The following is a 72,089-nucleotide window of genomic DNA, read 5'->3' as shown; positions in this document are numbered from 1 at the left end:
ACAAAATACTTGAATTAAACCGTTATTTATCGTACACATTTTGAATTGTATTGAATTTTGGTAATAATATTTTTGTAATATATCATATAGCTAATTTGATAAACCTCTTCAGTTAGGAATAATAGTTTTAAAGTATGAAAACTCCTTTAGACGTCAAAATCGGCTGTTTAAGACGAAATACTTGCAATAAACATAGTTAATTGACATTATTTAAGTTATTTCAATAATTGGTTATAAATTTCTTGTAATATTTTAAAACGGTAATTTAATAAACCTCTTCAGTTAGTAATATTAGTTTTAAAGTGTTAAAACTCCTTTTGATGTCAAAATCAGCTGTTTAAGACGAAATACTTGCAATAAACATTGTTTATTGTACATTATTTGAGTTATTTGATTTTTAGTTTAAATATTATTGTAATATTTTGTAAAGGTATTTTAATAAACGTCTTCGAGTTAAATATCAGTTTTAAAGTATTAAAACTCCTTTTGACGTCAAAATCGGCTGTTTAAGACGAAATACTTGCACTGAACATTATTTATTGTACATTGTTTAAGTTATTATTAATTTGGTAATAATATTATTGTCATATTTTGTAAAGGTATTTTAATAAACATCTTCGGTTAAAATTATTACTTTTAAAATATTAACACTCCTTTTGACGTCAAAATCGGCTGTTTAAGACTAAATACTTGCAATAAACATTGTTTATTGTACATTGTTTGAGTTATTATGATTTTTGGTAATAATATTATTGTCATATTTTGTAAAGGTACTCTAATAAACATCTTTGGTTAAAATATTAGTTTTAATGTATTAAAACTCATTTTTACGTCACAGACGGCTCTTTAAGACGAATTACTTGCAATAAACATTGTTTATCGTATATTTTTGAAGTTATTTCGATTTTTAGGTATAATATTCTTGTGATTTCTCGTAGAGCTAATTTATGAACTTGTTTTATTAGCAATTTAACTTTATACATATTAAAAGTAATATAGACGTTATAAAAGGCTGTTTTAAACAAAAAATTGTATTAAACCCTTATTTATCGTACATTATTTGAATTATTTAGATTATTGGTATTAATATTCTTGTATTATTTCGTTCATCTAATTTAATAAACGCCTTCGGTTAGGAATATTATTTTTAAAATATTCAAACTCCTTTTGACGTCAAAATCAGTGTTTAAGACGAAATACTTGCAATAAACATTGCTTATCGTACATTATTTAAGTTATATTGATTTGTGGTTATAATATACTAGTAATATTTCTTACAGCTAGTTTAATAAACGTGTTTTGTTAGTAATCTAACTTTTACGTACTAAAAATTTTATAGACGTTATTATAGGCTGTTTTAAACAAAATACTTGTATTAAACCCTTTTTTATCGTACACTATTTGAATTATTCTGATTTTTAATTAAAATATTCTTGTAATATTTCGTAATGGTAATTTAATTAACGTCTTCGGTTAAAAATATTAGTTTTAAAGTATTAAAACTCCTTTTGACGTCAAAATCGGCTGTTTAAAACGAAATACTTACAATAAACTATGTTTACCGTACATTATTTGAGTTATTTTATTTTTGGTTGTAATATTCTTGTGATTATACGTACAGCTAATTTAATAAACTTGTTTTGTTACTAATTTAACTTTATCTATATTAAAAGTACTATAGACGTTATAAAAGGCTGTTTTAAACAAAAAACTTGTCTTAAACCCTTATTTATCGTTTACTATTTGAATTATTTAGATTATTGTTAATAATATTATTGTAATATAGCATACAGCTGATTAAATAAACCTTTTCGGTTAGATAACTAGTTTTAAAGTATACAACTCCTTTTTACGTCAAAATTGGCTGATTAAGAGGAAATACCTGCAGTAAACAATGCTTATCGTACATTATTCAGGTTATTACGATTATTGGTTATAATATTCTTGTAATATTTCGTACAGCTAATTTAATAAACTTTTTTTTTTTAGTAATCTAACTTTAAACATACTAAAAGTACTATAGACGTTATTATAGGCTATTTGAAACAAAATAGTTGTATTAAACCTTTTTTTATCGTACACTATTTGAATTATTTAGAATATTAGTATTAATATTCTTGTAATATATTATACCGCTAATTACATAAACCTTTTCGGTTAAGGAAATTAGTTTTAAACTATTAAAACTCCTTTTGACGTTAAAATTGGCTGTTTAAGACAAAATACCTGCAATAAACATTGTTTATTATACATTATTTAAGTTATTTCGATTTTTGATTATAATATTCTTGTTATATTTCGTACATCTAATTTAATAAACGTCTTCGGTTAGGAATATTAGTTTCAAAGTATTCAAACTCCTTTTGATGTCAAAATCGGCTGTTTAAGACAAAATACTTGCAAAAAACATTGTTTATTGAACACTATTAAAGTTGTTCGATATTTTGTTATAATATTCGTGTAAATTTTCGTACAGCTAATTTAATAAACGTCTTTGAATAGTAATCTAACTTTAAACATATTAAAAGTACTATAGACGTTATAAAAGGTTGTTTTAATCAAAATACTTGTACTAAACCCTTTTTTATAGTACACTATTTGAATTATTCGGATTATTGGTAGTAATATACTTCTAATGTTTCGTAAAGGTAATTTGATAAACGTCTTCGGTTAAAAATATTAGTTTTAAAATATTAAATCTCCTTTTGACGTTAAAAATCGGGTGTTTAAGATGAAACACTGGCAATAAACATCATTTGATATTTTCGATTTTGGTTATAATATTCTTTTAATATATCGTAAAGGTATTTTAATAAACGTCTTCGGTTAAAAATATTACTTTAAGGTATTAAGACTCCTTTTTACTTCAAAATCGGCTGTTCAAGAAGAAATATTGCAATAAACATTGTTTATTGTATATTATTTGAGTTATTTCGATTTTTGGTTATAATATTCTTGTAATATTTTGTACAGCTAATTAAATAAACGTCTTCGGTTAGGAATACTAATTTTAAAGTTTTAAAACTACTTTTGACGTCAAAATCGGCTGTTTAAGACGAATACTTGCAATAAACATTGTTTATCATATATTATTTCAGTTATTTAGATTATTACTTATAATATTCTTGTGATATTTCGTACAGCTAATTTATAAACGTCTTCGGTAGGAATACTATATAAAAAATTACAACTCCTTTTGACGTCAAAATCTGCTGTTTGAAACGAAAAACTTGCAATAAACATTGTTTATCGTACAACATTTGAGGTATCTCGATTTTTGGTTATAATATTCTTGTAATATTTTGTACAGCTCATTTAATAAACATCTTCTGTTAGGAATATTAGATTAAAATATTAAAACTCCATTGGACGTCAAAATCTGCTGTTTGGGACGAAATACTTGCAATAAACATTGTTTATCTTACAATATTTGAGTTATTTCGATTTTTGCTTATAATAATCTTGTAATATTTTGTAAAGGTAGTTTAATACACTTCTTTAAGTAGAAATATTAGTTTTAACATATAAAGACTCCTGTTGACGTCGAAATCGGCTGTTTAAAATGAAAAACTTGCTTCAAACATTGTTTATCGTGCATTGATTGAGTTATTTCGATTTTTGTTTTTAATATTCTTGTTATATTTCATAAAGGTAATTTAATAAACTTGTTTTGTTAGTAATATAACTTTAAACATATTTAAAGTACTATAGGCGTTATAATAGGCTGTTTTAAACAAAATATTTTTTTAAAACACTTATTTATCGTACACAATTTGAATTATTTTGATTATTGGTACTAATTTTTATGTAATATATCATTTAGCTAATTGAATAAACCTTTTCGGTTAGGGAAATTAGTTTTAAATTATTACAACTCCCTTTGACGTCAAAATTGGCTGTTTAAGACGAAATACCTGCAATAAACATTGTATATCATACAAAATTTCAGTTATTTCGATTTTTGGTTATAATATTCTTGTAATATTTCGTACAGCTAATTTACAACTTCTTTAAAAAGTAATGTAACTTTAAACATAATAAAAGTACTACAGACGTTATAAAAGGCTGTTTTAAACAAAATACTTGTACTAAACCCTTTTTTATCGTACACTTTTTGAATTATTTGATTATTGGTATTAATATTCTTGTAATATTTTGTAAAGGTAATTTAATAAACATCGACCATTATAAGTATTAGTTTTAAAGTACTAAAACTATTGTTTTTGAGTTTTGGTATTGTTTAAAGTATTAAAACTCCTTTTGACGTTAAAATCGGCTGTTTAAGACGAAATACTTCCAATAAACATTGTTTATTGATATTATTTAAGTTATTTCGATTTTTGGTTAATATATTCTATTAATTTTTTGTAATAGTAATTTAATAAACATCTTCGGTTAGGAAAATTAGATTAGCATATTAAAACTCTTTTTGACGTCAATATCTGCTGTTTAGGACGAAATACTTGCAATAAACATTGTTTAACGTTCAACATTTGAGTTATCTCGATTTTTGGTTATAATATTCTTGTAATATTTCGTTAAGATAATTTATTAAACGTCTTCGGTTAGGAATATTAGTTTTAAAATATTAAAACTCCTTTTGACGTCAAAATCGGCTGTTTAAGACGAAATACTTGCAATAAATATTGATTATCGTACATTATTAAAGTAATTTCGATTTTCAGTTAATAAATTCTTGTAATATTTTGTACAGCTAATTTAATAAACGTCTTCGGTTAGGAATAATTGTTTTAAAATATTAAAACTCTTTTTGACGTCATAATCGATCGTATAAGACTAAATACTTGCAATAAACATTGTTTATCAAACATTATTTGAGTTATTTCGATTTTTGTTATAATATTCTTGTAATATTTCGTTCAGCTAATCTTATAACAGCCTGAATCTAACTTTAAACATATTAAAATTACTATAGACGTTATAAAAGGCTGTTTTAAACATAATACTTGTAATAAACCCCTTTTTATCGTATACTATTTGAATTATTATGATTATTCGTATAAATATTCTAGTAATATATCAAATAGCTAATCAAATAAACGTCTTCTTTAAGGAATATTAGTTTTAAAATATCAAAACTCTTTTTGACATCAAAATTGGCTGTTGAAGACGAAATACTTGTAATAAACATTGTTTATCGTATATTATTAGAGTTATTAAGATTTTTGATTATAATATTTTAGTAATATTTTGTAAAAGTAATTTAATGAACGTCTTCGGTTATAAATATTAGTTTTAATTATTAAAACTACTTTTGACGTTAAAATCAGTTGTTTAAAAGGAAATACTTGCAATAAACATTGTTTATTGTACATTGCTTGAGTTATTTCGATTTTTGACTATAATATTCTTGTAATATTTCGGTAAAGTAATTTAATAAACGTCTGCGGTTAAAAATATTAATTTAAAAGTATTAAAACTTAAAGTTTTAAAGTATTAAAACTTCTTTTGACGTCAAAATCAGCTGTTTAAGACGAAATACTTCCAATAAACATTGTTTATAGTACATTATTTTAGTTATTTCGATTTGTGGTTATAATATTTTTGTAATATTTGGTATAAGTTATTTAATAATTAATTTTGGTTCGTAATCTAACTTTAAATATATTAAAAGTACTAAAAACGTTATAATAGGCTGATATAAACAAAATACTTGAATTATACCCTTATTTATAGTACGCAATTTAAATTATTTTGATTATTAGTATTAATTTCTTGTTATATATCATACAGCTAATTAAATAAACCTTTTCGATTAGAAATATTAGTTTTAAAGTCTAAAAACTCCTTTTCACGTCAAAATCGGCTGTTTAAGATGAAATACTTGCAATAAACATTGTTTATCGTATATTAGTTGAGTTATTACGATTTTAGGTAATATTATTATTGTAATATTTCGTAAAGGTAATTAAATAAAAGTCTTTGGTTAAAAATATTAGTTTTAAAGTATTAAAACTCTTTTTGACGTCAAAATCGGCTGTTTAAGACTAAATACTTGCAAAAATCATAGTTTGTTGTACATAATTTAACTTATTTCGCTTTTTGGTTATAATTTTCTTGTAATATTTTGTACAGCTGATTTAATAAAAGTTTTTGGTTAGTAATCTAACTTTAAACATATTAAAAGTACTTTAGACGTTATAAAAGGCTGCTTTCAGAAAGTACTTGTACTTAACCCTTTTTTATCGTACACTGCATGAATTATTTTGATTATTGGTATAAATACTCTTGTAATATATCATACAGCTAATTAAATAAACGTCTTTGGTTAAAAATATTAGTTTTAAAATATTATAACTCCTTTTGCCGCCAAATTCGGCTGTCTAAGACGAAATACTTGCAATAAACATTGTTTATTGTACATTATTTAAGTTATTTCGATTTTTTGTTATAATATTCTTGTAATATTGAATACAGCTAATTTAATAAACATGTTTTGTTAGTAATCTAACATTAAACAATCAAAAGTACTATAGACGTTATAATAGGCTGATTTAAACAATATACTTTTATTAAACCCTTAATTTCGATACACAATTTAAATTATTTTGATTATTAGTATTAATATTTTATTAATATATCATACAGCTAATTAAACAAACCTTATCGGTTATAATTATTAGTTTTAAAGTATAAAAACTCCTTTTGACGTCAAAATCGGCTGTTTAAGACGAAATACTTGCAAAAAAAATTGTTTATCGTACATTAGTTGTGTTATATTGACTTTTAATATTACTATTCTTGTAATATATCATACAGCTTATTAAAAAAACTTTTTCGGCTATGAATATTAGTTTTAAAGTATTAAAACTCCTTTTGGCGCTAAATTTGGCTGTTTAAGACGAATAACTAGCATTAAACATTGGTTATCGTACATTATTTGAATTCATTATATTTCGTTCTATAATTTTCTTGTAATATTTCGTAAAGGTAATTTAATAAACGTATTTGGTTAGTAATCTAACTTTAAACATATTTAAAGTACTACAGACGTTATAATAGGATGATTTAAACAAAATACTTGTATTTAACCCTTATTTATAGTACACAATTTAAGTTATTTTGATTATTAATATAAATTTTTTTTTAATTTACCATAGAGCTAATTAAATAAACCTTTTCGGTTAGGAAAATTAGTATTAAAAAATTAAAACTCCTTCAGACGTCAAAATCAGCTGTTTAACACGAAAAACTTGCAATAAACATTGTTTATTGTACATTGTTTGAGTTATTTTGGTTTTTAGTTATAATATTCTTGTAATATTTCGTAAATAATAAACGTATTTAGTTAAAAATATTAGCTTTAAAGTATTGAAACTCCTTTTGACGTCAAAATCGGCTGTTTAAGACGAAATACTTGCAGTAAACTTTGTTTATCGTACATTATTTGAGTTATTTTGATTGTTGGTTATAATATTCTTGTAATATTTCGTAGAGGTAATTTAATAAACATCTTCGGTTAGGAATATTACTTTTAAAATTCTAAAACTCCTTTTGACGTCAAAATCGGCTGTTTAAAACGAAGTACTTGCAATAAACATTGTTTATCGTACATTATTTGAGTTCTTCTGATTTTTGGTTATAATATTCTTGTGATATTTCGTACAGCTAATTTAATAAACTTTTTTTGTTAGTAGACTAACTTAATACATATTAAAAGTTTTATAGACATTATAAAAGGCTGTTTTAAACAAAATACTTGTGTTAAACACTTTTTTATCGTACACTGTTTGAATTATCTAGATTATTGGTAATAATATTGTTGTTATATATTAAACAGCTGATTAAATAAACCCTTTCGGTTATAAAATTAGTTTTAAAGTATTACAACTCATTTTGACGTCATAATCGGCTATTTAAGACGAAATACTTGCAATAAACATTGTTTATCGTACATTTTTTGAGTTATTTCGATTCTTGGTTATAATAATCTTGTCATATTTCGTAAAGGTAATTTAATAAACGTCTTCGGTTGAAAACATTAAGTTTTAAAGTATTAAAACTCCTTTCGACGTAAAAATCGGCTGTTTAAGACATATACTTGTAATAATCATCGTTAATCGTACATTATTTAGATTATTTCGATTTTTGGTTATAATATTCTTGTGATATTTCGTACAGGTAATTTAATAAACTTGTTTTGTCAGTAATCTAACTTTTTACATATTAAAAGTACTCTAGACGTTATAAAAGGCTACTTAAACAAAATACTTGTAATTAAACCCTTATTTACCGTACACTATTTGAATTATTTTGATTATTGAGTTATTTCGATTTTTGGCTATAATATTCTTGTAATATTTAGTACATCTAATTTAATAAACGTCTTTGGTTAGGAATATTAGTTTTAAAATGTTCAAACTCCTTTAGACGTCAGAATCGGCTGTTTAAGTCGAAATTTTTCCAATAAACATTGTTTATCGTAGATTGTTTAAGTTATTCGATCTTTGGTTATAATACTCTTGTAATATTTCGTACAGCTAATTTAATAAACGTGTTTTGTTAGTAATCTATTTTTAAACATACTAAAATTACTATAGACGTTATAAAAGACTGTTTTCAACAAAATACTTGTATTAAACCTTATTTATCGTACACTATTTGAATTATTTATATTATTGGTATTAATATTCTTGTAATATTTCGTACATCTAATTTAATAAACGTCTTCGGTTAAGAATATTAGTTTAAAAGTATTAAAACTCCTTTTGACGTCGAAATAGGCTGTTAAAGACGAAAAACTTGCAATAAAAATTAACTATCGTACATTATTTGAGTTATTTTGAATTTTGGTTTAAAAATTCTTTTAATATTTCGTAAAGCTAATTTAATAAACGTCTTTGGTTAGTAATCTAATTTTAAACATATTAAAAGTACTATAAATTCTATAATAGGCTGTTTTAAACAATATACTTGTATTAATCCCTTTTTTATCGTACACTATTTGAGTTATTTCAATTATCGTTTATAACATTCTTGTTGTATTTCGTACATGTAATTTTTAAACGTCTTTAGTAATCTAACATTAAACATTTTAAAAGTATTATAGACATTACAATAAGCTGTTTTAAACAAATACTTATATCAAACCATTTTTTATTGTACACTGTTAAAATTACTTTGATAATTGGTATTAAAATTCTTGAAATATTTCTTACAGGTAATTTAAAAAATACTTTAGTTAAAAATATTAGTTTTAAAGTATTAAAATTCCTTGAGACATCAAAATCGGCTATTTAAGACGAAATACTTCTACTAAACATTGTTTATCGTACATTTTTTGAGTTATATCGGTTTTTGGTTATAATATTCTTGTAATATTTTGTACAGCTCATTTAATAAATTTCTTTGGTTAAAAAGATCAGTTTTAAAATATTAAAATTCCTTTTAACATCAAAATTGGCTGTTTAAGACGAAATACTTGCAATAAACATTGTTTATCGTAGATTGTTTGAGTTATTTCGATTTTTGGTTATAATATTCTTGTAATATTTCGTAAATGTAATTTAATAAACTTATTCGGTTAAAAATATTACTTTAAAGTATTAAAACTGCTTTTGACGTCAAAATTGGCTGTTTAAGACGAAATACTTGCATAAACAATGTTTATCGTACTTTATTTAAGTTATTTCGAATTTCGTATAAATATTCTTGTAATATTTCGTACAGCTAATTTAATAAACGTCTTTGGTTAGTAATCTAAATTTTAACAGGTTAAAAGTACTATAGACGTTATAAAATGCTGTTTTATACAAAATACTTGTATTAATTCTTACTTATCTTACAATGTTTAGATTATTCGATTATTGGTATTTATATTCTCGTTATATACCATACAGCTTATTAAATAAACTTCTTCGGTTAGGAGTATTAGTTTTAAAGTATTAAAAGTTCTTCTGACGTTTAAATCGGCTGTTCAAGACGAAATACTTGCTAAAAGAATTGTTTATCGTACATTATTTGAGTTATTTCGAATTTTGGTTAAAATACTTTTGTAATATTTTGTTCAGTTAATTTAATAAATGTCTTTTGTTAGTAATCTTACTTTAATCATATTTAAAATACTATAGACGTTACAATAAGTTGTTTTATACAAAATACTTGTATTAAACCCTTTTTTATCATACACTAATTGAATTATTTTTATTATTTGTAGTAATATTATTGTAAAATATCAAACAGCTAATTAAATAAACCTTTTCGGTTAGGAAAATTAGTTTTAAAGTATTAAAATTCTTTTTGACGTCAAAATCGGTTGTTTAAGACAAAATACTTGCATTATCATGTTTATCGTAAAGTATTTGAGTTATTTCGATTTTTGATTGTAATATTTTTGTAATATTTCGTAGAGCTAATTTAATAAACGTCTGCGGTTAAAAATATATTTTTAAAAGTATTAAAACTCCTTTTGACCTCAAAATCGGCTGTTTAAGACGAAATACCTGCAAAAATTGATTGTTTATCGTAGATTATTTGAGTTATTTTGATTTTTGGTATTAATATACTTGTAATATTTCGTACATGTAATTTAATATACGTCTTTGGTTAGTAATCTAAATTTAAACATATTAATAGTACTACAGACGTTATTAAAGGCTGTTTTAAACAAAATACTTGTATTAAACCCTTTTTTATCGTACACTAATTGAATTATTTTGATTAGTTGTATAAATATTCTTGAAATATATCATAGAGCTAATTAAATAAACCTCTTCGGTTAGCAATATTAGTTTTAAAGTTTTAAAACTCCTTTTGACGTCAAAATCGGCTGTTTAAGACGAAATACTTGCAATAAACAATGTTTATCGTACATTATTTGAGTTATTTCGATTTTGGGTTAAAATATTCTTCTTATAATTCGTACAGCTAATTTAATAAACGTCTTTGGTTAGTAATCTAACTTTTAACATATTAAAAGTACTATAGACGTTATAATAGGCTGTTTTAAACAAAGTTCTTGTATTAAACCCTTTTTTATCGTAAACTATTTGAATTATTTTGATTATTTATATAATATTCAAAATCGGCTGTTCAGGACAAAATACTTTCAATAAACATTTTTTATAGTACATTATTTGAATTATTTTGACTTTTGGTTAAAATATTCTTGTAATATATCGTACAGCTGATTTAATAGACGTCTTTGGTTAGAGATCTAAATTTAAACATATATAAGAGTTATTGACGTTATAATAGGCTGTTTTAAACAAAATACTTGTATTAAAGCTTTTTTATCGTACTTAATTTAAATTATTTTGATTATTGGTAATGATATTCTTGTAAAATTTCGTACAGATAATTTAATTAACCTCTACGGTTTGGATTATTGGTTTTACAGTATTTAAACAACTTTTTACGTCAAAATCAGCTGCTTAAGACGAAAAACTTGTAATAAAAATTGTTTATCGTACAATATTTGTTTTATTTCGATTTATTGTAAAAGTATTCTTCGAAGCTAACTAATAAACTCTTTCATTTAGAAATATAACTTTATACATATAAAAAAAACTATTGACGTTATAATAGGCTGTTTAAAACAATAAACTTGTATTAAACCGTTCTTTATCGTACACAATTTGAATTTCTTCAATTTTCGGTAATAATATTTTCGTATTATATCGTAAAGCTAATCTAATAAACGTCTTCGTTTACAAATGTTAGTTATAAATTATTTCAACTTCTCTTGACGTTAAAATTGGCTGTTTAAGAAGAAATACTTACAATAAAAATTGTTTATCATACATTATTTGAATTATTTCGATCTTTGGTAATATTATTCTTCTCATATTTTGTATAGCAAATTTAATAAACTATTTCATTTGTGAATATAACTTTAAACAAATAAAGAATACTATTGACGTTATAATAGGCTGTTTAAAACAAAATACTTGTAATAAACATTATTTATCGTACACTGTTTAAATTATATCAATTTTTCGTAATAGTATTCTTCTAACATTTTGTACAGCTAATTTAATAAACCTTTTCATTTAGGAATATAACTTTAAACATATAAAAAATACTTTTAACGTTATAATAGGCTGTTTAAACAAAATACTTGTAATAAATTTTTTTATCGTATAATATATGAATTATAGCGATTTTCGTTAATAATATTCTTGTAATATTTCGTAAAGCTAATTAAATAAACCTCTTCGATTAGGAATATTAGTTTTAACGTATTAAAACTCCTTTTGACGTCAAAATCGGGTGTTTGAGACGAAATACTTGTAATAAACATTGTTTATCGTACACTATTATATTATTCCTATTTTTTGTAATAGTATTCTTCTAATATTTTGTACAGCTAATTAGATATATCTTTTCATTTAGAAATATAACTTTAAAAATATAAAATTACTGTTGAAGATTTAATAGGTTGTTTTAAACAGAATACTTGTAAAAAACCTATTATATCGTACACTATTTCATTTATTTTGATTTTTAGTATTAGTATTCTTGTAATGTTTAGTACGGCTAATTAAATAAATCTCATCAGTTTGAAATTTTAAAGTATTAAAACTCCTTTTGACGTCAAAATCGGCTGTTTAAAAAGAAATACTTGCAATAAACATTGTTTATCGTACATTATTTAAATAATTTAGATTTTTTATAATAGTATTCTTCTAATGTTTTGTACAGCTACTTTAATAAACCTTTTCATTAAAGAATATAACTTTAGACATATAAAAAATACTATTGAAATTTTAATAGGCTGTTTTAAACAAAATATTTGTAATAATCCTTTTTTATCGTACGCTACTAGAATTATTTCTGGTTTTAGTAATATAATTGATTTAATATTTTATATATCTAATTAAATAAACGTCTTCGCTAAAGAATATTAGTTTTAATGTATTAAAACTCCTTTTGACATCAAAATCGGCTGTTTAAGACAAATTACTTATAATAAACATTGTTTATCGTTCACTATTTTAAATAATTTTATTTAAATATTAATATTCTCGTAATATTTCTTATGGCTAGTTAAATAAATTGAATACATATAAGTTTTAAAGTATATAAACTACTATTGACGTCAAAGTTTGCTATTTAAGTTAAAAACATTACAAATTTGTAATGTACAATATTACGTCATAATATTTTTCGTTTTTTTGCATAACTTTTGTATCTTTGTTTAGTACAGTGCTTTTTATTTTGAATTTAACTGGCTGATGATTAAAGCTTTATGAAATATTAAAGCTTTATGAAACATATGTACCAGAATTTCAAAATCGCCATTTCAATAAATTATATATATATATATATATATATAGAATTAAGTTATTTAACTTAATAAATTAAATTTTTCACACTGAGCCCACCTTGAGGGCTTTGTTAATAAAAAGTTTTATTCAAAGATGAAAAAACGAGAAGAACTCAAGTTTCGTGATTACTCACTCATCAGCTTCAAAACAAGTTTAAAATAAAGCACAAAACAAAATCACTAATGAAGGTAAAAAATTTTTTGCATAAATAGATTATGACGTAATTTTGAAACTATCAAAAATCGTGCAAAACGGCTTGTGCAAAAACTAATCTACCAACAGACAATAAACTAGCGAAAATTCATATAACTTCAGTGAGTAATTACATATTAGGACAGATAATTGGAAGAGATAAAGATAAAATTAAGATGCAAATTGAAATTTAGGTTATTTTAAGATGAAATTAAAACTTGTTAAACTTTAAAAGCGACTTTTTTATATGTCTACAAGACGATACAAACTCGCTTCTTTTGTTCAAACATCTTTTGTCTTTCAGTGCATATACAACGGCTGATGCTTCTTTGAGACACAGCCTACATATCGGGCTATTGCCGTCGGCTATAAGCTGCGCTCTTTTTATAACTTCCCAGGATATTTCGTAGTCAATGCCGCTGCGCTTTAAGCCACAAACATACTTCGAAAGTTCAGTGTCATTTTCATATATGCCGCCTTTAAAAGATTTTTTATGATTGGCATACCTGAATCTAAACTGAGTCGAGCACAAGCCGACATAGAACCTCGTCTCAACGCCAGAGTTAACTGTGGCCTTGTAGACGATGTTCTCTGAACGGCAATTACCCCCTTTCAAATTATATTTACATATTTATATATATATATATATATGTATGTATATAATTTATTAGGAAAATGCGATTTCAAATTTTTAGAGCATACCTTTTATAAAGACAAAAAAAGATTGTTTTTAATCTTCAGCTGGTTAAATTTAAAATAAAAAACACTTCGGTAAACATAGATTCAAAAGTTATAGAAAAAACAAAAAAATAATGTGAAGTAAGAATTAAATATTGTACATTACAAATATTCGGTGCAAAAATTGATCTTCAATCTAACTAAACAAACAACTAAAATTCACAAAACCACAGTTAAATGACCATAAAATACTTAAAAATTTATTGTATTTTAACAGGAGTCAATTTTTCATATGTCGACAAGACGATATGAATTTACTCTTCTTGTTTAAACAACCTTCATTTTTCAACGCATACACAACGACTGTTGATTCTTTTAAGTACAGCCTACAAACAGGGTTATTACCATCTGCTATTCGCTGTGCTCTTTTTATGACTTCCCAGGTTAAAACTTTTGATATAAGCTATATAAAAACTTTATTTTAAGTACTCAAGTTAAAATATTTTTATTATACAACAGATTATGACGTATTATTATTACAAGTTACTGTCTTATTAAATACTTATTTATTTAAAAATTTAGCACCTTTCAAACAACTATAGGTAATAGCTAATAGCTAAGCTAATATTTGATTATAATTTTCTGTACTTGCACAAATATAAACTAACTATCATAAAGTTCATACTTAATCAGTTGTTAATAAACGAAAACTCTTATATTGAATTAAAATGTTTTGCTAGTAACTAGGAAAACATTACCAAAGCTATTAATATCTTATATAAAGAAAAGTTTTTTATAAAACAGCTAAAAAATTTTAGATAAATAGCAAAAAAAAAAATAAATTTGAGTCAGGCTGAGCAACAAATTTGTAAAACAAACTACAGGTAATAACACCTAATGACAAAAATATTTCTCTAAAATATGTAACCTTTTTTTTTAACAATTCTAAATACAAGTAAGAAAATAAATGCAGAGTTTAGTCAGACTGTCAGATGTTTAGTCATATTTTAAGACCGTTTAGTCAGACTGTCCTGGACAAGACGTTAAAAGGTATCCGTAGTGTGCGACTTGATAACCGAAAGGTTTTTCGTGCACCAGGTCCTTGAACCGAATATTTTGAGCGCTTTTTTTCTGTCGTTCAATAAACAATATGTGAAATTTTTATTTTATATAAACATTTTTATTTGAAATATACATAAACTTTTTAAACAAAAAAAAAGTAAAATTTAGCCTGATTTAGCTTTCAATACACAAAATAAACAAGAAAAGCAAAGTACATATAATAGTTCACTGTTTGTAAACTTGCAAAACTAATATTCGTCAAACAACCTATAAAAATTAAGAAATTATACTAAAAAAAACACCTAAAAAGGTTTTAATTCCAAAAGAAAAATATTTAAAGATAAAAGAATTTTAAATTTTATAAAAAGAAATTTAAAAAATTTAGTTTTGAGAGACTTTTTTTTATCTTAATACGTACTTTTTTTTAATTTGTTAAACTGTAGATTTGTAGAAATTTGTAGAAAGATAGTTATAAATTAAATAATATTTAACTAAACAAACAATTAATAATAACTTTTAATAGAACAAATTTTATTCTATTTGAAGTTTGAACTGCATTCTTTAGTGATAGAAACATTTGTGTTGGTCTGCTATTTTAAAACTTGATCTTTTTAATCTTCAACAATTAGCAAATCTATACAACATCACTGATATTACTTTTCATATTTGGTTTATCAAAAATCTAAATGACTAATAAATATTTTTTTTATAAACTACAATATACTTTTTTAAAACAAAAAAAATTTAAATGTAAGATATCAAGATTGCCACTCTTTAAGACAAAAAAGTGTCGTAAGGTAATTAAAAATCGTCCTAAGTGACCTTAAACAGTCCTAAGTAATTATGAAGTTTTACTCTTGAAAGGATTTCTATTATCTAAAAACTTAAAAATTGAGTTATTTAACAAAATTCGGCATAAAATAGTAATAATTTCAACTGACTCAACTAAATCCCATTAAAAATCTAATCAATGCTCTGCTGAAATTTTCAAAAATTCTAAAACTATCCTGAGTTTTTTATATAAAACAAAACTATCCTGAGGCAGCCTGAGTTAAAAAAAAAAACATCAAAATATCCTAAGTTATCCTAAGCTGTATTGAGTTATATTAACATTTTCAAAAACTTCAATATATCTTGAATGTCCTGAGAATCTAGAGTGTGTAGCAACCCTGAGATATAACCAGTTTTATAAAAGGTTCTGATATAACACAAGTGTATAAAAACAAATTAACAAAGGTCAAATTTTTCAGAACTTCTTAAAAGGTACAAAAATATAATTTTTCCTTTTTTTTTAAATAGATTTATTTAAAAATCTTAAACAAATACAGTTCTTAGAAAGCAAACTTTTATAAGTAACATTTTGAAAGCTTATGGCCTGAACTAAAATAAATTATTTTTTTTAGTTAAAAACTACTTGATAAAAAATTAAAAATATGTTTCGTACAAGTTGTTTAAAATCTAACTATTACTTAACTTAAATTTACCTTAATTTAAGTATATATTTTAAGCAGAATTCAGAAACCCTTTTTTTGTAACAGTGTACTTTAATAACCAAATACTTGTTTAACTATAAAAAAAATATGTTTTCAATTTTAGTTCAAACTTACTAAAAATTGGTTACATGACAATTCAAGTTCGGACAACTCAAATTCCGAAAATTCAAATTCTTAAAAAACATTTAAAAGACTATATCGCAATAAGTAATATATTTTTTTTAATAAAAAATACTATGTAGATCTTATTAATACCTTCAAGCCACTTTTTTCTATTTCGTAAAATCTAAAAATTTTTTCAAGATATTTTAAAATTACTAAAAACAATAATGTTTTTTACTTTATTTAAGTTATATCTAAAGAAACATTAAATGTTTTGCCAAAAGAAAAAATTGGTGTGTAGATATTAATATGAGCTACATAAGATGTAACGTTAAAAGGCGTTAAATCCTGGAGATTCTGATAAGCTAAGCTTATCGGAATAAATATCACAGATGTTCTTGTGCTAAAACTTTATTTCAACTAACGGCGTTTCACTGCTCTCAAATAAATTTAAGAACAGATCTACGGAGTCTCAAAAAGCTATTCTTAGAGCTTTTTGAGACTCCGTAGATCTGTTCTTAAATTTATTTGAGAGCAGTGAAACGCCGTTAGTTGAAATAAAGTTTTAGCACAAGAACATCTGTGATATGAGCTACATATGTATTTTTTATTTTTAACAAATATACATTACATTTTTATTTGTGGCTGTTCCAATGTTTTTTTAAGAATTTGAATTGTCGGAATTTAAATTGTCCGAATTTGAATAGTCGTGCACCCCTAAAAATTTGGTCCTTTAGCAACCATTTTTTCAGTTATTTATTATTTAAATACATAAAATGAAAACAACTAAATTTTAAAAGTAGAAAGTCTAAGGTAGAGGTGGTCAACGTTTTTAAATTAACGGGCCGGATCCGGAAAAATTTAGTCTTTTGCGGGCCGGAGCGTTTCGAATTAGTGATTTACCGGATCCAGTCGAACAATGACTTTTTAGATCCGAATCCGACTGAATGCTAATTTTAAGTCTAGATCCGGATCCGGTCGGATTCTAATTTAAATAAAAGTTTCGAATCCGGCAGAAGTCTAATTTTATGGATACAGTTAATCACTTTTTTGAACCCTTCAAATTCACAAAACCATCTCATATCTGGCAACTTAAGATGTAGATTGAGACATGTCAGATGTTTAAATAATGTCTAGAAATAGAATTGACATAGGTACGTATGTAAAATATCGTACTTAAAAAAGCACTTTGTTTTGGGTAATTTGACAAAAAGATATTCCAACTAAGTTACAACAACACAAATTATTAGGTCAAAATGGTGTATTTATAAGTACACATTTATTTATAAAGAAGTTTTTTAGCATGTTTAAAGTCAAATTCTTAAAGGTTTGTTTTGTAAAAGTATGATACAAAGTTTTATAATTATTTTGTAATATTGACCCTTTGCGGGCCTGTCACTTCGCGCTTGGGCCGGATCCCATTAAAGTTTAAAACACGGTCGGGGCCGGTCATTTTCAGTCTGTGGACCGTAAGTTTGCCACCCCTAGTCTAAGGTAATATTTCTAAAAAAATAAGTGAAAAAAACTAGCAGACTAATTTTTTACAAAAATTTATGAAGTTTTAAACTGTATTGGATGATAGAATTAGATTTTTTGATTTGTTTAATTTTTAGCCAGTATTTATTTCAGCCATCATCAACAAAGTTGAGATGTTTTATGCCATCGATAATAAACAATGAACTTCACCGCACGACCAACAACAACGGCATTCGAAATAACCTACGACCGGTTTTGTCCATTTTAGGACTCAACAGGCAGGCTTAGTCGCGAGAAACCGCTGTTGTGATCTTAACCAAGCGGGCTTAAGTGCAAATACACTGAAGCGACTGTTTGTGGGTAAAGTCCGAAAAATGACGCAGGCAAATCGTTCACAGCTCAACGTCTAAAACAGTGATTCCCAACCTTTTTGATGCCCCGCACCCCTAAAGTCTCTAAATTTAATCTCGCACCCCTAATATTATATGCTATAATTATTTATTAATAATTTGATTATAAAATCATTGATTTTATTAATTAATAATTTGTATTTTATTTTTAATGATAGTGTACTATATTAACAAAAATAAAATACTTGGAAATTAAAAAAAAAAAAACTATATTCGAACAAGTTTTATCTATTTTTTATAAGATAGAAAACATTAGAACTCACTATTCCCTCTGCAACGATAAACGTCAAGCAAGTGAGTTTGGAGCTCATCACTTGTAATTCTACCTGCTCATTTTCAAACTAACTAAAAAAAATATTTACTTTTCAATTAAACGAAAAAAAAAACAAATCTAGCTTTATAAAAAACATTAAAAAAAATCAATTAACATTAAGAAAAGACTAAACTAATCTTATATATTTAATAAATAAATTCTAATTTACAGGTCGTTATACTCACAAGGTATTTAACAAATTATTAAAATTCTATTCATGCAAAATTATTTTGTAAAGATTAAGAACTTTATTTTAAATCTACTCTAAAGTTAATTACTTTTTTGTTCCTGTTTATTCTACAAAACTTTCTGAAAACGTGGCATTTTGTTGCTGATGGCAATTCGCATGTCTTCCTGTGCATTCAAGCGGTTTCTTTATTTAGTTTTTATTGACAAAAGAGTACTAAATCCAGACTCGCACAAGTAAGTCGTCGCTAATGGAATAAGAGTACTAAGTGCTTTTTCAACAAGTTTTGGAAACATATTCACTGAACACACAGAATCAATAACTTGCATGTCTAAGTCATGTTTCGCAAAAAAAATTTTGACACATTGAAATATGTCTTTTGCTTTTGTGGTTCTCTTCAGGTCTTCACAAAATAAGAAATCTTCTTTTATCGAACCATTATGCACATATCTCACTAGTACAATCAAATGACTGCAATTTTCAACATCGGTTGATTCGTCCAACTGGAGAGAGATTTTTAAAGAACTGGCTTTGATTTCAGCAATGACTTGATCTAAAACATCCGAACTTAAATCTTTAATTCGACTTTGTTTAATATTTTTAGATAGCGGCACTAACTCAAGCTTTTTCCCAGAACATCTTCTGTCATTTGTAGCACACATGGCTTTATCAACTCTTCAGCAATTGTATGAGGCTTTTTGGATTTAGCTACGTTATACGCCACACGGTCAGAAGCCAATAAAAGAGGTTTGCCAGCAGATACAAAACCGAACTTTGGAAGTGTTCCTCGTGATTCATAGCGGATCCTTTTAGATTTCAATGACTCAAAATCATGACCTGAAATATCTGCTCCACCATGTCATTTGTTAATAAGTTTTTGCAACTTAGATGGCTTCAAATTTAAGTTCGAAAATACAATGTTTAATAACATGCATTGCGGTTTTTACAGCCCTTCAACTGTTTCAGTGCAAGTAAAACCAAACTGAACATAACTATCATTCCACTTCCTTATCTTTGACATGATTGAGTACTAATTAAATAAACTGTATTCTAAGAAAAATAAAAAAGTCAATTACTAAGACATTTTTTTTCATAAAATTTATACAAAAACAATACTTCAGCCTATGACTTCGTCATTTAGTTTTTTAAGATTTGAAAAAATATTATAAGTGAGGAAAAAGCACTAGAAAAGTAATAAATATTAGGCTTAAACTTGAAACTAAACTTTTTATACATTTTGTTATGAATATATGTACTTAAAAAATAAAAATCAGCTGTTCTAAGTTAAGCTTATGGAATCAGAGAGTATTTATTAGAGAGTGTTAAATATTTTACAGAGAGTGAAAATCTCCTTATTTATCATACAAAAATGAAAAGCCATCTCGCACACCCTGGAATGCTGCCTCGCACCCCCAAGAGGTGCGAGCACCGCTGGTTGGGAACACCGGGTCTAAGACATTGTCAGCTTCTACTCTCCACGCTCGTTTTATCAGTTTTAGCTAGTATTTATTTTGGCCGTCATCAACAAAGTTCGCTTCAGTGTATTTGCACTTAAGCCCGCTTGGTTAAGATCACAACAGCAGTTTCTCGCGACTAAGCCTGCCTGATGAGTCTTAAAAAAGACGAAATCGGTCGTAGGTTGTCTCGAATGCTGTTCGAATGTGTGCGGTGAAGTTCATTGTTTATTATTTAGTTTTTATCAACACGAAATTACTTTTACTAAATACTTTAAATTTACTAAGTTTTAATTTAGTCTTTTTGTATAGTGAGGTAAACATCATATTTTTTGTTTAATTTTTTTTTTATTAATTTTTTTTTTTTATTACTTATTTTGTATTACTTATTTCCCACTGAATTTTAAAATTAACTTCGTTATTTTTTAGTTTTCAAATGTACTGCGATAAAGTTGTCGTATTTTATGTTTTTCGTGTTTGAAGCTGTACTTGTGCTTTGTGTAGCGATTCTCGAACGATAGTCCCGTCGAGCCAACATAAAACTTGGTCTGGTTTTCAGTTATGACTGCCGCTTTATATATAATATTCTCCATTAAGCAACTTCCATTAATCGGGCATTCTTGTTTTTTGCAGTCACAAATTCGTCTCTCTTTGTCCTGCGTGTCTAACATCTTTCGATTGTGTGCCATTATAAGTTGTTTCATGTTTGGCATGCAGGAGTAGGACACTTTTAGTGTCTTCCTGTTGAAAACTTTACAATATGGATGGTTTTCAGTAAAGTTATTGTCCACAATCTCTAGGAAGCGCTTCCCAACCCGTGTTGCCACACTTTTGCAGAATGGAGCGTTGAAATATAAAATATTTCTTCTCCTTCTTTTCTTGTTCTTACCCTTCTCGCTTTTGTGGCTATAGGCTAACTCGTGATCGTACCCACTTTCTCTTATAGCTTCCTGGTATTGTTGGGATGTTTCCTTAAAAATGCTTTGACTGCTAGAAATCTTCTGGAGGCGGTTATTCACTGCGACCGGTATGTGTTTTAACACATGCTCTGGATGGTTTGACTTGCTATTCTCATAAACCGTATGCGCATTTGGTTTTCTATACGGCTTATGGCTTTCATTTTGAAGATCTAAAGTTACATCTAAGAAGTCTGTTACAAACACATTGGTTTCGATGGTGACATCAAAACCAATGTTTAGATGTTTGACTTTTCTCTTTATATCTGATCCTGGTAGAATGTCCACCACTGCTAAACCATCGTCACGGTATATACCAAAGTTACCATCTCTAAAGATCTTTTCCTTTTTTCAATATATCTAAAATATATAGGCAAACCAGTTCGCAAATTTCTACGCCATGAAAGCTTCCCATTGGTACATCAAAGATGTTCTTGTTATGCTTTTTCGACCATGGTTCACCCTCGTAGAACAGTACTGATTTACAGCAATGTCTGATTAGTTCTTTTTCATTTTCCGTGATTTTAGTTAGGCCTGCAGCAAAATTGAAAGAGTTTTCTAAAATTGTTGCTGAGATGGCTGGATAAAAGCTCACTATATCAAATTTGATAAACCTTGAAGTTGATTTATTGCTTAAGCTATTGAACTAGTTTAATACCTCATAAGTGTTTTTCCATTGTATTAAATTACTTTTTGATCTTATAAAATTGTTGATCTTATCTAAATTTGTTTTTGCAGGTTTGCCAATAAAAGTTTTTGCCGGATTAATTATTCTACAACTTAGTTTATTTGGGAATTTTTGTTTATGATCTTTTAAAGTAATGTAACATTGTTGTTGAGAAAGTTTGGGAATTTTACCTTTTATTTTGTTTTTCAATACTATTTCCTTTGCTTCATTATTATTTTTTTTGATGAGACTGTTTTCCGATTTTTTGTATGTAGGTGTAATGTTTTTTGTAACTAATTTTGTATAGGCTGTGAGATTTATCTGCAAAAACAAAAACTTTTTGGTGGACCTTATATCCTTTGAGTCTTTGTTAAGTTTGCGGGTAAATGAATTTTGGTATTTTCGAAATTTTAAATTATTTATTAACTCGTAAAGGTCGTTTTCAAAATTTGTTAAAAGTTTATCCAAAAGATATATGCATACATATTAAAAAATTTATTAAAAAAATTGGTCAATAGTGTATACTTTAGCTTACTGATGAGTATATGAGGTTATGTATCTCATATACAAAACGGTCGTATAAACCTACTGTTTTTATATAAGCAAGTAAATATATGTGTATATACATGTTGTAAAGTTACAAGTAGCCGCAAATTTAAAGATCGCTTTAGTGACATTATATTAACTTACATTCGTTCTAAACTTTAAACTGCTTCCTTTTTTATAACCTTGTATGTTTTACGTCCTAGTCAATTTTAGTTGTAATTTTCTTCTAAACTGTTTTACATTTTATTAAACTTTTGACAATAATTGATTATAATTCAAAAAGCTTGAAGTGATCTACCGGATCCGAAAATTTCTAATCCGCCCGGATCTCAATCTTATTTTAAATTTTGGATCACTACATATTGGAAACAATTGGTCTTTTGAGTAGCTAAAAGGTACGGTTTAGATTTTATTATTCAAATATATTAGAACTTCCAGAATGTAACTTTTTACTCACATGGTGATCAGATGGTTTTAGTGTTCGCTTAAGACTTATTGTAGGTTGCTTACGTTTAGGAGCACTCAAAAATTTTTGTTTACCTTGAATGAATTTTTTATAAAATACATCCATCAAATGATCTATTTTGGCCAAAATAATCTTTTTAGTGCACGTTTAAGTTTTTTTTCGTTCATCTTTCGAAGATAGTTCTGCTAATTTCTGATTAAGTTTTTTTAGGTCATTTAAATTATTTTTAAACAATGTTTTTGGACTTTTTTACGCTATTTTTAGTGTATTCTAACTTAAAATAATTAGTTTACATAATTATCAAGTAATAACTTACTAAAACCTTATTCAAGTACTTAAGAAGACTTTCTTAACAATTTTTTTTTACTATATAAAACTTATTTTTTGCTTCTATTCCAGTATTATATTAGAATTTTTTTAATGATATATTTCGAACCAAACCATAAAACATGATTTTTTTGAATACTGATTCATAGTCAAACCCATAAAAGGTAAACAGTGTTTATTAAAAAAACATATTTTAAAACTATTATTTAAGTATCTAGAACTTTTCAATTAACATAAAACTTTGTTAAAATTATGCTCACCTTTTATTTTTTAATGAAAAAATGAATAAAACGAATTTAAAAAAACTCAAAGTAAACAAATATTCTGGTTGAAAGCTATTAAAAAAAGTTGTAAAATTAAATTTAAAAATTTTTATTAGTAGTTGTCATGTTGTTGTATTGGGACTTTTTTGCGCTGTTTTAGTGTACTAAAAGCATGGGCGTGTTTGCTGTTTCCTGTGCGACCCTAGAAAAAAAAAACTAGAATAAACAAATAAAATGGGTTTACTATGGTTATATTTAAAATATTTTAATAAAAGATTCTATATGTATGTTAAATTTCGAATCTCAATAAAGTTTAATTCATATTTTTAAAGTATACGTCAAAAAAGACTTATTTTAGAAGTTTCTATGTAGGAAAATATTACAACTTATATAAAATACTATAACTACAAAATTCGCACAATAGGATAAAGGAATTTTTTCATTCAAAATCTGGCAATTAAAAGTGTTTGATAAATATTTTTGAATGCCTTTACAACTCGGAGAATTCTATTTTTAACTTTGGAAAAGTTTGACCAAGTCCATATTGTTTTTATTTTTATAAATTTAAATAAAAACTGTAGATTTACAATTTGTTTTTTTAATTAAGTTGTACTATTGAAATTGACTGCAAAAAAGGTGCTCAACTTACACAATGTAAAGAGCTAAATATAATAAAACAAATGTTTAAGCACTGCTTTGGTCTATTACCTGGTTTCGGTGAGCGTTAGCTGACCTTGTCAAATAAATTCAAAACAGTAAATAACATTTAGACATTGGCAGTAATGTGAAACTGAACTCATTGATGCGTAAAAAAAAAATATAAACATTAACTATTCAAATTTTAATGAAAAATGCGTAATTGGGTGAACTAAATATTGGTATTAATTAATAGATAAAAAAAAAAAAACTAAATGCAATATAAACGAAAACACAACAAATTCTTAACAAAATTCTGAAAAAAACTAACAGATGATTAAAATGCTATTAATATTTAAATTATTAGGTTTTTGATTCATTCCAATAAAATAATAAAAATTTGTTTCTGTGTCTGCAAGAACTCATCACTTCTGATCTTTTATTAATACAATTCTTATCTGCTTGAAGGATCTTTAATGCTTCTTTCAAGCATAACCTGCATGTTTCTACTCTAAGTCTTGATTCATATTCTTTTTCTGGTATTGTCCAATTCAATTCAAAATTTTTATTTTCGTTCTTCAATGTGTGGATGTATTTTGATAGTTCAGTTGCTTTTTCGAAATGAAGATTATCTTAAACGCATCTAAATCAGTACTACATAATAAAGAAGAAGTTTGGGTAAAAAGAAAAAGTAACACAGAAGAGAATGAACTTTTCGACATCACCATGGGAGGAAAGCATGGAGCGGAAATATGTGAATTAGTAGGTCTCTATATACTACATAAACTCAAGAATGCGCTCCCAAATCTAACAACAGGACTGTACCGTGACGATGGCTTAATTGTCATAGAAAAAAAAAAGTAATGTTGATATAGAGAAAGTTAGAAAATCTATGCACAACATATCAAAAGAAATGGGAATAAAGTTAGATATCGAAAATCCTTCACGTAAAATCAACTATCTAGACCTAAGCTTCAATCTATACAACCACACATTCCAACCATATAGAAAAGAAAACAGCAAAATCATATATATTAATTCAAAGTCCAACCACCCTCCAGCAATACTGAAGCAAATTCCAAAAATGATAGAAGAAAGACTTTCCAAAAATTCTAGCAATGAAAATCTATTTAATGAAATAAGTAAAGATTACAATGACGCAATAAAGTTAAGTGGCTACAATTACAAAATAAAGTTCAATGGTGAAGATGATGAAAAGAAACGGCTTAGAAAAAGAAAAAGAAAAATAATATGGTTTAATCCACCATACTGCAAATCCATAAAAACAAACATTGGCAAGAAATTTCTCCAAATAATAAACAAATACTTCGGAGTAGACAGTAAATTCAAAAAATACTTGAATAAGAACAACATCAAATTAAGTTACAGCTGTTTGCCAAACATTGAGACAATCATAAAGAATCACAACAAGAAACTCACAAACTGCAACAAGAATAATGAAGATGAAACATGTAACTGTAGAAACAAAGAGAAATGTCCTTTGAAAGGCGGTAACTGTAGAGCAAATAATGTCATATACCAAGCCACAGTAAAAACTGACAATGCAACCAAATCATATATTGGTCTAAGCGCCAACCAATTCAAAAAAAGAGTGGCAACCCACAGAACAACAATAAATAGCAACCCAGAAGATAGAAATTATATGCAATACAAACAAGCAACTCAACTATCAAAATACATCCACACATTGAAGAACGAAAATAAAAATTTTGAATTGAATTGGACAATACTAGAAAAAGAATATGAATCAAGACCTAGAGTAGAAACATGCAGGTTATGCTTGAAAGAAGCATTAAAGATCCTTCAAGCAGATAAGAATTGTATTAATAAAAGATCAGAAGTGATGAGTTCTTGCAGACACAGAAACAAATTTTTATTATTTTATTGGAATGAATCAAAAACCTAATAATTTAAATATTAATAGCATTTTATCATCTGTTAGTTTTTTTCAGAATTTTGTTAAGAATTTGTTGTGTTTTCGTTTATATTGCATTTAGTTTTTTTTTTTTTATCTATTAATTAATACCAATATTTAGTTCACCCAATTATGCATTTTTCATTAAAATTTGAATAGTTAATGTTTATATTTTTTTTTTACGCATCAATGAGTTCAGTTTCACATTACTGCCAATGTCTAAATGTTATTTACTGTTTTGAATTTATTTGACAAGGTCAGCTAACGCTCACCGAAACCAGGTAATAAACCAAAGCAGTGCTTAAACATTTGTTTTATTTTATTATAATTAAGTTGTAAAATATTTGTTCACATCTTCTATTATTTAGTTTTAAAATATATAATTTATTTTGTTTTAAACTTTATCTTAGCTCAACTAATATAAGTGGAACTATTTGACTAAATAATTTCTTTACAATCATTGGATTTATCTTTTTCTACTACTTAGACAAGTGATTAATAATTTTGATAAGTATTTCTTTTTTATTTTCTTTTGTATAAAATTTTTCGTTTTTCATTTTAGTTTCTCAATGTAAAGTAAAATTTTCACATAGTCAAAAATAACAGAACTTAGGTTTAGATTTAAATTAACTTACTACAAACTAACGAAGTGGATTACTTAATAAGATTTCGAACCTGAATCACTCTTAATTTCTGTGGTTTTAAGATTAAAAGTTATTATGTATCTGAAAAATAATTTTAAGTGTTATATGTTAAGTTTATGAAATTATAATTATATGTTTTTTTTAGGTTTATTATTTAAAGCTTATTTAAGCATTGCACAAAATACTCTAAATTTAAAAAAACATTGAGCAATCCCACTAAAAAAGTCTTGACACGCCCCTGAAATACAGCTATTTAATATGTAGTTAACTGACATTTTTCTGCGTTTTATTTTACTGATAATTATAGGGCATATTTGTCAAACTAAACTTATTTAACTAACGTATTCTAAATCAAAATGAAAATCACTATACTTTGGAACTGCAGACACTTAAAGTTAAGTGTATAAATTTTATACATTTAAAATAATCAATAAATTAAATAGGTTGTTAAATGAATTATATCTATCTCAACAATAAAACTTGTACAGAATATATTCACTGTAATTTTAGAAGTTGATGAAAAATAAAATTTGAATTTTTTGTCGGTTATACCCTTTAAGCTTTTTTTAGTATACGACGTATTTTTAGTTTTTTACTTATTGCAATACAGCGCTTATTCACTCATCCGGACATGTTGGGCAAACCTTTTTTGTAAACATGTCCGGATAAGCAGTTTTCCGGATTTTCCGGAAAAAAATATTTTTTCATAAAATAATATAACTGCTGTATATTATGCAATGCATAAAAAAAGCTCAGCTTCTCTTTTTCTGCTTAGAACATTTCGAAATTTCACCTGCCTATGCTAAACTGCTCCATTACAAAAAAAACTTTTTACATTGTTTTTTATCATTTTACAAACTTCTAGTTTATTTTCAATGGTTATAACAAGTTGATTTTTTTTTGATGCCTTATTCATTTTCGAAACCTGGTAAGTTGAGTGTGTAAAACTTATATAAGTTATTAAAAAAATGTCATGCACCTCATCTTAAACAAAAAGTGTTTGAATTAATAATATCTATAATATATTTTGAATTAAAATCAAACATATAAGAACTTTTATACACTCATTTTCTAAAAACTAAAAAAAATAATAATTAACTATCAAAAATCTTTAAAAGATAAAATATTTGAAACAAAATTCTTTAAAAAAGATTAAAAACTGACTTACTTTACGTACAAAGGATTTCGATAACTAAACTGGTTTAGAAAAAAGTTGGAATGTAAGTTTTAGTCGATTATTATGTCATCATATAGAACTAAATTGCAGATTTTATAAAACCACTTAAATTTTTCTTACAGCTTGATAGCTTATTTATATCACACAAAAATGCTTGTGTTTAATATTGAACTTTTTTTTAAACTTCTCTTGACTGAAACTGTCCAGATAAGTGAATAAGCACTGTATTTAATAGTCATCTTGATTTTGCTGGTTAGTTATATAAACGGCTAAAAATGCTTGTGTTTAAAAGCTATAGATTTAGTAGGTTTTACTGTAAATCTCTTTCTAATTTTGAAAAACCACTAATTCAAGTTATTATAAGAAATTGTTTAGAAAAATACTTTAAAATCTTATTATTTTTCAAATACTATGCTTTTTATTTCCTTTTAACTAGATATGTTTTATTAAGAAACTGTTAACTTTTTCAAGGCAAAACTTAATCAAAACACGAAAGCTTTTTCTTAAACTATTGCAAAACTGTATGCATAGCTACGAATATTATGTATAACGTGTTTCAGCAAATAGTTTTATTACTTATGGTATTTTATTCTAAATTTGGAGCACAATAGTTTATAAATATAATTTGACATTTCTAAATGATTCATTACATATTTAACAAAAACTATTATACATATAAAAATTAAAACACTTCTATAAAACATATACTTAAAAGAAGTAGTGCTAACCAAACTACAGGGCTGCCGATTTTTTAAATATTCTTCACGTTTTTTAGTTCAAATTTAGTGCTAAATACTGTGTTAAATAAAATAAAAATTTTCAAGAGATACTGTAATGCTTCTTTAAATGTGTTTTTATTGTCTTTAAAAAAAATTAAATACTACTGTGTTTGATAGATTTTTTAAATCTCATTTAGATTTCACCACTAAAAATTGTAAAAAGTTACAAATTTTATTAAGATTTTGTACAAAATTTTTCTCAAACTCTAGGTTTTTTGCCTAAATTGTCAATTTCCAGGTTTTTTGGCAACAAATTGTTTATTGAACGACAAAAAAATACGCTCAAAAGGTTTGGTCCAAGGACCTAATGTACAAAAAACCTTTCGGTTATCGAGTCATACACCAGAACAGTTTAACGTCATGCAACACTGAAAATATACCGATACAGAAGTACATAAAGTACGACTTTAGTACTGCTTTATTTCTGAAGTTATAAAAAACAAACAACAAGTTAAGAATGTTATCTCGAATAACTTCAAAATTAGTTTATCCAAACTCGTATCTTATAATCTAATAAAGTATTTAGCACCTCAAAATCTTACAAACTTATGACTTGTCAAATCGCATTTAAGATAACAAACTCTTGATAGATACCCTTTGTAAATCTCCAAAATAATTTAAATAACCAAGGCTAACACTTTTTTTTCAGAATCTTCAAGCGATTTAATCATTCTACTTACAGTAACTACTTTTTAAAATCAACAAATACATCGGCGAAAGTCTGCAGAGCAGAAGCGTGGACACTCGTATGCAATGAGACAAAGCTCAAGTTATATAATACAAGCGTACCAGATGTCTTGCCTAGTGGACAATGTATTGAACGTTGCACGGCAAAAGACAATGCTGACGTCACTGATCATTACCAGCAAATGGTTGCTTCATGTTTGCATAAATAAATCGTTTGTATACTTACATCTTCAGATTCTTTGGTTAAGACTAATTAATAAGTCCTAATCATGGTAGCCACAGATCAAGCTGAGAAAAATTTCCTGACTTTTCTAAATCAAACTCTTAATTTAAACTTATTCTAAAATACATAATCTAACACTTTAAACTATATAAAGCATTGAATCTAATTTTAAAACAGATTAAATGAACAGTTCTTTTGAATTTAATCATCTAACTTCCATTACATCACTTGAACCATCTGTGTATGATTAATGTATTTGCAATAAACAGCTCTATCAGCAAAATACTTGTACTATTACCTTATATAAACACAGCTTGTCTGAAAAAAGACACAATTTTTTAGCATTTCCTATCATAAATGTATCTAACGAAACGACATATAAGGAACTTTTACAATTAAAACCTAAAATTAATAATGAACTTTCACAACTAAAATCTTAAAATAATAACGAACTTTTACAGTTGAAACATTAAAACAATAAAGAACACAATTTTTTAGAATTTCCTAGCATAAATGTATTTAAATAAACGAAACGACATATAAGAAACTTATACAATTAAAACTTTAAATTAATAGCGAACTATACACATCAGTTTGTTACATAAAATAACTGCTTAACTATAAAGAACTCAATTATTTACTTAAACAAAAAAAAACTTTGGTTCTAAAATTATGCTAGATAAACTTTTGTGTACATATATCAGTTTCACTATGGAAGTGTCCTTGCTACAGATCATCAATACTAAAATGCTTACAAAATCTGCTTGTTCAAGTAGGGTACTTGTTCAGTATGTTAATAGAAAAATTTTACAGTTTTATAATTATTATTTTACTAATTTTTACCAGATGAAATCATTGGAAATTAAATAATTATATAAATTTCTAGGAAAATTTGGAATTTTTTTCTGACTTTAAAGGATTTTTGATTAATTTTTACCATTTGAAAGCTTTGGAAAATAAAGTATTTTGTAAATTTGAACTGGCAAAATCTGTTTTTTTTTTTATCAAATTTCCTGAATTTTTATAAAAACCCCCCATTTTTTTCTGACTTTTCCTGGTTTCCTGACTTTTCCTGACCATGTGGTAACCCTGCCTAATCAAGACGAAACCGGTTTCAGTCTACCTAGGGCTTGTGCTCTGACGATCGAATTCGTATGATCAACCTTTTTGTTACACTTTTTTTAACTTATGGTCTGAGAAAACTGGCGTTGCGCAACATATAAATGAGTACTTAAAAGTAGAGTAGATTATTAGTCTTTAGTATTAAAACCCCCGTTTTTGTTTAAGTAACTGACAGAAAAAAGAATTATATCTGATGGAAAACAGACTTTTTTGAGAAATAAATGTAAATTGACAGGAATTTTTTAAACACATGATGAACTGTCCTGAAGTTTTTAAGCAAGAAGTTAATTAATCAAATTGCTAGTATTTGTTTTTAACAGGTTACAACTCAACCATTGTGGAAAGTTGAACGCGGCACTAGAATTAAATTTATGCTACAACTAGATAAATAATTCAAAATATTACTCGCATTTTCAACATACATATAGAACAAAGTAAATAAAATCGTTTTAAATCAAGTAATGTGCATTCCAACTTCCTAATAACTTAAATAATGATACATTGTCGGTTTCTTAGCAAAGCTTTAAAAGTCAACACATTTAATAAAATTGTAATAATAACTAAAATGTTACGCATCATTAAACCATAATTTTTGATTTCTATCTAGCTGTTATTAAGCGCATAAAAAGCAGTGCCATTTGGTAATGTTTTGACAATTAAATATTGTGAAAATCTGCTTTTAGTCGTATCGCAAATACTAATTAAAATCACCTAACTTATTAATTCAAGCTACATTTAATTTGTACACCAATACTATAGTGATTTAAAATCAGGTCATACCAGGAATTCGAATGCAACATTTGTGTTATTTTTGTCAGAACATAAGTTAGTTGATAAACTGTGATGGATATAAGTTAGGAACACAAATAGGGTAAGAAGTATCTTGGTGATGAAAGCAGATTTTTTAAACACTATAAGTGAACAAGTATAAAATAATAAACTATTTCAATTAAAACAATAGAAAAGTACCATAAGGTAAAGGGAAACAACATTATAAAAATTACATTCACCATACATCTTAAAGCAAAAAGTTGGTTTAGACTCGTTTTCGGATAGGGTAAAAAAGTATATTTGTCAAATGAAAGAAGTAATATTTCAACTTTAACAAAACATTCTACAATTATTACACATACGTACATTTTCCCTTCTTTTTACTGCTAGGTACCCAATAAATTACCAGAACTTCAAAAATATTATTATTTAAATATACAAAAAATTCAAACGGTTAAACAGTAAAAAATAGCAAACACAAGAAATATTTTTTTTAATAATTTTTTCTTTTATGATTTTTCCTTTTTAGTTTGCTTGACCATGCAAAAAGTTTCAAGAGTAAAAGAATCTTTTTTGATAACTAAATTTTTTTTAGACTCTCGTGAAATTTTTTCGTCAAACCCAATTAATTTCACGCTCAATAGTCCAGCAAAAAAGTACTAACTTACAGTGTTTCTTCACTTGTTTAAGTGCCTCTTGTTATGCAAGCAACACGTTTTAACCTACAACTAAACTTTTGTAAACCAACTTCACCTCCGTACTTTTTGTAGACAAACTTTTGAGATTAAAAGTGAAATACTCATCCATATTATCATTCTTTTGTTTTGTATCTAGTTTTTATCAAAGTCGAAACATGTTTTAAAAATTTGCAATAATTAGGTACAGTCGTGACTTTTTTCTTAGAACTGAATTTTATTTTTTAGCTATGATAACAGGGTTTCTAATTGATTGCAATTCTTTAAGTAATAAAATATTTGTTTACAGTTTTTGAATTTGATTTATTACTTTCTAAGCACTCATTTATACTTTTAACATTAAATTTTGAATATATTTGAAAGGTGCACAACTCAACAAACTCGGAAAATTCAATTTCGGACAATTCTAATTCTTAATAAAAAAATTAAAAGGGTAACAACTAAAAAAAAGTAATGTATATTTGTCAAATATCAAAAATATATATGTAGATGCTATTAATATCTAAAAGCCGTAATTTTCTTTAGCAAAACAGCAAAATTTTGAGAATTTTGAGAACGACTTTTGGTTCCATACTTTTTAATAAACAATTATTTTGATATAAACATCAGTTAATCAATCATCACCATTATCTATTATTTTTCTGTTATTTTCTAACTTGTTTTTTTTTTCAATTTGAACACGATTAAAACGTTTGTACCAACTAGTTTCTGCTATGACTTCGTTTTTAGAATATAAATTTGTATTTTTATCTGTTAGAGAAGGATTTATAGGAGGTAGCAACTTTTGATTAAGAACAGTTCTCATTGCAGTCTGGAGAACATTTCTTCTAAACACTCATTTATACTTATGAACTTTGAAAAAATTGAGGCTCTGAGGCAAAATTCATGTTAACAGATCTGTTGTTTAGCATCGAATCACATTTTGGCTCAATCTGGTTCGGTGTTACAGGAATTTTATTTGGATGTGTATTTGGCATATATTTTTCATGAATAAGAAGCGATGTATCACATAGTAACGATTAAACAGATTTTCTAGCTGTTTGACGTATAGAAGAGTAGTTTTGTTGTTAGAAATTAACTTTATTAACGATGTAAATACTTTTGTTATCAATACGAGGCCATTCAAAAAAATTTGGTTGTTTTTCGTTATCAAAATCATACTTAGATTCTTGTTTCAAAGATTAAAAAATTGTATTTCTTTTCTTACATCATGTATACCATGTTGTAATTTTAATATAGTTAGATTATCATTAGTTGCTCTGTCTCCTTTATCATCAAGTTAAGTCAAATAAAAAACATCGGCGAAAGTCAGCAGAGCAAAAGCCTGGACTTTCGTTAGCCGTGAGACAAGCTCAAGTTTAACAATAGGGTTGATCACGCCAATTCGATCATCAGACCACAAGTTTCGGTAGACTGAGACCGGTTTCGTCCTTATTAGGACTCATCAGTCAGTCACAACCAAAAAAGTCAAATAAATATACTTTTACAAAACTTTAACTCAATTCTTTTTAATACACAACTTTTGCATAGAACCATTTACGTCATTCTCTAATAGCTTCTCACTAAATTTGGTCGTTGCATAAATTTTATTTGGAGGTAATACTTGTGTAACAGGATTCATTATTTTTAAACTTCCTTTTTTTTTAATTTATTTTTATTAACATTCAGTTTTCTTATCAGTTATTTTATATCTTTTCATTCAGTTATAAACAAAGTTTTTAGGAGAATAGGCCGAAGGTTTTTTTTTACAATTTCAAAAGTTCAGCACCTAAGACCATTGCAACGACGAATTTAAGTCAGAAACTATTAGAGAATGAAGTGAATAATTCTACGCAAAAATGGTGTGCAAAAAAGAACTGAGTTGAAATTGTGTAGAAATATATTGATTTTACTAAAGTTGATGATGAAGGAGGCGGAGCTACTTTTTTTTTACCGGTCAGTTCAAATATGGAACAAACTTCCGAATGAATTTATTTCTTGCAAAAAAGTTGAAGAACTTCGATCGAAGTTAAAAAAATATATTAAGTAAAATGTTTGTTAGTAAACTTAACAATTAATATTTTATCAATCGTTGATTTAATTTTGAGATTTAACTTAGTCCATAGTTCAATTTTAAAGCAGCGCCTTTCCTCTATTAATCATTAATAATGAGTCTTTTTTCAATATGTTAAATGATTATTTATCTGGCCAATCTATTTTTATGTGCTTGGAGCTTTATGTTTTTATTTTTGTTGTTAGTCAATGCATTTAAATCTTTCATAACTGATCGTTTTACATCAAAGCGTAAATAAGTATAAGTTTGTGGTTAAAAAATTTGTTTTTTGTGTTAGTGTATAAATCTGTATATATTATATTATAAATATATCTGTCTAGAAACATATGTTGGTAGAATAAAGGAAGATTACTGTATAATTTGTTTTTATTTATATTATATTGAAATATGTTTTCATTATTATTTTAAACAATGAATTTTTGTGTTATTTTTATATTTGGTTTATTTTGTTATGTGGTTTACTGTTTAAGTGGCTTAGGTTTTGATGCCTAGGTCCATCATATGGACAATTAACTTGCAATAATAATGATAATTCAACTATAATACAATTATAACATAGTATGCATAATGTTGGAAAAAATATACAACTTTTTAAATCTTTAAAACGAGAATCCAAGTATGATTATGATAACCTTGTAATAATAATATAAGTATTTACACCATTGGAAAGTTAAATCTCTAGCAAAATCTACTCTTCTGTACGTCAAACAGCTAGGAAATATGTTTAATCGTTACTATGTGATACATCTCTTATTAATTATGAAAAATATATGCCAAATACACATCCAAATGAAATTCCTGTAACACCGAACCAGATTGAGCCAAAATGTGATTCGATGCTAAACAACAGATCTGTTAGAATGAATTTTGCTGCTGAGCCTCAAATCTATTTAAAATTCATTATCAAAATTTGCTACCTTCTAGAAATCCTTCTCTAACAGATAAAATACAAATTTATATTCTAAAATGCATAGCAGAAACTAGTTGGTACAAACGTTTTAATCTCGTTCAGATAATTGAAAAAAAAAAAACAAGTTAGAAAATAACAGAATGACAAAAATGATAGATAATGGTGATTATTAGTTAACTGATAATTATATCAAAAAAGATGTGTATAAAAAGGTATGGAACTAAAAGCGATTCACAAAAGTTAAACAGTGTGAAAAAACATGTGCTGCTGAAAAGGCAAGTGACAATACTACAAATGTAAAAAAAACTATATAAAAATACGTAATGTGCTAACTATAAAGATATACAAAGTTGAAAAAATGTCTGAATAAAAATGGAGTTTATAAGTTTTAAATAAGTTTTACTCCCTGAAATTTTCACAAAATCAAGCAACCATGAAAGCAAAACTCATAAAAAAAGATAATAAAGCAACCAGAAATTTTTGTTATAAAACCATATGTTGACACAAGTGGTGTTGAAAAGGGAATACAAGGTTTTAAAACTACAAAACAAAAATTAAAGTTTGACTTTGATACTAAAAAGCAGCTAAAAATTGCTAAGGAATCTGATTATGAGAGTAGTTATGATTGTTGAATTCCAAAAGTTTTAAATTATTAAACAAATTTAAACCAAATGAACATCAAAAAGAAATTCTAAATATAATCGTCACAGAGTTGTAAAAACTTTTCAATAGTCACGATGTGATAAATTGCTTCTTGATCATGGAACAGATTTGTTTAAATGCAGAATCAGATAAAAGTTCTATAAGAGAAAATCAGAAAAAGCAAAATTCTTGCCTGATCAAAAAACCTGTTAGATTAAAATTTGCATAAGAGCAATAGAGCCTTAAATATATTCAAAATTCAATGTTAAAAGTGCTTAGAAAGTAATTATACGAATTACTAGACTGAAAAGAAAATGGATGTTACTCAAAAATAATGCAATCAAATAGAAACTCTGTTACACTACCTGAAAATTTAAATTTCAGTTCCAAGAAAAATGTCACTACTGTACCTAATTGATGAAAATTTCTAAAACATGTTTCCAAATTTGATAAACAGGTAAAAAATAAAAGTGACATAAGTTATTGACAAAGTGAATGAGTATTTCACTATTAGTCTCAAAAAAATTTTTATCAATAAGTATGGAAGTGATGTTGGTTTACAAAAGTTAAGCTGTATGTTAAAATGTATTCTTGACAAAACAAAAGGCACTAAAACAAGTGAAGAAATACTTTAATTTAATACGTCTTTTGCTAGACTATTGACCGATAAATAGATTGGCTTAGACGTAACATTGCACAAATCTCTAAAATAATTAAGTTATCTAAAATGATTTACTCCTGAATTTTTTTGCAGAATCAAGCAAACAAAAAAGGGGAAGCATAAAAACGAAACTTATATTTAAAAAAAAATGCGTTTGCTGTTTCTTTACTGTTTAACCGCTTAAGTTTTTTGTATATTTGAATTATAAAGAGTTTTGAAGTTCTGGTAATTTCTTGAATCCCAGCGATCGATAAGAATAGAGGAAATTGACGTGTGTGTAATAATTGTAGAATGGTATGTTCAACTTATAATCTTACTTTTTTCATGTGAGAAACATACTCTTTTACCCTACCCCAAAACAAATATAAAACAAGTTCTTGCTTTAAGATGTATCATGAATGTAATTTTTATAATGGTGTATCCCTTTACCTTATGATACTTTTTTATCGTTTTTATTAATCTATTTTTAATTGAGAACTTTATTTTGTATTTATTCATTTTCAGTGGTTAAAAAATCTGCTTCCATCACCAAGATATTTTTAACCCTACTTTTGTTTCTAACTAATATTCATCGCAGTTTATCAATTGACTGGTGCTCAGATAAGGTTTACGGAAATGTTCGAATATCTGGTATAACTTGATTTTCAATCACTCGTATACAAATGAAATGTAGCTGGAATAAATAAACTAGGTGATTTTAATTACTACCTGCGAATTTACAACTTAAAGCATAGTATTTAATTGTTGAAACATTACCAAATGGCACTGGTTTTAATGCGCTTAATAGTAAGTAGCAAGAACTTAAAAAAGATAGTTTCAATATTGCCTAAAATTTTAATTAATATTACAATTTTTTTAAATAGGTTGACTTTCAAAGTTTTGCACAAAAACCAACAGTGTGCCAATAAATAATTTATTTAACTAAAAGGTTACCACGCATAAATAATAAAACTGATACAGTACATCCTCGATTATCCGGTTTTTCGCTAATCCGTGCAGTTTGAGTTGAGAAGTTAACTTTATTAATTCAGCAAAAATTAAAGTTTCTACTTTGAAAAACTTAATAGCGATAAGTTAAATTGTTAATGGTGTGAGTAGTTTTCCTTAAACAGACTTAGAACATAACAAAATTTTAGTTAATTAATAATTTAAAAAAATCTTTAAAATAAAGTTTGGTGTTTGTTTTTTACATGCATTGTAAAATATAAATGAGGTATATTTTTTACATAATATATATAGCCGTATAAAAACAATATTATGTTTTTATACGGCTATAGTTATAAAAAAGCTTGCCCAACATAGTAAGATTAGCGAGGGAGCACTGTACTGACATGGGATTAATATACAAAGGTTTAAAGCTATTAAATCAATTATACAGATACGTACTTATATTTTTTTAACTACAATTATATCATTTATTTAGAAATTATACTTATGTTCCAAATTTAAATTATACTTAATCTAACAAACAAATAATACATTAAAATTGTTTTCATCTGGTTGTTAGTAGGCCTTAAGTAATTATTAGTAAAACTGTTCTACTATTTTATGTAGAACAAAACTTATCTTAATTTAATGCAATAAGGGGCTTAACTTCTTTTTATTTAACTTATTTTTTATTTTTTTATATCATTAATTCAGCTACCAGATGCTAATTTTAAGGTCCTAAAAATCAAAATTTTATACGTATATATGTAATTGATGCTAATTATTTCAACTTAAGTTGGAAGGTGCAAACTAAAAAAATAAATTTATATTAAAAAATGTTTTAAGTATATATTAGAATATTTAGTGAAGTAAGTCTTTAATTCAAAATTAAAGTTTGATTTATTTTTTATGGGTTTTGAAACTTTAAAAATGCTTACGACAATATAAAAGTGCACTACGTCAATATATATATAAAAGTCTTAACGAAAATGTATATATCTCAAACTTACAAAAGTATGAGTATAAACAAAATTTATATGCTATAATTCCTAGACAAAAAAAAATATTCTAAAACTAAATGTTTTTATTCAACTTTAATAAGTACAATGTTAACTTTTTGTTTTTGCTTTATTGCACGCAGTTAAAGAACAAATGCGCAACAAAAAATCATCAATTAGTAAAACAAAATCCTAGAGAAAGAGCACCGAAATAAATTGTAACGATGGCTAAAGAAAAATAATTTTATACATTTCCTATTGGTTAATAAAACTTCACTTAAGAACCTTGTGCGTTGCTACAATAATCGGCGCTCTGTATTTGTAAGGGCTGTTAAACGGAGTTTTCGTGATCGTGATTCTCATTTTGCTGAGTTGACTTGACATTAGGTCGATGGTTGGTCTCTAGAAAACTATCAAACTTCGTTTTTGGGTTTACATGATGACTACGGGAACGGCTTTAAAAATTTTATTATTTATTTAACTTGTATTTAATAAAGTGCTTAAAATGTATTTTAAAAAGAACTAAGTATAAAAACAAATTAATTTAGAGCTTATTTTTTTAATAGTAAATGGAATATTTAATAAAAGTTTGATAAACAGAATTTAAAAATCTAAATTGAATGAATTTGAAAAAAAAAATCTTTCTTTTGGACTTTTTAACTTATAACTTTTAAAAGACTTCAATTACAACTATTACACCTTTAATTTTCAAAATTGTATTTTTTTTGCAATTACATGATGTTTGCAATTAAATCTATCTGAGGGAGCAATAAGGGTGAAAACTTTCATAATTTAAATCAATATCAAAATGAAACCTTATTTTTACATATCATAAACATAATTTACATAAATATCACTAGAATTTGAAAAATATAAGCACAGAAACTAAAAAACATAGTTTCTTAACTTTATTTTAGAAATTACTTCTTCTAAATAAAAGAACAACGAAGAGGTTGTACACTCTTTTCATCAAAATAATTATCAAATACATCAAAATATGTCAGGAATTATACAACTTTACTTGGTTTAGCTCATTAACTTTGCTTGAAGTACCTTTAATCTGTCTTTAGCAAGCCATAAACTGTTGGCATACAATAAAGATTTTGGGACTAAAATTTAAATATATTATTTATGTCCTCAAAAAAATCCTTAATGTAATTCTATGTTGTTATTCTATGTATTACTCTTAACAAAGATTTCCACTTTTTTTTTCAAAAAAATTTCCAGATTTTCCAATTTTCTTCCAGGTTTTTAAAAGTACACATTTTGAGTCTATTTTTAGTTTAAAGCTAAGTTTAAGGAAAGAAACTGGTTTAAATAGTTTAAAAACATTGAAAAGATACTGTACAGCTACTTTAAATATGTTTTTTTTAATAAAAAAATTTTTGATGATCACAGATTTTTTTATTTATATGGTAGATTTTTTGATTCAAATCGAAATTTTACTACTGAACATGTGAAAATTGCTAGAATTCTAGGTTTTTCAAGGTTTTTTTTTTGCCTAAATTGTCAAATTCCAAGTTTTTCCAGGTAAAGTAGCAACCCTGTGCAACACACTCAAATATAAAACTAGCCTGAGTTAAGTTAAAATCATGTAACCTTTTTGCGCTTTCGGTAAAGTTAACTGTTATCTACAGGCTACTTTATAGTAGTTACTTAACTAAAAGCCACGATTAAAATGTTAAGTGTGTACTAGTACTTTTTGTCTTTACAACCAGGTTGCTACTTACCCAGAAAAAAACTAGCGGAAGTTTATAAAAAATAATCTAATTTTTTGTTATAGTTAATTTTATTTTAAAATCAGTAAAAGCTGAACTTCAAAAATATTCACACTATATAGTTTCAAAATTCTAAAAACATCCTGCGTAAAAATGTAAATTTTCTAAAAATTTAAAACATTTAAGGTATCAAAAATTATATTTTCATAATGGGAGTAGACATGTTTTTTATCTTTATAAAACTGTACTAAACTTCAAAACATTTGTAACACATTTTAAACTTTTTTATTGCCTTTAGTTTTTCATATAATGTTTTAGTCTAATTACTATTCTTGAAGTTAAGGCCATAGGGGGGTTAACCATGTTTTTTACAAGTTGATCTTATTTTATAGAGTTTTTTGTAAGCTTCAAGATACTTTTTATTGTTTTAAAAAATTCAAATTGTTTTTTAAGATATGACCAGTCAAAGTCGGGTCGCATAATAGGTTCCTTACAGGAAGGGAAAACTAAAACAGCAAAAAAAGACTATTTCATTTAAAATCTATCTCCTCCTACATTTTTCAAGCAATCTTTTTCAAACTTTCACAGTCTAATCTTTTTACAATAACAAAAAAACGTTACTTTGGAATTTAAAAAAAAAATATTTTTGTGATAAAATTTTTATTTTTTTAAATTATTAAAATTCTGAAGTCACGTTTTTCCCTTTTATTATAAGGAATGTTTTCTGAAAATTTGAAGAAGATTGCTTGAATAATGAAGGAGATAGATTTTTAGTAAATTTTTAAATTTCCAAGAAAGTTGACCCCGAAAAATTTGCGGTTCATACGTTTATATTGGAAAGTTTTTACAAAAAATTAAATATCTCAAAAGTTAAATTATATTTTTGAATTCTATAATAACTGACTTGTAGTTTGTACTTTAAGCTTTCATATGAAAGCCAAAGTTAATTTTTGTAAAAAAAAATGTAATTATTATAGCTACTTAAAAAAACTAGACACAACTAATAATTTATAACTTTAAAGTTAAGATTTATTATAGCTGCTATAAATACATTGGAAAAAACATTGCATAAGAAATTATTATTTGGCTCTGCTCTTATTTTACTTTTGCTCTAATTTTCTCTTAATTTAAATTCTATTTGCATCAGTTAGAAATAGGTTTTTATTGACATGACATTCAAAAGAATGGAAATGAAAGTAAAAAAGTAGTTTCATTAAATGAAGTAATAATCTAACTAATAAGTTTTCAATTTCTACTTAAAAATTTGTATAATACTTTTTATTTAAGACTAAAATTAGTAAAATTTACAAATTTTATTCAACAAGTTTGTTACAAAAAATAAAAATAAAACTTTTGGGGTATAAAATTTAATTGAAACAACAAATACATTGCATTTCTAATGAAAAAAAAATTTCAAAAGACACTTTTCAACTACTGTTGTGTTTAAAAAAGCCAAGGGTCGGCAAACTGTAGCCCGCAGGCCAAATGCGGCCCTCAAAGCTAAAATCTGCGGCCTGCAAGGTACTTTTCAGCTCAACTTATACATTTTTAAAAAAGGTAATAAGAAAAGTTGTTGTGGTAAAAGCTAAGGTTCTTAATTCAATAACCCCTATTACTAAAGTTCTTCTATTGATTTTTTAGAATATTTTTTGCTTGGAATAGTATTTCTATGTTGATTACTTTTAAAATATTTTCTGAGGCCAATGGAAAACTTTTTTAAATAGTGCGGCCCGCGGGGAAGTTTTTTAGAAAAGTTGGCCGGCGACTTATTAAATGCTGCCGACCCCTGAACTCAGCTATAGAATATAATATTAACAATTACTAAAGCTTGATAATAGATACGTTATATTGAGTTTTTTTTTATGAGTAGGATTATTTGTGTACTATTTTATGGGCACTATTTTGTGGATAGAATTGCTGCATTTGAATCTGCCCATAATTTGATGTTATGTCATCATTTTGTATTTAAAAATTACATAAAAAAATTACAAAAATACGTCACGCTAAAAAGTAAATTAAAAAGTATTTTACAATTTTTTTTTTCTAATGCTACATTAAATGTAAAGACTACTGCTAGTTCAGGAGTCGGCAGCCTTTTCTAGCACGCGGGCCAATTTTCTTGGGAAAAATTGCTCGCAGGCCGCATTATTTAAAAAAAAATCTTCGAGCGCCGCATTTATTTTATATAAATTTATAGTAATGAGTAGAAAAATATAATTTTAGATCAAAAATGAGATAAATTAAGCAATGTGGGCTCGAAGAGCCTGGTAGCACCGGCGGAACAGGTACTGCCTCAAATCACTTGCGACTCTAATAGTTGCTAGGCTCTGGCCAGTACCCTTCTCTTTACTACGTGTACTTATGCGTCTCTCACTCATATCCAACAACAGATATTAATAAGAATTATAAATACTTAATGAATATCAAAATAGATATCAATAACTTTTTTTTTTCGTTAAAATATTAAATTATTTGATGTTTTATAATAAAGCATGAATATTATATATTTAGGTATATATAACGAAAAAAAATTTTTAGTGCTGTGTATGTGAACAAATTATCATGATTAAAATAATGAATTAAAAAATTATGAAATTATTTTTATTTATTTGTTTATTAAAAAAAAAAACTATAGGAGATAAATAGTTTTGTATACAACTTAAGAAAACTTTTAATTCAATTTATAGCTAATAGTATAACAAACTTTAATAATTATAATTAAATAATTTAACTTAAGCTTTCAAACAAGAGCAAGTACAAATTCTGGTAAACAATAAATTTTAGAATCCTTATGGCTAGTTTTAAGTAAATATAATAAACAGCTTACAACAATTTAAATGTTTACTAAGTTTTTGTTTCCAAACACAATACGAGTAATACCTTTAAACTTAGTTAAAAACTAAATTGTTTAAATTGTTTAATACTCCTTATTTCAGTTTACCTAAACACATATAAGTCTTCATTCATTTTATCAATTGGTCAAGTGTGCTTAAAGTACAAACTGCAAGACGGTTTTTAGAGAATAAAAAATCTTATTTTAACTTTTGAGATATTCTGTTTTTTATAAAAATTTTCCGATATAAACGTATGGACCCCATTTCTTTGGCTGTCAATTTTCTCGGAAATTTAAAAAATCACTAAAAATCTATTTTCTCCTTCATTTTTTGAGCTAGAGACCTCAAACTTTCAAGAAACGTTCCTTTTATAGTTTTAAAGACTTTGAATGTTGATATTTTAAAAATATTTAAAAAAAAAAATTTAGGTAAAAAAAAACAAGAAAAATAGGTGGTTATTTTATAATAATTTTTTTTTTTTAAGTTAAAAAAAATCCTGCATTCAATTTTTTTTAAATTTAATAATACACTTTCTGTGAAAATTTGAAGAAGATTAGTTAAAAAATGAAGGAGGAGATAGATTTTTAGTGAAAAGGTATTTTTTTGCGTTTTTTGGTTTGCGCCTTCCATTAGGAACCTAATGAGGTCACCGACTTTGATGGCTTATATTTCAAAACTACTTTAAATTTTTTCAAGCGGTTAAAAATGTCTGATAGCTCAGATAAAATTCTATAATTAAGATCAACTTGTAAAAGTCAAGGTAGTCTTATTGTCTAAAGAGATTATACAGGGTTCCTACCAAAATTTTCAAAAAAAATTAGAGGGAAATCCATTAAAAAAAAATTAGCTTGATAGATAGTGATAGAGAACAACTATATTAAGCTACTGTTTATACTCTTCTTTCACTTAATTTTAATACCAATTTATACGTTAATATTGTTATACTTTTGTAATTAAAGTTATTAAGTTTGCATTTATTATAGAATAGAGTTTGATGTTTCACAGTCTTTATGTCTATTTTATATAGCTTATAGCATATAATGAACACTTTATGCTATGGACAGTATTAATCTACGTGCAGGAGTAGTATTCTAGTTTATTACTGTAATATTTCAACAGTGTTTTACGCAGTCGAATATTCTTTCTTTCTTTTCTCTCAAATTTATTTACTTTAAAGTCCGTAAACACAATTGTTTTGTGAGTTAGTTTTTAGCATCTTAGTTGTTAACACGTCTATTTCTTGTAAATGTTGTGTTCCCGTCGTACACTTGTACGACGTCGACTGTTTTTTATATAAACTTTTGAATTGAAGTAGTTTATTTGTACAGTTTGTTATATTGTATTTGTATCGCAGTTTCTATTCATTGTAATACAGCTTTTTGTTTTAAGACTCGATTTCTTTATGTAAGTATTTAAGCATTTTAATAATCTTACTACTTAATTAGGCTAAGCTTAAATGAAAGTCTAAGGTTAATTCGCGTTTCATATATCGACTTAGCTAAAAAACTTAGCTAAGTCAATTCTAAACATTTAAGTAACCGTCACCGATATTGTTATAACGCGTTAAGTCAGTTAATATCCAAGTTCGCGTAACTAAGTAACAACTAAGCGTCGTGTGATCGGTAAATTATAATGTATTTTAGCCAGGCGGGACTAAATTGCACGAATACAAACTTGCACGAAGTTACTAAATTGCACATGAACAAATTGCAAGTGTGCATGAAGTACAAAATTGCACGAAACCAAATTCACTCGATGGCATAAAATTGCACGAGGTAATAAATTGCACGAAGATATTTTTGCACCAAGGGTCATTTTTGTACGAGTTATATTTTTGCACGAAAGTAAAAAATACAAAAAAATATTAAAAAATAAAACAAAAAAACAATTTAATTAAAAAAATGGAAGAAAAAGTTACCGACCGACGGTAAGGGTTAAGCGTAACAGTGAGAGTTAAAAAAAAGTAATAATAATAAAATATATAACTTATTGACCGAGGGTAAGGGTTTGGGGCAGGGACGTAGCTAGCTCAAAAAAGTTACGAATCTGCAAAAACTAAAACATCTGAAATAACACGTCCTAGCGGGAACACAGCAAATTAAACTACCTCTAATATTATTGAATTTAATCTGAAAATATGCAGTTATGTTAATACATCAAAAATGGAATGTTGAAGTACGAGTGATAACTGTATACAAGGTAATTTATTTTGCTCCACACCCCATATGACTCTTTATGTCATGCCACTTGTGTAAACCCAGAAAACATTCATTAAAAATAAGTATAAAAAAATCACAATTTAACTCAAAAACATTAATATTGTTTTCATTCAAACATTTGAACGTAAACGTATAAAATCAAACATTTAACGTAGTCAATAGTAACAACAAGTTATGCAAGTTTTTCAATTTTGAATTGTAGCTTTTTGACAAAACAAAGCTTTAACGCGCTAAATGTTACAATTTAAATGTATTTAATTTGTTTAATTTTTTTACGACAATAAAAATGCTAAACAGTACATTAGTCAAAATGTCAAAATTATGTCAAAAATTAATATGTCAAAATTATCTCAATTATCTCTCAGGAGTGGATAATTAAGCATTAATGAATACTAAAAGCTAAGAAAGCAGAGTCTTTTCAAGCTGAAATAAAAGCAAGTTTTTTCGCACATAAGTATACGTTTCTGTAGATTTGCAGAAACGTACCAAGCTAAGCTACGTCCCAAGTTTGGGGTAACAGTGATAGTAAAAAGAAAAGCTAAATTTAATAAAAAAATTAATAAAATAATTTAAAAATAAATAACTTGTGCTAAAATTTCTCCGTGCAAAATAATCTGCTCGTGCAAAAGTGACCCTTTATGCTCAAGTATCTTCGTGCAATTTTATTTTTGTGCAAAAGTATCTTCGTGGAATTTTGTGCACTCGTGCAACTTTTTCCCCTCGTACAATACGTACGCTCGTGCAAATTTGAAAGCTACCCATTTTAGCCATTCTGATATCCTAACTTATACTTTTATTTAAAAAACCTGCAAAATTTTACATTTTAATGGAAAATAAAAAACAAAGATTAATCTTTGTCAGACTTACTAAATTATAAGCACTATCTATTTAAAACTTAAAAAAATACTAATTGAGAGATATTAAACAACTGTTATCTAACTTTACTTTTGAAATTTTTCAATAATTAAATTACTATATTTCAAAAAATTTCAAGTTAAAAAAATAAATTTTGCTTTAAACTTTAACTCAAAAATATAGATTTAACTATTCTTGCTTAAGACTTGATGATTCAACCTCTTAACAAAAACCGTTTCTATACTTGTCAACTGTTTTTTTAATTTCTTAAACTTATATTAGTAACGAAAAATGTATACTAAAAACAAGGTTGACATTTTTTGAGGCACAAACAGCCAGCCTTAGTAAGTTAAAAACTAGCCGGAGTTGTATTAAGAAAGCCTGAGCTTATAAAAAAAATACAAATTAACTTCGTTCAATAAATTTTAGATAAGCTAAGAAATAAGGAGTTGTGTTCTGATAAGTTCTGATATAAAAGTAATATGAGCAAAAATAAAAAGTTACTATTAATGAAGCTTAAATACCCAAAACACTAATTTAATAACAAAAGGACTAAGTAAAAACATTCTTTTTATGAAAATAAATTGAACTTTTATATACCTAGTCTGAAACTGAGAGTACAAAAATTATATGTGTACGCTAAACGTATACTTTATGGCTTTTCCGAACCTTGTTCGGTATTTTCATTAAATATAGTTTTTTGAAATTCTTTATAGGAGAAATAAGCATGTTACGTCACTACACAATTTTCATGAAAAATGTTGAAATATGTTTGATAATTTTTGTATCATAACAAATCGAGATAGTATAACAAAAAAAGAAAACTCTCTCGTTTTCTTCAGTACTTTTCCACTCATAAAATCATACAAAAAAGTGATGCTAAAATACTTTTTTGCTACGGCAATAGGAATATTTTTTTAATGCACTTAATGTTTTGTACTCAGAAAAGAAGAATTAATAATTTCTAAACTAAAAAAGTAATATCTATTATATTATCAATAGCCATTAGCTCTAGTTAGGATGCTAATTTTTTTTGTGTTGCTCTTTTATTTGTTTAACCATGCTCAAAGAAAAATAACTAAGCTTGATCACAAAATATTAATTTTTAAGGGGCAATGGATGGACCTATAAGCGTATAATAAATTTTGTGTATACTAAAAAGAAAAATTGTTAATGTAGTTAATAATATGTTTAAATGTGTTGTAAGTAATGAGCTTCACACGACCTACAACAACAGCATCCGAGACAACTTACGACCGGTTTTGTCCTTATTAGGACTCATCAGGCAGGCATAGTCACGAGAAACCGCTGTTAAGATCTTACCAAGCGGGCTTAAGTACAAAGTACAGAAGCGACCGTTTGTGAGTAGAGTTGAAAAAATTGTAATATAATACCGGTCATAGGTCGTCTCGGATGCTATTGTTGTTGGTCGTGTAAAGTTCATTACTTATTGTTGATGGCGCGAACATTTCAACGTTGTTGATGATGGCCGAAATAGAAATTAGTTAAAACTGATCAAACAAGCACAGACTATAATCTCACAATAAGCTGACAATGTCTGAGACGTTGGGCTGTGAACGATTTAGGTGTGTCAATTTTTTACTAACTTTTGCAAATTAAAGAAGCAAATAACACACTAAAATATAATATTTAAAAACTATATATCAACCTTAAACAAGCATTTCATCAGACTTTTAAAACCAAACTAATTTCTTTATTCAACCTTACTTATTATAAATTTAATTATTTTTACTAACGTTTAATAATTAAAATTAAAAAATTTATTCAAATATAATTAAATTATTCTTACTTTTATCAAGTCAATTTTAAGTTATAATATACCTAAAGATTATTTCAAAAAATACAAAGACTTTTTGAAATTAATCAGATTTGAGGAAATAAGGAAAGCTTAGCAACCCTGTTATGTTTAAGTACTGAGCTCATATTTTATTTGTGTATAGTAAGTAAAGAAATACTTTTTTTGGAATTTAGCTACTTTTAAGATTTTGAAACTAACTTGAGCATATCATTATGCTTTTTATATTCAAACAAATGAGGTTGCAAATCTGTAACTCTAGCAAAGGTGTCTCGTATCTTGTTAACTACATGATCATCTTGCGAATTTCTGTTCCACACTGCTATAACATCTTCCTGTATTTTGATGATATATCAATAAATCAAAATTAGAACATTAAAAAAAAAAACTGATATAAAATTAATCTAATATTTTTGTACCCTTAAAATATTACCTACATTGATAACTTAAAATAAAACTTAAAAGATTTTCAAAAAAACTATTTTTGCATAATAATTTCATATTTATAATACTTAACTTCGTTATACTGGCTCTACGCAAGTTTTTAGGTTATAAAAAACAGTAGTCTTTCTATAATTGAAATCTATGTACACGAACTATAATAAAATTTATGTGCTCCAAAAGCTCTAAACTTCTCAAAAATGTAGTTGATAATTTTAAAGTTTTTCACGTAATACCTAGAGTTAATTTCAAAAATCCTCTCAAATAAGCCAAAGACCTTTTATGTATTTTTTTTCTCTTTACCATTAATTCAAGAACATCTAGTGTAAGTTTCAAAATGAATTTCGTGCACATTATGAAGACCACTGATGAAGAGCATGAAACCATTTCCATTTATGTCCATTTTTAGTATAAAAGTGAAGTTTAAGGTAAAAAATGTCTTTAGTGTATAAAAATAACACGCTAAAATTAAAAAGATACTGCAAAGCAACTTTAAATATGTTTTATTTTAATAATTTTTAAATGATACAAAAAAAATTACTATTAAATACAATAATTGTTTTTGTATCTTACCAAAACTTCATCTATTTACATGTAAAAATTGTTTAAAACTTCAGGTTTATCCAGATTTCTTTTTTCAAAACTTCTCAAATTCCAGATTTTTTTATTAAATTGTCAAGTTCCAGTTTTATTTGGCAACCCTGACTAACAAATTATACCTTGCAAATGATGCCTGCAAATAGAGTATGATAATAGTGATTACCCCGCATTGAAGCAACCATAGAAACTTGTACTATCCATAAAGAATTACAAACCTTTGATTATGTACCTGGAAATCCTTTTCCTGGTAGACCAAAGGAATTGCCATATACTTGCAAACCTGCAAATAATCAGAAGATGATGCAGTGGTATTTGAATAGGTACGCAGCGCCAACATTTTATAAATCAGGTTGGCCACTGGTTTTTGAAAATTTTCCTTCAGGTTTTCTAAAGTTCTTTTAGGGTTTTGAAAGTACACATTTTTGGGTCCATTTTAATTTTAAATTTAAGTTTAAAAACTGTGTACAGTAGTATAACAGTATTGAAATGATACTGTAAAGCTACTTTTAATATGTTTATTAATAAAAAAAAATGATGATGACAAAAAAAAAATTTTGACATGATAGATTTTTGGTGTCAAATTAAAATTTTACTAATTAATATGTAAAAGTTGTTTAAAATTTCATGTTTTTATCCAAATTTCTCAAATTCAAGATTTTTCCAGGTTTTTTTAGTCTCAGTTATCAAACTCCAGGTTTAATAGCCACCCCGATAAATGTACTCGACATAGCTTCTAGAAATGATAGGTTCACAATTGAAAATACATATTGACCTAGACGCAATTCTTAGAGTAATATCCACATATATGCTCCAATTCAAAAACACTGGTAAAAGAAGGTGAAAGAAACTTTGTATAAGGTTAGATTAGGCGTACTTGGTGAGACTCCAGTTGTTGTTCCGTCTACTTAGGGACATTTTATTGTTAAGGTTGCTAAAGCTGATGGAAGCTGTAGAAGAGTTGTTGACACCTCACCTTTGGATATGTACTGTGAAAGGGAGACACATCATGTCAAGTCTCCATTCATTTAAGCATGTGAGATTTCTGCAGACACTTGGTGACAAGAAGTGTGACTGATGCATGAAATGAGTTTCATTATGTACCATTTCAACTAGTAGACCATCGTCTTACAACATCCTTAATCAAATTGGTAAGTAATACTACTAAGTGGCACCACAAGGTTATTTAGCTAATGGAGATGCATATACGCGCAGGTATGACTACAATTTTAAAAGTATACTTTTTAAAATTATTTTATAGCCCAAATATTAGTTTCTTAAAATAATATCAAACATAAGATTGTAAGACTATATTTTCAGCTCTTTGTATACTTTTGTAAGTTATACTTCTATTTTTACATTTTTATTTACAACATCTTTTATTTATTTCTTTTTTTTTCTTCAGATTTATTAAACAATCTTTTATAGATTACTATAGGAATGAAACGGGAACGGGTCTAAATTGTACGAAGACAAAATTGCCTGAGGTTACTAAATTGAACGAGGGGACTAAATTGCACGAGAACAAAATTGCACGAGGGAACAAAATTGCACAAAGACGATTTTGATCATTTAGATTTTGCACCAAAGGTAAATTTTGCACGAGTTACATTTTTACACAAGAAAAAAGCACAGAATAAAAGTAAAAATAATAAAACTATAAAATATTTCGGAAAAAAAAAATTTACTAACCGAGGATTAAGGCTAGAGGTAACAGTGATACTAAAAATAAAAAAATAACTAATAAAAATATTCCAAAATAAAAAAAAATTGATCAAAAAAAAACTACCTAACGAGGGTAAGGCTAAGGGGTAACACAGGGTTGCCACTCGTTTTTACAAAAAATTTTCCAGGTTTTCCAAATTTTTTCCAGGTTTTTAAAAGTAAACATTTTTGGGTCTATTTTTAGTTTAAAGTTAAGTTTAAGGTAAGAAACTGTGTTAAATAGTAAATAAACATTGAAAAGATACTGTAAAGCTACTTTAAATATGTTTTTTATGAAAAAAATGTTTATGATGACAAAAAAAATTATTTACATGATAGAATTTTTGAGTCAAATCGAAATTTTACTACTGAACATGTGAAAATTGTTAAAATTCTAGGTTTTTCCAGGTTTTTTTTGCCTAAATTGTCAAATTCCAGGTTTTTCCAGGGTTCCAAGTATATGGCAACCCTGGAAACAGTAATATAAAATAAAAAAAATTATTAAAACAAAAACTAAAATTAAAAAATAATAACTTAGCGACCGAGGGTAAGGGTTAGGGGTAACTGTGATAGTAAAAAGAAAATTAAAAACAAAAAAAAAATTAAAACTAATAAGAAAATTTAAAAAAATTAACCAGTGCAAAAATGTCTCCGTGCAAAACTGTCTGCTCGTGCAAAAGTATCTTCGTGCAATTTTGTGCAATTTTGTGCATTTGTACAATTTTGTGCACTCGTGCAATTTTGCCCCCTCGTGCAATTTTGTACGCTCGTGCAAATTTTACAGCTCCCCAATGAAACATTGTATTGTTTTTGATAAACTTAAAAACAAAATTGCATAAAAAGGTTAACCACTTTTAAGGCCATAGGGGGGTAAACCATGTTTTTTACAAGTTTATCTTATTTTATAGAGTTTTTTCTATGCTTCAAGTTGCTTTTTATCGTTTAAAAAAATTCAAATAATTTTTTGAGATACGACCAGTCAAAGTCGGGCCGCATAATAGGTAACAGCGAAAAAAGACTATTTCATTTAAAATCTATCTCCTCCTACATTTTCAAGCAATCTTCTCCAAACTTTTACAGTCTAATCTTTATACAATAACAAAAAAACGTTACTTTAGAATTAAAAAAAAAAATTTTACAAACTTTTTTTTTTTAATTTTTGTGATAAAATTTTTATTTTCTTAAATTACTAAAATTCTAAAGTAACGTTTTTTACTTTTATTATAAGGAACGTTTCCTAAAAATTTGAAGAAGATTGCTTGAAAAATGAAGGAGGAGATAGATTTTTAGTGAATTTTAAAATTTGCGAGAAAATTGACCCCAAAAAATTTGCCGTCCATACATTTATATCGGAAAATTTTTACAAAAAATTAAATATCTCAAAAGTTAAATGATATTTTTGAATTCTATAAAAACTGGCTTGTAGTTTGTACTTAAAGCTTTCATATAAATGCCAAAGTTAATTTTTGTAAAAAAAAATTTTGGACCTCCCCCCCCCCTATGGCCTTAACTTAGCTTGTTTTCTGAATTTCCAAATTATCGTTCTTTTTTTTTAAGGAGTAACGAATAACTTCAATATTCACGTAAAACTTAAGCTGGAAAATTACTTTTAAAATAACATAAATTAAAATTTTGTTTATCATAAAATAATAGTTTGTAAAAACCTGGTTGACTGCCATAGAAAGACTTAATTGTTGAGTTAATAAGCTTATGTTTCTCTTAGTATCGAGAAAAATATTTTCTAAAAAAACCAACTTATTTAGTTTAAATTTAGTTTTAAAAAAATTTAACCATCAAAAAAAGTATGTGGTTTACAAAAGAATTGTGTATATATAAATAAAATAATGGTAATTCAATCAATGTAAAACAATTCTATACAAAATACAAATTTAGCTTACATTGTAACGTATCGAACAAACAGCTCCACATATTTCGTCCTGGCCCACCATGAATTGTTCCCCAGTCATTGCCATAAGCAAATCTTCCCAACACTTGTTTATTCTACCTGATGTCTTTTTTACCTTTACAAACCATTTTCCCCCTTCCCTGTTTGCTGGGTCCTAAATTAAAAAAACATGCAGTTTACATTTCGTTACGTCTCAGTGACAAATTAACTTTTAGTTTTATGGTATAAAAAAAATATATTCCGTGCTAACTCTTCAGTTGTTTACTTAAAAATAAATATAAAGTTATTATAAGTTTTGATTTTTTGAAAACAAATACAAAGATCTCAAATTCTAGAGGAGAAATAACATATTTATTTAATTCTTTTAAAAGCAAACTCAGTTTCGGTCAAAGACCTCGTCAGTGCTTATATAAAAAGTCTAGAAATATATGTAATATTTATGGAAAACAAATAAATAAAAGTAACAAATAAGTAAAGATTTGCTTTTATTTATTTGTTTAAGCACTGTTTTCCATGACTATTACATATCTTTCTATATTTTTTATATAAGAACTGACGAGATCTTTGACCGAAACTGAGTTTGCATTAAAAAGTCTTGAAAGAATTAAATAAATATAAAAACTAAGTATTAAATACAACTCATATAGTCATAGAGTAATCAATGTAAAAGTAATATTAAAGAATAACCAAAAAATAATTAACAGTAAATACGTAGTTTAAATTACAGTCAAACTAAAAATAAGTAAAACATACATTTTAATTTATAGAACAATTTTCAAAACAAAGAAACGGTTTAATCAAAAACCTTATATGTGTAAACATAAAGATTTTGATTATACTGTTGCTTTGTTTTCGGAAATTGTTTTATATACTATTACGCATGTTTTACTTATTTTTGGTTTGATGTTAATTAAAAGTACTTATTTACTGTTACTTACTTTTTGCTCATTCATATATTTTTATATTGATTACCTTATGACTATATAAGTTGTATTTTATACTTTATTTTTATTGCTAAACAAACAACTGACGAGTTAGCACGAAATATGTTTTGTTATGAAAATTGAGTTTTGTTTTTATCTTAAAAACAAATGGTTGAAATGTCAAAAAAATGTTTAACTTTATGGTATAAACTTATTCTTTAAGGTTAATTTTGTTAAAACTAGCCTCCCATAAAGGTTTAATTCCGTTTTTAAATAAATGAACATCTTGGTGATTGGGTAAAGAGTCAATCCGCTGCATGTGGTGGTATAACTGCCAGAACTGCTGTACCTATGTTAAGAATTACTGGGAATAAAAACAATGTAAGCATAGAACCAAACTTTTTTCAGAAGCATAAAATATTGTATGATAAACAAAATCTATTTTTAATCCCACAACAGTGTTGCAACTCTTTAAGTTAAATACCTGTCCTGAGTTTATTCAATCTTTAAAAATATTTTTTGTTGATTTTTCAAAACTAATAAAATGAAGTTCTTCAACAAAATTGTTTATAAGATATAAATATATTGAAACTAAATCAACTAAATCTCATTCAAAGTCTGTCCTGTGATTATTAAAAAAACCGAAAACTACCTATAGTTTTTCATAAAAATATAAGTTTAAACACAGGCCAAAGTTTTAACACTAAATTCAAAATATCCTGTGCTGTTCTGAGATTTTCAAAAGCTTCAAAATATCCCGAGTGAGTGGCAATCCTGACACATTAGCAATATTTTATTAACATTGCTAAAGTAATTTTTAAAATAATTAAAATTTTAAGTTTGTCATTTAAACAATAACTAGGGTAGGGAGTACAGCACATTTTTTGGTCATATTGTAATATTCATTCAAGTCCATATGATTTGGATGTGCTTTTGCTTAGTTAAAAAGAATCTAAAAAAAGAATGCAAAAAAAAATGTTGCTGCCCAAAAAACTGATTTCAACCCCAAAAATCACATATTTTTGATTTTTCGACTTAAACAGTAATAAAATTTCTTATACATGTCCTAGACTTATAATTTATATCTTAAATGAAAGCTTATAATTATAGGCACAAATTAAAGACATTTCAACTGCTTTAGTTGTATTATGACGTCATTATTACACTAAATATGCAAATTTTGTCTGTAAAATTGTACTTTTTTCTAATATAAAAAGCAAATTCTTCTGCCGTTTTACTTTAAGTTTTTTTGATTTAGAATGTCATTTCAATTGCATGTTGATATATATTAAATACAGTTTAGATCACTTTCCGTTATTAGAATTTATGATTATTGAGAGCACCTGTCTAAGATCAAAAGATTTAAGACTTATATATCATAGAAAGTGCATATAAATTTATTAAAACTAGTGTAATTTTATTCTTTAAATTTATTTTTTTTTATTTAATCGAACCATTAATGTTTATCTGTATTAATTTTTTTAGCTTTAAGTATGTTATTGTTTTCAAATTACTATTAGTTAAAATTTCTAGTGTTGTACATCTAAAGAAATTAAAACTTAATTTGTTAGTTTGTTTAAATGTTTTAATCTCTTATTTCAAATCTTTTTATCAAATATTTTTCAGTCTCATAGCAGTTCATTGCTATTATATAAAATGCTCTTAATAATTATAATTTCTTATAACGGAAAGTGATTTAAAATGTATCTTATATATATATCAACATGCAATTGAAATGACATTACATCAGTAATATCTTTCTGCCTAGCTGACTCGACATATTTTATATTCTAAATCAAAAAACTAAATGTAAAACCGCAGAAGAATTTGCTTTTTATATTAGAAAAAAAGTACGATTTTACAGACAAAATTTGCATATTTAGTGTAATAATGACGTCATAATACAACAAAAACAGTTCAAATGTCTTTAATTTGTGCCTATAATTATAAGCTTTCATTTAAGATATAAATTATAAGTCATATATAAGTAATTTTATTACTGTTTAAGACGAAAAATCAAAAATTTGTGATTTTTGGGATTGAAATCAGTTTTTTGGGCAGCAACATTTTTTTTTGCATTATATTTAGATTCTTTTTAACTAAGCAAAAACACATCCGAATCATATGTACTTATTTGAATTTTACAATATGACCAAAAAAATGTGCTGTAATCCTTACCACTAAATTTTACACACAAATTTTGCACATTTAGGGTAATTATGACGTCATAATACATCAGAAGCAGTTGAAATGTCTTTAAATATATGTCAATAAAAATAAGACATAAATTATAAGTCTAGAACATGTATGAGTGATTCTATTACTGTTCAAGTCAAAAAATCGAAAAGTATGTGATTTTTAGGTGAAATTAGTTTTTTGGGCGGCAAACTTTTATTTTGATTTTTTTTTCAGATTCCTCTTAATGAAGCAAAAACATATCCAAATCATATGGACTCATAAGTCCATCAAACATCACCCAAGTACTCCCTACCCCTATTAACTAACTTATTTAACTACTTTCAAAGAAGTATAAGCATAAGAATTGTTCTTAAAATTATTGCTATGCATACTTTTTATAGCTTTAATTCATGAATGATAAAGATTTTTTAAATATTTGAATAACTTTTTTCCGATGCATAACTTATTCAAAAAATATAACAAAACACATTTTAATATTTTTTTTTAATTTATTTGAGCACTTTGAAGTAAGTTTTTTCAAAAATTATATCTTTCAAAATTAAACTGAATTAAAATTGAAATTAAAGTTTTTTAAATGTATTTTTATTTTTATTGATAGTTTTTATCGCTGGTTTATTTTAGTTTGACTTTAATCTAACAAGTTCTATTAGTACAGCAAAGTTCTTTAGTATTAGCATTTAGTATTTGATTTTTACACTTGATTAATATTTACATTTGATACAATTACATCATTTTATATTTTTTAACTTAAAAATTACAACTACATTACACTTTTATTTCAAATTTAATTCAGTCTAATCAAGTGAGGTACAATTTTTGAAGAGACTTACTTGAAAGTACGCAAATAAATTTAAAGAAAAAATAAAATATGTTTTGTTAGATTTTAAAAAAGTATAACTTTTTATTTTTGATTTTTATTTAACAAACTATTTAAAACAAAATTTGTATATTTTTATTATATTCGAAAAAAAACATATTTTATAACTTAACATTTAAAGACTGTAAATCTAAAATAATGACTATTTATACTGAAAAATACAAAAAAGCTGTCATGGCTTTCATAAACTTGTTCTAGTTCTGTCAGACAATGCAATTTGTTATAAATCTAACAAAGTTTGTTACTAAACTATGTACAATATTCATTTAACAATATTTAGTTTACTAATTTACTAATAAATAGTTTTGTAATTTAATTTAACAGATATTTTAGTATACATATTTTCTTAGCGTGAAGGTATTTACATAAGGGTGATATAGGCTTTTAGGAAATTTATACTAGGTTTTTGATTTTACTTTAGGATTTCCAACTTCCCTTGAGAATACCAGATTTTATTTTATCATTTTTTTAAGTACAAATTTTCTTATCATTTACTGGTAAAAATTTTAAAACGCTAGTTAGTATTTTAATTTTGTTTTATCCTAAATTAAATATTTTATGAAGGTCCAAGTCCTTGTAATAGAATAATTTAAAATCATCAGTTTTAATATCACATTATATATATTTGTTAAAGTTTATTCTTTCAAGACTTTAATTACCAAACTAAATTTAACTCAAAGACCTCGTCAGTACATTCTTCAAGATTTTAATTAAAAAATTAAAATTAATTTAAAGAAATTACTTTAAAAAACTACACACAAAAAAATAAATTACTTTTTTATTAACAATAAATAATTCATCATGTTCCTTAAGTGTTATATAATTTCTATCGAAAAATAGGAATTAATTTTTAAAACTTAAAAGTTTAAAATTACTTAATTTTTAAGTACTTAAGTATTGCTCTTTTTATAAAAAAACGTAAATACTTTTTAAAATATTGCTAAATAAAAAACAAAAAATAATAATTAAACTGTAAAAGGCCTAATAATTTAAATTTCTAAAAACAATTTTGTAGCTTTCCTATTTATGTGCTTTAGCATGGAAACTAAATAAATAATTTTTCACCAAGGCGTTTTGACTTATATGAACCTCAGTATTCCTTAAAATTGCACTACATCAGAGTTTAAAAAAAAAAGTTTTAAAAACTAAAAAACATTTGAAAACTTAAAAAAACTTATGTTATGTTTGAATAAGAAATATACCGCATCAGAAAAAAAAAGTAAAAAAATAGATATATTTAAATATTTCAGGTACTTTAGTTTAGTTGTTGCAAACTGTAATTGTAAAGGAGGTTAAAAAATATTTTCGGTAAGTTTAAAATAGAAAAATTTACTAAATTGGCCGCATTTAAACTCACGTAACTAGTGAAATATTGAAGCTAAAAAGATACTTAGCCAGTTATGGCAAAAAAAAAAACATTTCTTTTCAACAATGTAAATATAACTTTCCAGTCTTCTAAAATATTTATTACCTCTTGCCAGCCCAATGTGTATTTAAATGATATTAAAATTGGTTTTAAAATACATTTCTTACATAAATATAGTAATATACTTGTATAAAAACTTAAAATTACGGTGTTTGGTATGTACAATCGGGCTTTGATTTCCAAATTTTTAAACAACTTATCAGTTCGTTTTTACGCTACTAAAATTTTTAGTTGCTTGTGTTGTCTGCTGTCTTTAACTTTCTTTATCAAAATAATTTTTGTATATGGAGCAATGTCAAAATTGCAAATGTATGATTATTTGGTAGATTTTATATAGTAGTTTTAATTAAATTTTCATGAAAGATAGTTTTAAATAGTTCTGGGAGATCCTCTGATGAAATAAATGAACGGTTACTCATCACTGTTTTTACTAGCCAACGAATTTCAGCGGCTGTACAATATGTAGTAGAAAACAAACTACTAAAAAAAGAAGATGAAGTTGAAGATGATTGAAAACAAGGTGGCAATCAAGACTAGGTTATTTTTAGACAGTTAAAATAACTTTTTATACTTGAAATTTTCACTATTTTTTGGATCAGCCATCTGGTGCTTTTAGGAGTTTAAACACCTAAAAGAGCTTGTTTGCCTGTGATAGATAAATCACCCTGCAAATTTACACTTTGATAAAATAATTAACTCCCATCATGAGAAACTTTTTACAATCAAAACTTTAAATTTATCCTCACTTGCCAGGAATAAATGTGTTTTACAATGTATATTAGCCATACTGAGATTTAATTTACTATACAGTAACCTGTCACCTAGGTACGTACTTTAAACACAGCTCAAAAGTGCGTATGCAACCAGCAGTACGTACCTAGTAACTTTTGGTATTTAATTACTTACATTATGCCTAATACAAACATCTTAAAAACCACTTAAGTTAATATATGACTACTAAAAAAATCTCTAAAACAGCAACTTTCATCATAAAAACAATACACATTTTAAAAAAGTATAGAAGTCTTTAGTATTTATAAAATATATTTATTTTTATGTGCGTATTTATTTAGGCAAATAATTTGTAATCAATGCATGAAACTTTTAATCTATCTTGTATTTTCTTGTACCATTAAAATTTACATAGTATGTGTAATTATGTAACTACTTATTTTAAACAAATAGTTATGAAGACATTGACCATGATTCTATTTAATCATTTATTCAAAAAAGCTAGTTTACGGTTATAAAATTTATAAAAAAGCAGCAAAAAGTGTCTGCTAAACCCAAACGACAAGGTACACTTACAGACATGTTTTCAAAAGCATCTAGTTCTAAATAAATATCAATAAAAATTGCAATGTTTTTTAGTTTTATCATTTCGCTTATTTAAACACTTTCTTCATTTATATTGTAATCATGGGGTATGTAAGTGTCAATTGCACTGTTCATTACTTTTGTTTATTTAAATTATATTTTAATATTTTGTACGCTTTTAACATTTATGCTTCTATCGTTGAGTATGTAAATGTTAATTGTACTATTCATTATTTTCGTTAATCTAATTTTTGTATGATTTATATTTTTTCCTATAATTTAATCATGGGGTATTCAAACTTAGAAATGCATTGTTTGTCATTTTTATTACTTATAAACTGTGAAATTTTTTTTAAATATTGGATTTGATAGACAATTTGTAAGTTCATAACTTATTTTCTGGTTCCTTTAATTTTAATTTATTTTTATTACAAGAGTTCAATTTAATTTGAAATGTAATAATTTTGTATTACTACTTTAAAAATTGTTTTCTTTTATTTCAAAGTAAAAAAATGTATTTTGAATACTGCGTTTTTCTGAGCTAAAAAGTGTCTACCTTACCGGCAGCTCGTACCTAGGAAGCTCGTACCTAGAAAGTTCGTACCTAGGAAGTGCGTACCTAGGTGGCAGGTTACTGTACTTTATTTTAACAAACCTGCAAAATGTCACATTTGGATCAAAAAAAACAAAGATAAATTGACTTACTTAATTATAAGCACTACCTATGTTAAACTTGAAAAACTATAATTGAGAAATGTTATCTAACTTAACTTTTCCTATTCTAAAAAGTATATAAATCACTATATTTAAGAAAAAATTATACTTAAGAAACAGTAGTGGATACAATAGAATTATTTAAGTTTAGAACAACTTTTTTTTCGGTGCATAACTTATTCAAAAATAAAACAACACAATCTTATTATTATTTATTAAAGTACTTTTGACCAAGACTTATTAAAAGCAGTATCTTAGTGAATTAAACTGAAACAAAAGTAGACTGTAGTGAAAACGTTTTCAAGCTTATATATAAAACATAAAATGAGGTACTAATAGAGTGCAAAGTTAGAATTTAAAATTTAACTAAAAGATTAAGCTACAGTAAAAATCATTGTTTATTATAAGAATTATCAATTTTTAATCAGACTAATAAGAACAAAAAATTAAACTTACAATAATAAAGTTATACTTATAAATATTTAAAAAACGACCACAAAAAATTAGTACAGATAAAAATTTTATTAGTCTTGTCCGATAAACGATTTTTTTCTGCTTACATAAACTGGGTTTTAACAATTGGATACATTAGTACAAGGTTTCCCAACCAGGGGTGCTCGCACCCCTTGGTGGTGCGAGGCAGCATTTGAGGGGGTGCAAGATAGCTTTTAAATTTTGTTTAGTAGATAAGGAAATTATTTTTTAACTTGGTTGACTGTAAGCTAAAACTTCGTTCACTAAACATAACTATCGATTTTTAAAGCTAACAAGCAGTTCAAATCATAAAAGAAAATTGATAATTACGCCATAGTATAATTGAATAATTTTAACCTAAGCTTTCAAACTTAATACTAATTTAGTAATATAGAATAACATTTATTTATAATTTAATAATAAATAGGAAAAAATTGTCATTAAATTTAAAGTGGATCTTTGAGAATTCTAAATATTTTCAAGAAAATCTAGCATAAATAAAAACTTAATTTTCCGTAAAATACGTTGTGAGTATTTGCAAAACGACGTGTCAATAGGAGATTTATTGAAGAAATAGGATTAGTTTTTTGTTTTTATTTTCGTTAATTAAAATTAAGTTTTGTTTTTGTGTTGCAACATAGACTCATATTTATTTCGTTTGATTAAAAGTTAATTGTTTTTTAACTTATTTAAAGACAGGGTAGGTAGAATAACGAGTGATGAGCTTAAAACTCACTTGCTTGACCTTCAGAAAACGTTTATCGTTGCAGAAGAAGTGTGAGTTCTGCTGTTTTTTACCTTAGAAAAAAACTTATGCAGTTTGTTGTATTTTTTAATTTCCATATATTCTTGTTAAATATAGACCACTATAAAAATATTTATAAACAAATCTTTATCGTTTTCTATAAAATTGTTCTTAAATAAATCTTTACATGTACTGCAAGGAGTGCGAGAGCAAATAAAAATATTTTAGGGGTGCGGGGCATCAAAAAGTTTGGGAACCACTGCATTAGTAGAAAGTACTTAAATAAACTATATTGAAATGTGTGTTGTCATATTTTTTGAATAAAGTTTCCTAAAAGATAACTTATTTCCAACTAATAAAATTAAGTTAATTATAACTTACTTAAGACTTTAGAGCCTGCTTTAATCCCTAAACAAAAACAGTATTTCATTACTTTTCTAAGATAAGTAACTCTTTACTGAATTAAAAATACCACTTTTAACAATTTAAATACCTTACCTTTTATTCTTTACTTCCCTAACATAAAATAAATAAATAAAAAAAGAAGCAAGAACCTAAATAAAAATAATATGTAATATCCCGCTAAATTTGTTTAAAAACTCTACTTTTTTAAAACAATAAGTCTAAAAATGAATAAAATTTATAAAACAAAAAAATAATATCAGTACATTTTACAATATTCAGTATTATAATAAAATCACAACAATTTCAATCACCAAACAAAAAAATAAAATCTAGGGAAGTGAGAACCCTGAATATAATATTATTGTTTTCAAATAATTAAGAAAAACTCACAGAACTGCAAATTCCTATTGGAATCATACTCTTTTCATACGACTTAGCATCAACTTTTCCATTTGGACGCTTTGAAAACCAAAAACAGAACTTATTTGTTAGAGGATTTTCATCTGGACCTGGGGGAGTAAGTGAGCATTTTAGCATCTTTTGATCTTCTTGAAGATCTTTTTTTTTTACAGAAAGCTGCTGCTGTTTTGAGAATGTAGAATTTTCAACTAATCCATCATTTATTAATTCCTCTGAACTTGAATTTTCATTTTGTTCTTGTAAGCTGTTAGTAAACATTAAAACTTTAATTATAAATTTATTAACAATACAATGTTTCACTCGCTTGAAACTAGTAAAACGAGATCTTCAGTTGAATAAAATCTGTAAACATTTTTATAATAACATGTAGGAAGGTATTAGGCTAAACTTGAAATAAAAGAAACTAAAAAAAGAATTAAAACAAAAAACTGAATAAAATCTAAATAAAACTTATAGTTTAAAGTTACAGTAACCTCTCGGATCTTTACGCACTCGTGACGTTACGCACTCTCGTTTAGTTACGCATTTCAGAATTCTATAAAATTCAGAAAAAAAAAGTTTTATTTTTTTCTAATATTGAACAAATTAGGTTCAATGTATATTTTTAAATTAAAATATGTTTTTGAATGCTAACACACCTCTCTATATCTTTAGACTTTGTAAATTTATGTTCCTTGACTAATTGATAAACATTTAGTTATACCTCAGTATATCAGAAATTTTGATAACAATAAGAGATTAAATCAAAATTCTGAAATAAACATGACTGTGTTTAATAATGAAAGTATAATGAAATAATGAGAGTTTAAAACACAAAGAAATAATAAAGAAGTCTTGCCCTATATATTAATAAACATCATTTTATAATTGTAATGAAATGCTTAATTATAAATTGAATTTGCTAAGCAGAATAGAATATAAATGTCACATACAAAATACTTAATATTAAAATAGTAAAATTATTTCTACTTGTATTATTATTTTATAGAAATTCAAATCCTTTTTTATAATATATGTATAGTTTTATCTGTTGTTTTCATATTTATAAATAAATTAAACAAATATTTAAAAGTGGGAAAGTGCCCAGTCTGCTTTTAATTAGAAGCAATATTAAAAAACAGCCATTATAGTCAGTATATTTTGTACCTCTCGTTTCTTTACAATCTCTCATATCTTTACGCACTTTTTCTGTGGACACAATGTGAGTAAATAAGCGAGAGGTTACTGTACACAAAACATTAAAACTTTATATAAACAAAAACTGAATTTTAAAAAAGTAATAAATTTAATTATTCATTAAATAGTAAATAAAATACCAAGTTCTAAGCAAAAATTCATGTTGAAAAAATTACCAAATAACCTAGGGTACTTAGTATAAAGCTATTTGAATAATAATATTTTATGTCCTAAAGTTTTTCTAATTATTATTTGTCTAAAATTAAGTGCATAAGGTGATCAAGGCACTTTTTTAAATGTTGATCTAATTTCAAAAACAAAAATTATCATTTCAAAGGATTCTTTTATAGAAAAATGTTTTGCTATGTAGGGCTCTTCAGTTATAATTAAAATATTATTTATATACATTATCTATATTTATTTTAACAGTTTTTTACTAACAAAACAATTTTACAATCCTATGTATATAGGAGATCCTCAGTTGTTGTAAACAAATCTTATTTAAATAGAATCTTAAAAACATTTAAGTTGAGAACTTTAAATTGTTTGATTTAAAACAAGTTACAATATATATAAACTATTTTAAAGACCTTTAAGGACATAGGAATGTTAAGCACTTTTTGACATGTTGACTTAATTATAGAGATCCTTAACTTAGCTAAGGAGTTATTTTTTACTGCTCCTTATAAACAAAATTAGTTCATGAGATAAAAGATGACCAAGTCAGAGATTTTAATTGGATCTTTAGGAAAGAGCTAATTCAAAAAGGTAAAAAATATATTCCATTAAAAATCAATGTTCTCCTACAGTTTTTAAACAATCTTTCTTGAACTTTCTTTGTTTACTCTTAACTTAATAATTAACAATTCTATTGTTAGAATCTTAAAAATTGAGTAATTTTTTTTATAATAATAATGATCGTTTTTTGTTTTATTGTTTTAACAGAATTTTTTATTTTAATGCATTTCCTGTAAAATTGAGGTCCACTGTTGAAAAATTAAGGAGATATATCTTTAGTGAAATTTAAAATTTTTGAGTAAATTAATAGTGAAAAAAATCAGTCCATACCATTTTATCCAAAACTTTTAATGAAAATGAAAAAAGTTAGTTACTTTTTGTATTTTTTAAACATTGAGCTTTAATAAAAAAGTAAATGTTATTTTTTTCTATAAACAAAAAGTGGAAAGAAAAATCTATAAAGAAAAAATTACAATTGGTTTAAACTTTTAATACCACACAACTACTAATTTTTGCTTTAGTGTAAATACTTAAACATAATTATACTTTAACATTTGAACAACTCATTTAGTTCAAATTATTTTTATTGTTGACCAATTTCTTTGTTGACCAATTTCTTTGTTATTAATTAACAAAGAAATTATTTTTAGTTGTTGACAACGATTTTCTAAAAATATAAAGTCTGTGAAGAAAATAAATAAAAAACTTTTGGTAAAATATTATTTTGACACAACCAAAAGAAAAACTGTCATGGATAAAACATTTATTTACATAACTAGCAATGGATTTATTATATTATAAATAAAAAATATATACTTAGAGATAGCTTCATACATGAACTAACTTCAAATTTTCTATGAATTTCTTTACTTTAATTAGTTTGATGCTTTAGCAAGTAATCACAACTATATAAATATTTTTTAAATTTTATTATAAAATTTATTATAACAATTTAACTTACGCAGAAAACTTGTTGTTCATTTGAAACATTGGTTTTAAAAATAAACTTGGTAGTAAATGTCTGAAATAAAATTAAATAAACAAACTTTACACTCATAAAACTTCTAGTTATTATAAATACAGTAATCAAGTTATTATAAACACCTCTTTTCAAATTAAAGGTGTTAACATGAATTGGGATTTATTTTTGAAGCACGGCCCCTTTTAAAAGTTGTACATTTTAGCTGTTTTTAACACAGAAAATGCTCTAAATAACATAATATTCTGCATCTTTATTGTGTAAGTTATTTAAAGCCATATTAAGTCTAATTTTTTTACAAATTAATCTTATTTTGTAGAGCTTTATCTGAGTTATCAGATACTTTTCAAGTAATTATTCATTATAATTATTAATTATCAATAAAATTTTAACTAACATTTAAAATACAAGAAAAAGTAAGAGTATAATGGGTTTTTTAAGAGCAAAAATTGAAAAGGCGAAAAAAAAAGATTTACAACAAAATTATCTATTTCATTCTAAACTAATCTTTTACAAGTTTTCATAGTATACCTTTGATTTGAAAAAATTATGAATAATCTTTTTTATTTAAACCGATTGTGTCATTTAAAAATCACCTTTTTTTATAAGTTTCTATTTTCTATTTAAAAATTTACACTTGTCATTTCTTTTAAACTAATTGATAAAGGTTGTCTTAAGTCTGAAGCTTCTAGTACAACAATAAAAACTAGGCATATTTTAGGTTAGCTTTAAAACCTCTGAGTAAATAGAAAAAATACAATACATATACTTGTATTTAAAACTTATTTTCATAAGTTTCTATAATCTCATAAAAAATTATACTTAATAAACACTTTGAGCTTTTATATAACAAGGTGCCATCTTTGAGCCTAAAAAACTTAGCTTAAGTGACAAATAACTTGCCTGATTTAGGTCAAACTAGCCTGAGCTTACGAAAGGGTTGCCACTTTTTGAGTATTTTTGATGCCTCTCTGGATAAAATTTCGAATCTACTATCCAGGTGGGTAGCTGTCTAATTTGCACGAGCGTACCAAATTGCACAAGTGCACAAAATTGCACGAAGATACTTTTGCACTAAGACACAATATTGCACAAAGATAAAACTGCACAAAGATATTTTGGCACAAAGGGTCACTTTTGCACAAAGACACTTTGCAAGAGCAGACAATTTGGCACAAATTATTTTTTTTTTCCAATTTCTGTTTTTTTTTTTTAATTAGTTTTTCTTACTATAACTGTTATCCCTAACCCTTAACCTCAATCGGTAGCTTTTTTGTTAATTTTTTTTTTTAATTAGTTTTATTCATTTTTTTATCATGACAGTTACCCCTAACCCTTACACTCAGTCAGTAACTTTCTTTTTTTTTAATTATTTATTTTTTCTGTATTTTTTTACTCTTGTGCAAAAATGTAACTTGTGCAAAATTGACCCTTGGTGCAATTTTGTTCTCTTGTGCACTTTTGTGCTCTTGTACAAATTTGGCTTTGTGCAATTTTGTTCTTCTGAAGTTTAGTCCCCTTGTGCAATTTAGTAACCTCGTGGAATTTTGTCTTGTGCAATTGTTCCCATCCAGGTAGTTATCAGCACAACTAGGATTATTCAGGAGGTGTTAATGGATGGATGATTGTTCACCCTTTGGCTTAACATTGTCATTAAAAATAAACCTTTTTAGCTTTTTTGTGACATGCTGCTCTTGCCTAACGTGGAAACATTGAGATGTTCAACTAACGTAGTCATTTCCGCATTAACACTTAAATACATTTTTACATTATTAGATCATGGGGTGGCATTTTCACAATTCTGTTAAGAGGGTAGTACAACACATGTAGCAAAATGCTATTGAAGGTGGATCTTTAAGCTAATGAAGCTTTCTTAGCCAACCTTATTGAGTTTTAACCCACATAAGGAAGGCAGGTAGCTGTCAAACTTGCACAAGCGTACAAAATTGCACAAGGGGACAAAATTACACAAGGACACTTTTACCCGAAGACATTTTGCACAAATTGATTTTTTTTTCTGTCATTGTTACCCCTAACTCTCGGTAGGTAGCTTTTTATTTCAATAATATTTTTTTGTTTTTACTGTCACTGTTACCCCTAACCCTTACCCTCAGTCAGTAACTATTTAACTTTTTAATTTTTTAATAATTTATCTTTTAGTAGTTTTCTTCTGTTTTTTTTATGTTTTGTTTTACTCTTGTGCAAAAATTTAACTTGTGCAAAATTGACGTTGGTGCAAAGTTGTCTTTGTGAAAATTTGTTCCCTTGCGCAATTTTATGCCTTTGTGCATTTTTGACTCGTTCCCAAGGAAGGCGGAGGTGGCGTGGGCCAAAAGAAGGTAAGCGGTTCATTTTGGACTGAGTTGCTTTAGTTGTCTTCTTGATGACTGTTTTGGGGTAACCTAATGAGAGAATAATTTTGTAAATATTGTCCAATTCTAAATGCAAGCAGTCGGCCATGCAAATTTTAATAGCTGCTCTGTTGGTTATGCATTGTATGATTCTCAATTTTTGTTCGGTAGGGCAAAACAAATTTCTATAAATGTAGTGTGGACTAAAATTTTATTTTCTGTACACAGAAGTAGAAAAAGTATTCTTGCTGTTTCTAGTGATGTTTATGCCTAAAAATTTATTTTTTTTAGAAATTTCAGCAATGGTAAAAACTAAGCATTTGTGCATCTTATTTAGCAAAAAAAAAGGTATTGACATTGTTTTTAGAAGAGAAAATAGCAAAAACATCATCAACATACCTATAATACACAAGTGGCTTACTGATATCTTATGTAAGAAGACTGTTTTCATAATAACATGGTTGCGACTGATCAAGCTGAGAAAAATTTCGTGACTTTTCCTGACTTTTTACCAAAGTTTTCCTGACTTTTCTAAATCATACTCTTAAATTTAACTTATTGTAAATTACATAATCTAACACTTGAAACTATATAAAGCTTTCAATCTAATTTTAATACAGGTTAAAAACAACAGTTTTTTGCTGAATTCTATCAAACTTCCAGTACACCATTTAAACCATCTGTGTATGATACATGTTTGTAATAAACAGTTCTATCAGCAAAATACTTGTATTATCACCTTATTAACACAGCTTGTCTGAAAAAGGACACAATTTTTTAGCATTTCCTAGCATAAATGTATCTAGATAAACAAATGACATATAAGGAACTTTTACAATTTTTGTGTATATATCAGTTTCACTATGGAAGTGTCCTTGCTACAGATCATCAATACTAATAAGCTTACAAAATCTGCTTGTTCAAGTAGGGTACTTGTTCAATATGTTAACAGAAACTGTTTGCAGTTGTATAAAGGATATTTTACTAATTTATACCAGGTGAAGGCATTGGAAATAAAATTAAATATTTTTGCAAATTTCCAGGAAAATTTTGGATTTTTTTCTGACTTTAAAGGACTTTTAATAAATTTTTACCGCTTGAAGGCTTTGGAAAACAAAGAATTTTGTAAATTAAAACTGACAAAATATGATTTTTTTTTTAATTTTATAAAATTTCCCGACTTTTCTTGACTTTTTTTCAAAACCCCCCATTTTTACCTGACTTTTCCTGACTTTTGTAATCTTTTTTAATTTTTCCTGACTTTTCCTGATTTCCTGACTTTTCCTGACCGAGTGGCAATCCTGTAATAACCAACAATAATGTTAGTAAGAATAGAGCATAAAAGGCTTCCCATAGCTAAGCCGCCAATTTTCAATGAGCTCTGGATAGTAGATTCAAAATTCTATCAAGAGCAACAAACTCTTACTATCTCTCAGTTAAAAATCATTGTTTATAAGAACTTACAAGCTAAAAATTTGTAAACAAGATTTCTACAACTTAAAACTTTATAAACAGTATATTTGTTTTTAGCATTATTATTGTTGTTTTTTGTAATTTACTTTTTTATATAGTTTCAAGTACATTTTCTACTACCTTAAACGTTTTTATTTTAACAATTTTGTCTTAGAAATAACTTCAAACTACTAAAGTATAACTTAACTCTAATTTTATACTTTTAAACAGATTTTTACACTTAACTCTTTATGACGTAACTATTAATAGCTATACTTTTAAAAATCATTGTATTCAACTAAATTTACACTTTACTCCTATCAGTTTTTTATATTATTACACATACTATAATAACAATTTTATTACAAGAATAGTGAAGAGCTAGCTAGTCACAAGACAAAAATAATTATAAATAAGAATTTAAAAATCAATAACAATCATTTATATACCATTTGCAACTTATTAAAAGATTACTCATTTTGTTTTATTTTTCTTATTTCACTAGGCTTTTCAAAATTATACTAGTTCCGTTTTCAAGTGTCAAATGTCAAATGAATTTGAAAAAAATTTTGGTCAGTAAGCAGTTTAAAAATAACTTAAAATTATGAGGAATAAATAAATTGAAATAAATACAAACTTTAGAGATTTAACAAGTAAAACTAAAGTAAAGATATGTTTATTAACAAATTTCTAATAGTTTTGCTTCTTAATTTAGTGCTATTTGGGTATTTAACTTAGGTCGCTCTTCCTAAATCAATATTAATTCCAGGCAGTAGAGTTTCCTTTGTTTACATCGTATCAACTAAAAATTTAAATCTTTAAACTATCCTGAAATTTTCATAAATATTCAAAACTGTCCTTAGCTTTAAAAAAAGTCAAAATATCCGGAGTAATCCTGAGTCATCTTGAGATTTTCTAAGATTTCAAAACATATAGAGCTATCTTGGGTAGCCTGAGTGTGTGGCAACCCTGTTAAAAATAAAAATATTCTGCGTTATCTTGAGTCATTCTAAAGTTTTCTAGAATTTCAAAATATCTAGAATTGTGCTGAGTACCCAGAGTGTGTGAAAACCCTGTTAAGATAAACTGAGTAAATAATTTAGACCATAGGGAAGTCAACCTTGATTTTTAAAAGTTATTTTGTAGAGTTTTATCTGACCTATTTTAAAAATGACTAAAACAATTCAAAGTAACTTTTAAGAAAAATCTATACAGGGTTCGTGAGCAATTTTTTTTTTCATTTAGCCTGACTGAGACCAACTTAGCCTAACTGAGAATTTAGCCTGACATTTTTTAAAAGTAAGGAAAATACCCTTTAGAAGTCATTTCAGGCATTGGGGGGTGTTGATTAGTACTATTGTAATCTCCGTCTTCAATCAGCTTTATCTCAAAAATATTTTGAGCTTTAAAAATCTGCAAAAAGCAACTCATAGCTTAGTTACAACTCAATAAAATAAGACTAAATTGTCAAAAAGGTGATTGACCCTTCCCCTATGACCTTAACATAACTAACTCAGTGATAAGTTTTAATATAAGTGTTGTATCTAATTTATTACTAGTGTTAAAATTTAATATATATTACTAAACACAATTGTTCAATTTAATTAAGCATTTAGTAAGAACATTATAACCAGAAGATTAATATTAAAACAACTTGCATTGTTGTGTTTTATTAAAATTTAAAATGAAACGTTTACACAAGTATAAAAATTCAAACAAACAGCTAAGTTGTTGAACTAAGCTGTAATGTTCAAACTGTATTTTTTGATGAATTTTCATAATTAAGACGTAAATAATCTACTAAAACAAAATAATCAATATTCTTAAGTTTGAGATTCAACAAAAGGTTTTAAGCATTTATTTTGAGAAATACTGACTGATTTTGTCTTTAATAACTAAATCATCATTTAGAAATAAATTCACATTTCAATTTGATCGTGAAAACATTTCTCAATTATTTTTAATCAGAATTTTTTTTGCATTTGAACTGAGAAAAACTGATATTCTCAAATTTCTAGATAAAAAAACTGATTTAGCCTGACGTTTTTCAACTTTTTTCAAAAAATTATTTAGCCTGACGCGCACGAACCCTGATTGCTGAGAAACACTTGAAAACAAAATGTTTCTAATAAAAAAAAATTGGTTTCTTATTTTTATATAGCATGGTTGCCACTGATCAAGCTGAGAAAAAATTCCTGACTTTTCCTGACTTTTTCCTGACTTTTTACAAAAGTTTTCCTGACTTTTCTAAATCATACTCTTAAATTTAACTTACTCTAAAATTCAAAATCTAACACTTGAAACTATATAAAGCTTTCAATCTAATTTTAATACAGGTTAAAAACAACAGTTTTTTGCTGAATTCTATCATCAAACTTCCAGTACACCACTTAAACCATCTGTGTATGAATTTGTAATAAACAGCTCTATCAGCAAAATACTTGTATTATTACCTGATAAACAGAGTTTGTCTGAAAAAAGACACAATTTTTTAGCATTGCCTAGCATAAATGTATCTAAATAAACGAAACGACATATAAGGAACTTTTACAAATAAAAAAAATAAATCAATAAGGAGCTTTAACAACTCAAACAATAACGAACTTTTATAGTTAAAACATCAAAACAATAAAGAACTTAATAAAATACTGTTTTCTTAAATGTATGTACTAAAATTTATTTTCTCCGTTTTTTTATTAGCACTTCAAACCTCTTCATCAAATGAAGATATGGTTTCCTTCATCTAAACTGCATTCCGCTTCATTTTCTTGGCAGTTAAAATCATTTGCCTCATTTTATTTAAATAGCTCTCGTCTGCTACCCCTACACTTGTTGAAGAGAATCTTTTCTCTAAATCAAGCCACAACTTATGGGCTTCATTTCTTTTCTTTTGGCACTCAATTATTTTTACATTCATTTATAAAATATTTACTCCTATCATTTAGTATAAAACTTGTAACAAATAAGTTATACTCTTATTTACTTTAAAAACTTAAGTTACTCTACAGAAAATACAAGTATTAAGTAAACTTAATCTTGGCATATACCTCTCTTATAACTT

The 72,089-nt window shown here is 26.1% G+C and overlaps 1 protein-coding gene across 1 annotated transcript; it reads right to left on the bottom strand.

Moving 5' to 3' along the window:
• Nucleotides 1-38,859: 38,859 nt before the first annotated feature.
• On the bottom strand, nucleotides 38,860-65,263 carry LOC145834693 (eukaryotic translation initiation factor 4E-4-like). Its single transcript, XM_082942189.1, has 6 exons — nucleotides 65,208-65,263; nucleotides 62,303-62,576; nucleotides 54,000-54,104; nucleotides 52,825-52,986; nucleotides 48,386-48,519; nucleotides 38,860-39,197 (listed from the first exon to the last, which is right to left on the bottom strand). Exons 1-6 carry the CDS (start codon nucleotides 65,234-65,236, stop codon nucleotides 39,074-39,076), a joined length of 828 nt encoding a protein of 275 aa, XP_082798315.1. The 5' UTR covers nucleotides 65,237-65,263; the 3' UTR covers nucleotides 38,860-39,073.
• Nucleotides 65,264-72,089: the final 6,826 nt, after the last annotated feature.

Source organism: Thalia democratica, chromosome 4 (assembly GCF_965202585.1).
Source record: "Thalia democratica chromosome 4, ktThaDemo2.hap1.1, whole genome shotgun sequence".
Taxonomy (NCBI): Eukaryota; Metazoa; Chordata; class Thaliacea; order Salpida; family Salpidae; genus Thalia; species Thalia democratica.
The sequence above is the reverse complement of the archived record's forward strand: the minus strand, read 5'-3'. Positions and strand labels throughout refer to the sequence as shown.

Bases quoted from the DNA above. Each gene is read 5' to 3' on its own strand.
- LOC145834693 (XM_082942189.1), bottom strand. From the start codon at position 65,236: ATGTTTCAAATGAACAACAAGTTTTCTGC. The intron at 54,105-62,302 runs GTGAGTTTTTCT...TTCTTAACATAG, and splicing joins CAATAGGAATTTGCAGTTCT to GTACAGCAGTTCTGGCAGTT. The intron at 48,520-52,824 runs GTAAGCTAAATT...ATCAAAATACAG, and splicing joins TTTGTTCGATACGTTACAAT to GAAGATGTTATAGCAGTGTG.